Raw genomic sequence first — 69,905 nt, forward strand, 5'->3', positions numbered from 1 at the left:
AGTACTTGGATGGGAGACCGCCTGGGAATACCAGGTGCTGTAAGATTTTTTGGTTAAAAAAAAAAAAAAAAAAAAAGAGTCTAAGGTTTTCATCAAAAATCCTGAAATAGTCTCTGAGTTTCTTCAAAAAGCCAGGTCTTGTAGCAGAGTCAAAGTCTATGCATTTCTTCAAAAGGCCCGTTTTTGGCAGCAGATTTCGCTTACGGCCATACCACTTTGAGAACGCCCGATCTCGTCTGATCTCGGAAGCTAAGCAGGGTCGGGCCTGGTTAGTACTTGGATGGGAGACCGCCTGGGAATACCAGGTGCTGTAAGCTTTTTAGTTTACTTAACTAATGTTCTAACCTTTTAAATAGGCCATTTTTGGCAGCAGATTTCGCTTACGGCCATACCACTTTGAGAACGCCCGATCTCGTCTGATCTCGGAAGCTAAGCAGGGTCGGGCCTGGTTAGTACTTGGATGGGAGACCGCCTGGGAATACCAGGTGCTGTAAGCTTTTTTGGTTTAAAAAAAAAAAAAAAAAAAAAGAGTCTAAGGTTTTCATCAAAAATCCTGAAATAGTCTCTGCGTTTCTTCAAAAAGCCAGGTCTTGTAGCAGAGTCAAAGTCTATGCATTTCTTCAAAAGGCCCGTTTTTGGCAGCAGATTTCGCTTACGGCCATACCACTTTGAGAACGCCCGATCTCGTCTGATCTCGGAAGCTAAGCAGGGTCGGGCCTGGTTAGTACTTGGATGGGAGACCGCCTGGGAATACCAGGTGCTGTAAGCTTTTTAGTTTACTTAACTAATGTTCTAACCTTTTAAATAGGCCGTTTTTGGCAGCAGATTTCGCTTACGGCCATACCACTTTGAGAACGCCCGATCTCGTCTGATCTCGGAAGCTAAGCAGGGTCGGGCCTGGTTAGTACTTGGATGGGAGACCGCCTGGGAATACCAGGTGCTGTAAGCTTTTTTGGTTAAAAAAAAAAAAAAAAAAAAAGAGTCTAAGGTTTTCATCAAAAATCCTGAAATAGTCTCTGCGTTTCTTCAAAAAGCCAGGTCTTGTAGCAGAGTCAAAGTCTATGCATTTCTTCAAAAGGCCCGTTTTTGGCAGCAGATTTCGCTTACGGCCATACCACTTTGAGAACGCCCGATCTCGTCTGATCTCGGAAGCTAAGCAGGGTCGGGCCTGGTTAGTACTTGGATGGGAGACCGCCTGGGAATACCAGGTGCTGTAAGCTTTTTTGGTTAAAAAAAAAAAAAAAAAAAAAGAGTCTAAGGTTTTCATCAAAAATCCTGAAATAGTCTCTGAGTTTCTTCAAAAAGCCAGGTCTTGTAGCAGAGTCAAAGTCTATGCATTTCTTCAAAAGGCCCGTTTTTGGCAGCAGATTTCGCTTACGGCCATACCACTTTGAGAACGCCCGATCTCGTCTGATCTCGGAAGCTAAGCAGGGTCGGGCCTGGTTAGTACTTGGATGGGAGACCGCCTGGGAATACCAGGTGCTGTAAGCTTTTTTGGTTAAAAAAAAAAAAAAAAAAAAAGAGTCTAAGGTTTTCATCAAAAATCCTGAAATAGTCTCTGAGTTTCTTCAAAAAGCCAGGTCTTGTAGCAGAGTCAAAGTCTATGCATTTCTTCAAAAGGCCCGTTTTTGGCAGCAGATTTCGCTTACGGCCATACCACTTTGAGAACGCCCGATCTCGTCTGATCTCGGAAGCTAAGCAGGGTCGGGCCTGGTTAGTACTTGGATGGGAGACCGCCTGGGAATACCAGGTGCTGTAAGCTTTTTAGTTTACTTAACTAATGTTCTAACCTTTTAAATAGGCCGTTTTTGGCAGCAGATTTCGCTTACGGCCATACCACTTTGAGAACGCCCGATCTCGTCTGATCTCGGAAGCTAAGCAGGGTCGGGCCTGGTTAGTACTTGGATGGGAGACCGCCTGGGAATACCAGGTGCTGTAAGCTTTTTTGGTTTAAAAAAAAAAAAAAAAAAAAAGAGTCTAAGGTTTTCATCAAAAATCCTGAAATAGTCTCTGCGTTTCTTCAAAAAGCCAGGTCTTGTAGCAGAGTCAAAGTCTATGCATTTCTTCAAAAGGCCCGTTTTTGGCAGCAGATTTCGCTTACGGCCATACCACTTTGAGAACGCCCGATCTCGTCTGATCTCGGAAGCTAAGCAGGGTCGGGCCTGGTTAGTACTTGGATGGGAGACCGCCTGGGAATACCAGGTGCTGTAAGCTTTTTAGTTTACTTAACTAATGTTCTAACCTTTTAAATAGGCCGTTTTTGGCAGCAGATTTCGCTTACGGCCATACCACTTTGAGAACGCCCGATCTCGTCTGATCTCGGAAGCTAAGCAGGGTCGGGCCTGGTTAGTACTTGGATGGGAGACCGCCTGGGAATACCAGGTGCTGTAAGCTTTTTTGGTTTAAAAAAAAAAAAAAAAAAAAGAGTCTAAGGTTTTCATCAAAAATCCTGAAATAGTCTCTGCGTTTCTTCAAAAAGCCAGGTCTTGTAGCAGAGTCAAAGTCTATGCATTTCTTCAAAAGGCCCGTTTTTGGCAGCAGATTTCGCTTACGGCCATACCACTTTGAGAACGCCCGATCTCGTCTGATCTCGGAAGCTAAGCAGGGTCGGGCCTGGTTAGTACTTGGATGGGAGACCGCCTGGGAATACCAGGTGCTGTAAGCTTTTTAGTTTACTTAACTAATGTTCTAACCTTTTAAATAGGCCGTTTTTGGCAGCAGATTTCGCTTACGGCCATACCACTTTGAGAACGCCCGATCTCGTCTGATCTCGGAAGCTAAGCAGGGTCGGGCCTGGTTAGTACTTGGATGGGAGACCGCCTGGGAATACCAGGTGCTGTAAGCTTTTTTGGTTTAAAAAAAAAAAAAAAAAAAAAGAGTCTAAGGTTTTCATCAAAAATCCTGAAATAGTCTCTGCGTTTCTTCAAAAAGCCAGGTCTTGTAGCAGAGTCAAAGTCTATGCATTTCTTCAAAAGGCCCGTTTTTGGCAGCAGATTTCGCTTACGGCCATACCACTTTGAGAACGCCCGATCTCGTCTGATCTCGGAAGCTAAGCAGGGTCGGGCCTGGTTAGTACTTGGATGGGAGACCGCCTGGGAATACCAGGTGCTGTAAGCTTTTTAGTTTACTTAACTAATGTTCTAACCTTTTAAATAGGCCGTTTTTGGCAGCAGATTTCGCTTACGGCCATACCACTTTGAGAACGCCCGATCTCGTCTGATCTCGGAAGCTAAGCAGGGTCGGGCCTGGTTAGTACTTGGATGGGAGACCGCCTGGGAATACCAGGTGCTGTAAGCTTTTTTGGTTAAAAAAAAAAAAAAAAAAAAAAGAGTCTAAGGTTTTCATCAAAAATCCTGAAATAGTCTCTGAGTTTCTTCAAAAAGCCAGGTCTTGTAGCAGAGTCAAAGTCTATGCATTTCTTCAAAAGGCCCGTTTTTGGCAGCAGATTTCGCTTACGGCCATACCACTTTGAGAACGCCCGATCTCGTCTGATCTCGGAAGCTAAGCAGGGTCGGGCCTGGTTAGTACTTGGATGGGAGACCGCCTGGGAATACCAGGTGCTGTAAGCTTTTTAGTTTACTTAACTAATGTTCTAACCTTTTAAATAGGCCGTTTTTGGCAGCAGATTTCGCTTACGGCCATACCACTTTGAGAACGCCCGATCTCGTCTGATCTCGGAAGCTAAGCAGGGTCGGGCCTGGTTAGTACTTGGATGGGAGACCGCCTGGGAATACCAGGTGCTGTAAGCTTTTTTGGTTTAAAAAAAAAAAAAAAAAAAAAGAGTCTAAGGTTTTCATCAAAAATCCTGAAATAGTCTCTGCGTTTCTTCAAAAAGCCAGGTCTTGTAGCAGAGTCAAAGTCTATGCATTTCTTCAAAAGGCCCGTTTTTGGCAGCAGATTTCGCTTACGGCCATACCACTTTGAGAACGCCCGATCTCGTCTGATCTCGGAAGCTAAGCAGGGTCGGGCCTGGTTAGTACTTGGATGGGAGACCGCCTGGGAATACCAGGTGCTGTAAGCTTTTTAGTTTACTTAACTAATGTTCTAACCTTTTAAATAGGCCGTTTTTGGCAGCAGATTTCGCTTACGGCCATACCACTTTGAGAACGCCCGATCTCGTCTGATCTCGGAAGCTAAGCAGGGTCGGGCCTGGTTAGTACTTGGATGGGAGACCGCCTGGGAATACCAGGTGCTGTAAGCTTTTTTGGTTTAAAAAAAAAAAAAAAAAAAAAGAGTCTAAGGTTTTCATCAAAAATCCTGAAATAGTCTCTGCGTTTCTTCAAAAAGCCAGGTCTTGTAGCAGAGTCAAAGTCTATGCATTTCTTCAAAAGGCCCGTTTTTGGCAGCAGATTTCGCTTACGGCCATACCACTTTGAGAACGCCCGATCTCGTCTGATCTCGGAAGCTAAGCAGGGTCGGGCCTGGTTAGTACTTGGATGGGAGACCGCCTGGGAATACCAGGTGCTGTAAGCTTTTTAGTTTACTTAACTAATGTTCTAACCTTTTAAATAGGCCGTTTTTGGCAGCAGATTTCGCTTACGGCCATACCACTTTGAGAACGCCCGATCTCGTCTGATCTCGGAAGCTAAGCAGGGTCGGGCCTGGTTAGTACTTGGATGGGAGACCGCCTGGGAATACCAGGTGCTGTAAGCTTTTTTGGTTTAAAAAAAAAAAAAAAAAAAAAGAGTCTAAGGTTTTCATCAAAAATCCTGAAATAGTCTCTGCGTTTCTTCAAAAAGCCAGGTCTTGTAGCAGAGTCAAAGTCTATGCATTTCTTCAAAAGGCCCGTTTTTGGCAGCAGATTTCGCTTACGGCCATACCACTTTGAGAACGCCCGATCTCGTCTGATCTCGGAAGCTAAGCAGGGTCGGGCCTGGTTAGTACTTGGATGGGAGACCGCCTGGGAATACCAGGTGCTGTAAGCTTTTTAGTTTACTTAACTAATGTTCTAACCTTTTAAATAGGCCGTTTTTGGCAGCAGATTTCGCTTACGGCCATACCACTTTGAGAACGCCCGATCTCGTCTGATCTCGGAAGCTAAGCAGGGTCGGGCCTGGTTAGTACTTGGATGGGAGACCGCCTGGGAATACCAGGTGCTGTAAGATTTTTTGGTTAAAAAAAAAAAAAAAAAAAAAGAGTCTAAGGTTTTCATCAAAAATCCTGAAATAGTCTCTGAGTTTCTTCAAAAAGCCAGGTCTTGTAGCAGAGTCAAAGTCTATGCATTTCTTCAAAAGGCCCGTTTTTGGCAGCAGATTTCGCTTACGGCCATACCACTTTGAGAACGCCCGATCTCGTCTGATCTCGGAAGCTAAGCAGGGTCGGGCCTGGTTAGTACTTGGATGGGAGACCGCCTGGGAATACCAGGTGCTGTAAGCTTTTTAGTTTACTTAACTAATGTTCTAACCTTTTAAATAGGCCGTTTTTGGCAGCAGATTTCGCTTACGGCCATACCACTTTGAGAACGCCCGATCTCGTCTGATCTCGGAAGCTAAGCAGGGTCGGGCCTGGTTAGTACTTGGATGGGAGACCGCCTGGGAATACCAGGTGCTGTAAGCTTTTTTGGTTTAAAAAAAAAAAAAAAAAAAAAGAGTCTAAGGTTTTCATCAAAAATCCTGAAATAGTCTCTGCGTTTCTTCAAAAAGCCAGGTCTTGTAGCAGAGTCAAAGTCTATGCATTTCTTCAAAAGGCCCGTTTTTGGCAGCAGATTTCGCTTACGGCCATACCACTTTGAGAACGCCCGATCTCGTCTGATCTCGGAAGCTAAGCAGGGTCGGGCCTGGTTAGTACTTGGATGGGAGACCGCCTGGGAATACCAGGTGCTGTAAGCTTTTTTGGTTAAAAAAAAAAAAAAAAAAAAAAGAGTCTAAGGTTTTCATCAAAAATCCTGAAATAGTCTCTGAGTTTCTTCAAAAAGCCAGGTCTTGTAGCAGAGTCAAAGTCTATGCATTTCTTCAAAAGGCCCGTTTTTGGCAGCAGATTTCGCTTACGGCCATACCACTTTGAGAACGCCCGATCTCGTCTGATCTCGGAAGCTAAGCAGGGTCGGGCCTGGTTAGTACTTGGATGGGAGACCGCCTGGGAATACCAGGTGCTGTAAGCTTTTTAGTTTACTTAACTAATGTTCTAACCTTTTAAATAGGCCGTTTTTGGCAGCAGATTTCGCTTACGGCCATACCACTTTGAGAACGCCCGATCTCGTCTGATCTCGGAAGCTAAGCAGGGTCGGGCCTGGTTAGTACTTGGATGGGAGACCGCCTGGGAATACCAGGTGCTGTAAGCTTTTTTGGTTTAAAAAAAAAAAAAAAAAAAAAGAGTCTAAGGTTTTCATCAAAAATCCTGAAATAGTCTCTGCGTTTCTTCAAAAAGCCAGGTCTTGTAGCAGAGTCAAAGTCTATGCATTTCTTCAAAAGGCCCGTTTTTGGCAGCAGATTTCGCTTACGGCCATACCACTTTGAGAACGCCCGATCTCGTCTGATCTCGGAAGCTAAGCAGGGTCGGGCCTGGTTAGTACTTGGATGGGAGACCGCCTGGGAATACCAGGTGCTGTAAGCTTTTTAGTTTACTTAACTAATGTTCTAACCTTTTAAATAGGCCGTTTTTGGCAGCAGATTTCGCTTACGGCCATACCACTTTGAGAACGCCCGATCTCGTCTGATCTCGGAAGCTAAGCAGGGTCGGGCCTGGTTAGTACTTGGATGGGAGACCGCCTGGGAATACCAGGTGCTGTAAGCTTTTTTGGTTTAAAAAAAAAAAAAAAAAAAAAGAGTCTAAGGTTTTCATCAAAAATCCTGAAATAGTCTCTGCGTTTCTTCAAAAAGCCAGGTCTTGTAGCAGAGTCAAAGTCTATGCATTTCTTCAAAAGGCCCGTTTTTGGCAGCAGATTTCGCTTACGGCCATACCACTTTGAGAACGCCCGATCTCGTCTGATCTCGGAAGCTAAGCAGGGTCGGGCCTGGTTAGTACTTGGATGGGAGACCGCCTGGGAATACCAGGTGCTGTAAGCTTTTTAGTTTACTTAACTAATGTTCTAACCTTTTAAATAGGCCGTTTTTGGCAGCAGATTTCGCTTACGGCCATACCACTTTGAGAACGCCCGATCTCGTCTGATCTCGGAAGCTAAGCAGGGTCGGGCCTGGTTAGTACTTGGATGGGAGACCGCCTGGGAATACCAGGTGCTGTAAGATTTTTTGGTTAAAAAAAAAAAAAAAAAAAAAAGAGTCTAAGGTTTTCATCAAAAATCCTGAAATAGTCTCTGAGTTTCTTCAAAAAGCCAGGTCTTGTAGCAGAGTCAAAGTCTATGCATTTCTTCAAAAGGCCCGTTTTTGGCAGCAGATTTCGCTTACGGCCATACCACTTTGAGAACGCCCGATCTCGTCTGATCTCGGAAGCTAAGCAGGGTCGGGCCTGGTTAGTACTTGGATGGGAGACCGCCTGGGAATACCAGGTGCTGTAAGCTTTTTTGGTTAAAAAAAAAAAAAAAAAAAAAAGAGTCTAAGGTTTTCATCAAAAATCCTGAAATAGTCTCTGCGTTTCTTCAAAAAGCCAGGTCTTGTAGCAGAGTCAAAGTCTATGCATTTCTTCAAAAGGCCCGTTTTTGGCAGCAGATTTCGCTTACGGCCATACCACTTTGAGAACGCCCGATCTCGTCTGATCTCGGAAGCTAAGCAGGGTCGGGCCTGGTTAGTACTTGGATGGGAGACCGCCTGGGAATACCAGGTGCTGTAAGCTTTTTTGGTTAAAAAAAAAAAAAAAAAAAAAGAGTCTAAGGTTTTCATCAAAAATCCTGAAATAGTCTCTGCGTTTCTTCAAAAAGCCAGGTCTTGTAGCAGAGTCAAAGTCTATGCATTTCTTCAAAAGGCCCGTTTTTGGCAGCAGATTTCGCTTACGGCCATACCACTTTGAGAACGCCCGATCTCGTCTGATCTCGGAAGCTAAGCAGGGTCGGGCCTGGTTAGTACTTGGATGGGAGACCGCCTGGGAATACCAGGTGCTGTAAGCTTTTTAGTTTACTTAACTAATGTTCTAACCTTTTAAATAGGCCGTTTTTGGCAGCAGATTTCGCTTACGGCCATACCACTTTGAGAACGCCCGATCTCGTCTGATCTCGGAAGCTAAGCAGGGTCGGGCCTGGTTAGTACTTGGATGGGAGACCGCCTGGGAATACCAGGTGCTGTAAGCTTTTTTGGTTTAAAAAAAAAAAAAAAAAAAAAAGAGTCTAAGGTTTTCATCAAAAATCCTGAAATAGTCTCTGCGTTTCTTCAAAAAGCCAGGTCTTGTAGCAGAGTCAAAGTCTATGCATTTCTTCAAAAGGCCCGTTTTTGGCAGCAGATTTCGCTTACGGCCATACCACTTTGAGAACGCCCGATCTCGTCTGATCTCGGAAGCTAAGCAGGGTCGGGCCTGGTTAGTACTTGGATGGGAGACCGCCTGGGAATACCAGGTGCTGTAAGCTTTTTTGGTTAAAAAAAAAAAAAAAAAAAAAAGAGTCTAAGGTTTTCATCAAAAATCCTGAAATAGTCTCTGAGTTTCTTCAAAAAGCCAGGTCTTGTAGCAGAGTCAAAGTCTATGCATTTCTTCAAAAGGCCCGTTTTTGGCAGCAGATTTCGCTTACGGCCATACCACTTTGAGAACGCCCGATCTCGTCTGATCTCGGAAGCTAAGCAGGGTCGGGCCTGGTTAGTACTTGGATGGGAGACCGCCTGGGAATACCAGGTGCTGTAAGCTTTTTAGTTTACTTAACTAATGTTCTAACCTTTTAAATAGGCCGTTTTTGGCAGCAGATTTCGCTTACGGCCATACCACTTTGAGAACGCCCGATCTCGTCTGATCTCGGAAGCTAAGCAGGGTCGGGCCTGGTTAGTACTTGGATGGGAGACCGCCTGGGAATACCAGGTGCTGTAAGCTTTTTTGGTTTAAAAAAAAAAAAAAAAAAAAAAGAGTCTAAGGTTTTCATCAAAAATCCTGAAATAGTCTCTGCGTTTCTTCAAAAAGCCAGGTCTTGTAGCAGAGTCAAAGTCTATGCATTTCTTCAAAAGGCCCGTTTTTGGCAGCAGATTTCGCTTACGGCCATACCACTTTGAGAACGCCCGATCTCGTCTGATCTCGGAAGCTAAGCAGGGTCGGGCCTGGTTAGTACTTGGATGGGAGACCGCCTGGGAATACCAGGTGCTGTAAGCTTTTTTGGTTAAAAAAAAAAAAAAAAAAAAAAGAGTCTAAGGTTTTCATCAAAAATCCTGAAATAGTCTCTGAGTTTCTTCAAAAAGCCAGGTCTTGTAGCAGAGTCAAAGTCTATGCATTTCTTCAAAAGGCCCGTTTTTGGCAGCAGATTTCGCTTACGGCCATACCACTTTGAGAACGCCCGATCTCGTCTGATCTCGGAAGCTAAGCAGGGTCGGGCCTGGTTAGTACTTGGATGGGAGACCGCCTGGGAATACCAGGTGCTGTAAGCTTTTTAGTTTACTTAACTAATGTTCTAACCTTTTAAATAGGCCGTTTTTGGCAGCAGATTTCGCTTACGGCCATACCACTTTGAGAACGCCCGATCTCGTCTGATCTCGGAAGCTAAGCAGGGTCGGGCCTGGTTAGTACTTGGATGGGAGACCGCCTGGGAATACCAGGTGCTGTAAGCTTTTTTGGTTTAAAAAAAAAAAAAAAAAAAAAGAGTCTAAGGTTTTCATCAAAAATCCTGAAATAGTCTCTGCGTTTCTTCAAAAAGCCAGGTCTTGTAGCAGAGTCAAAGTCTATGCATTTCTTCAAAAGGCCCGTTTTTGGCAGCAGATTTCGCTTACGGCCATACCACTTTGAGAACGCCCGATCTCGTCTGATCTCGGAAGCTAAGCAGGGTCGGGCCTGGTTAGTACTTGGATGGGAGACCGCCTGGGAATACCAGGTGCTGTAAGCTTTTTAGTTTACTTAACTAATGTTCTAACCTTTTAAATAGGCCGTTTTTGGCAGCAGATTTCGCTTACGGCCATACCACTTTGAGAACGCCCGATCTCGTCTGATCTCGGAAGCTAAGCAGGGTCGGGCCTGGTTAGTACTTGGATGGGAGACCGCCTGGGAATACCAGGTGCTGTAAGCTTTTTTGGTTTAAAAAAAAAAAAAAAAAAAAAGAGTCTAAGGTTTTCATCAAAAATCCTGAAATAGTCTCTGCGTTTCTTCAAAAAGCCAGGTCTTGTAGCAGAGTCAAAGTCTATGCATTTCTTCAAAAGGCCCGTTTTTGGCAGCAGATTTCGCTTACGGCCATACCACTTTGAGAACGCCCGATCTCGTCTGATCTCGGAAGCTAAGCAGGGTCGGGCCTGGTTAGTACTTGGATGGGAGACCGCCTGGGAATACCAGGTGCTGTAAGCTTTTTAGTTTACTTAACTAATGTTCTAACCTTTTAAATAGGCCGTTTTTGGCAGCAGATTTCGCTTACGGCCATACCACTTTGAGAACGCCCGATCTCGTCTGATCTCGGAAGCTAAGCAGGGTCGGGCCTGGTTAGTACTTGGATGGGAGACCGCCTGGGAATACCAGGTGCTGTAAGATTTTTTGGTTAAAAAAAAAAAAAAAAAAAAAGAGTCTAAGGTTTTCATCAAAAATCCTGAAATAGTCTCTGAGTTTCTTCAAAAAGCCAGGTCTTGTAGCAGAGTCAAAGTCTATGCATTTCTTCAAAAGGCCCGTTTTTGGCAGCAGATTTCGCTTACGGCCATACCACTTTGAGAACGCCCGATCTCGTCTGATCTCGGAAGCTAAGCAGGGTCGGGCCTGGTTAGTACTTGGATGGGAGACCGCCTGGGAATACCAGGTGCTGTAAGCTTTTTTGGTTAAAAAAAAAAAAAAAAAAAAAGAGTCTAAGGTTTTCATCAAAAATCCTGAAATAGTCTCTGCGTTTCTTCAAAAAGCCAGGTCTTGTAGCAGAGTCAAAGTCTATGCATTTCTTCAAAAGGCCCGTTTTTGGCAGCAGATTTCGCTTACGGCCATACCACTTTGAGAACGCCCGATCTCGTCTGATCTCGGAAGCTAAGCAGGGTCGGGCCTGGTTAGTACTTGGATGGGAGACCGCCTGGGAATACCAGGTGCTGTAAGCTTTTTTGGTTAAAAAAAAAAAAAAAAAAAAAGAGTCTAAGGTTTTCATCAAAAATCCTGAAATAGTCTCTGCGTTTCTTCAAAAAGCCAGGTCTTGTAGCAGAGTCAAAGTCTATGCATTTCTTCAAAAGGCCCGTTTTTGGCAGCAGATTTCGCTTACGGCCATACCACTTTGAGAACGCCCGATCTCGTCTGATCTCGGAAGCTAAGCAGGGTCGGGCCTGGTTAGTACTTGGATGGGAGACCGCCTGGGAATACCAGGTGCTGTAAGCTTTTTAGTTTACTTAACTAATGTTCTAACCTTTTAAATAGGCCGTTTTTGGCAGCAGATTTCGCTTACGGCCATACCACTTTGAGAACGCCCGATCTCGTCTGATCTCGGAAGCTAAGCAGGGTCGGGCCTGGTTAGTACTTGGATGGGAGACCGCCTGGGAATACCAGGTGCTGTAAGCTTTTTTGGTTTAAAAAAAAAAAAAAAAAAAAAAGAGTCTAAGGTTTTCATCAAAAATCCTGAAATAGTCTCTGCGTTTCTTCAAAAAGCCAGGTCTTGTAGCAGAGTCAAAGTCTATGCATTTCTTCAAAAGGCCCGTTTTTGGCAGCAGATTTCGCTTACGGCCATACCACTTTGAGAACGCCCGATCTCGTCTGATCTCGGAAGCTAAGCAGGGTCGGGCCTGGTTAGTACTTGGATGGGAGACCGCCTGGGAATACCAGGTGCTGTAAGCTTTTTTGGTTAAAAAAAAAAAAAAAAAAAAAAGAGTCTAAGGTTTTCATCAAAAATCCTGAAATAGTCTCTGAGTTTCTTCAAAAAGCCAGGTCTTGTAGCAGAGTCAAAGTCTATGCATTTCTTCAAAAGGCCCGTTTTTGGCAGCAGATTTCGCTTACGGCCATACCACTTTGAGAACGCCCGATCTCGTCTGATCTCGGAAGCTAAGCAGGGTCGGGCCTGGTTAGTACTTGGATGGGAGACCGCCTGGGAATACCAGGTGCTGTAAGCTTTTTAGTTTACTTAACTAATGTTCTAACCTTTTAAATAGGCCGTTTTTGGCAGCAGATTTCGCTTACGGCCATACCACTTTGAGAACGCCCGATCTCGTCTGATCTCGGAAGCTAAGCAGGGTCGGGCCTGGTTAGTACTTGGATGGGAGACCGCCTGGGAATACCAGGTGCTGTAAGCTTTTTTGGTTTAAAAAAAAAAAAAAAAAAAAAGAGTCTAAGGTTTTCATCAAAAATCCTGAAATAGTCTCTGCGTTTCTTCAAAAAGCCAGGTCTTGTAGCAGAGTCAAAGTCTATGCATTTCTTCAAAAGGCCCGTTTTTGGCAGCAGATTTCGCTTACGGCCATACCACTTTGAGAACGCCCGATCTCGTCTGATCTCGGAAGCTAAGCAGGGTCGGGCCTGGTTAGTACTTGGATGGGAGACCGCCTGGGAATACCAGGTGCTGTAAGCTTTTTAGTTTACTTAACTAATGTTCTAACCTTTTAAATAGGCCGTTTTTGGCAGCAGATTTCGCTTACGGCCATACCACTTTGAGAACGCCCGATCTCGTCTGATCTCGGAAGCTAAGCAGGGTCGGGCCTGGTTAGTACTTGGATGGGAGACCGCCTGGGAATACCAGGTGCTGTAAGCTTTTTTGGTTTAAAAAAAAAAAAAAAAAAAAAGAGTCTAAGGTTTTCATCAAAAATCCTGAAATAGTCTCTGCGTTTCTTCAAAAAGCCAGGTCTTGTAGCAGAGTCAAAGTCTATGCATTTCTTCAAAAGGCCCGTTTTTGGCAGCAGATTTCGCTTACGGCCATACCACTTTGAGAACGCCCGATCTCGTCTGATCTCGGAAGCTAAGCAGGGTCGGGCCTGGTTAGTACTTGGATGGGAGACCGCCTGGGAATACCAGGTGCTGTAAGCTTTTTAGTTTACTTAACTAATGTTCTAACCTTTTAAATAGGCCGTTTTTGGCAGCAGATTTCGCTTACGGCCATACCACTTTGAGAACGCCCGATCTCGTCTGATCTCGGAAGCTAAGCAGGGTCGGGCCTGGTTAGTACTTGGATGGGAGACCGCCTGGGAATACCAGGTGCTGTAAGATTTTTTGGTTAAAAAAAAAAAAAAAAAAAAAAGAGTCTAAGGTTTTCATCAAAAATCCTGAAATAGTCTCTGAGTTTCTTCAAAAAGCCAGGTCTTGTAGCAGAGTCAAAGTCTATGCATTTCTTCAAAAGGCCCGTTTTTGGCAGCAGATTTCGCTTACGGCCATACCACTTTGAGAACGCCCGATCTCGTCTGATCTCGGAAGCTAAGCAGGGTCGGGCCTGGTTAGTACTTGGATGGGAGACCGCCTGGGAATACCAGGTGCTGTAAGCTTTTTTGGTTAAAAAAAAAAAAAAAAAAATAGAGTCTAAGGTTTTCATCAAAAATCCTGAAATAGTCTCTGCGTTTCTTCAAAAAGCCAGGTCTTGTAGCAGAGTCAAAGTCTATGCATTTCTTCAAAAGGCCCGTTTTTGGCAGCAGATTTCGCTTACGGCCATACCACTTTGAGAACGCCCGATCTCGTCTGATCTCGGAAGCTAAGCAGGGTCGGGCCTGGTTAGTACTTGGATGGGAGACCGCCTGGGAATACCAGGTGCTGTAAGCTTTTTTGGTTAAAAAAAAAAAAAAAAAAAAAAGAGTCTAAGGTTTTCATCAAAAATCCTGAAATAGTCTCTGAGTTTCTTCAAAAAGCCAGGTCTTGTAGCAGAGTCAAAGTCTATGCATTTCTTCAAAAGGCCCGTTTTTGGCAGCAGATTTCGCTTACGGCCATACCACTTTGAGAACGCCCGATCTCGTCTGATCTCGGAAGCTAAGCAGGGTCGGGCCTGGTTAGTACTTGGATGGGAGACCGCCTGGGAATACCAGGTGCTGTAAGCTTTTTAGTTTACTTAACTAATGTTCTAACCTTTTAAATAGGCCGTTTTTGGCAGCAGATTTCGCTTACGGCCATACCACTTTGAGAACGCCCGATCTCGTCTGATCTCGGAAGCTAAGCAGGGTCGGGCCTGGTTAGTACTTGGATGGGAGACCGCCTGGGAATACCAGGTGCTGTAAGCTTTTTTGGTTTAAAAAAAAAAAAAAAAAAAAAAGAGTCTAAGGTTTTCATCAAAAATCCTGAAATAGTCTCTGCGTTTCTTCAAAAAGCCAGGTCTTGTAGCAGAGTCAAAGTCTATGCATTTCTTCAAAAGGCCCGTTTTTGGCAGCAGATTTCGCTTACGGCCATACCACTTTGAGAACGCCCGATCTCGTCTGATCTCGGAAGCTAAGCAGGGTCGGGCCTGGTTAGTACTTGGATGGGAGACCGCCTGGGAATACCAGGTGCTGTAAGCTTTTTTGGTTAAAAAAAAAAAAAAAAAAAAAAGAGTCTAAGGTTTTCATCAAAAATCCTGAAATAGTCTCTGAGTTTCTTCAAAAAGCCAGGTCTTGTAGCAGAGTCAAAGTCTATGCATTTCTTCAAAAGGCCCGTTTTTGGCAGCAGATTTCGCTTACGGCCATACCACTTTGAGAACGCCCGATCTCGTCTGATCTCGGAAGCTAAGCAGGGTCGGGCCTGGTTAGTACTTGGATGGGAGACCGCCTGGGAATACCAGGTGCTGTAAGCTTTTTAGTTTACTTAACTAATGTTCTAACCTTTTAAATAGGCCGTTTTTGGCAGCAGATTTCGCTTACGGCCATACCACTTTGAGAACGCCCGATCTCGTCTGATCTCGGAAGCTAAGCAGGGTCGGGCCTGGTTAGTACTTGGATGGGAGACCGCCTGGGAATACCAGGTGCTGTAAGCTTTTTTGGTTTAAAAAAAAAAAAAAAAAAAAAGAGTCTAAGGTTTTCATCAAAAATCCTGAAATAGTCTCTGCGTTTCTTCAAAAAGCCAGGTCTTGTAGCAGAGTCAAAGTCTATGCATTTCTTCAAAAGGCCCGTTTTTGGCAGCAGATTTCGCTTACGGCCATACCACTTTGAGAACGCCCGATCTCGTCTGATCTCGGAAGCTAAGCAGGGTCGGGCCTGGTTAGTACTTGGATGGGAGACCGCCTGGGAATACCAGGTGCTGTAAGCTTTTTAGTTTACTTAACTAATGTTCTAACCTTTTAAATAGGCCGTTTTTGGCAGCAGATTTCGCTTACGGCCATACCACTTTGAGAACGCCCGATCTCGTCTGATCTCGGAAGCTAAGCAGGGTCGGGCCTGGTTAGTACTTGGATGGGAGACCGCCTGGGAATACCAGGTGCTGTAAGCTTTTTTGGTTTAAAAAAAAAAAAAAAAAAAAAGAGTCTAAGGTTTTCATCAAAAATCCTGAAATAGTCTCTGCGTTTCTTCAAAAAGCCAGGTCTTGTAGCAGAGTCAAAGTCTATGCATTTCTTCAAAAGGCCCGTTTTTGGCAGCAGATTTCGCTTACGGCCATACCACTTTGAGAACGCCCGATCTCGTCTGATCTCGGAAGCTAAGCAGGGTCGGGCCTGGTTAGTACTTGGATGGGAGACCGCCTGGGAATACCAGGTGCTGTAAGCTTTTTAGTTTACTTAACTAATGTTCTAACCTTTTAAATAGGCCGTTTTTGGCAGCAGATTTCGCTTACGGCCATACCACTTTGAGAACGCCCGATCTCGTCTGATCTCGGAAGCTAAGCAGGGTCGGGCCTGGTTAGTACTTGGATGGGAGACCGCCTGGGAATACCAGGTGCTGTAAGATTTTTTGGTTAAAAAAAAAAAAAAAAAAAAAAGAGTCTAAGGTTTTCATCAAAAATCCTGAAATAGTCTCTGAGTTTCTTCAAAAAGCCAGGTCTTGTAGCAGAGTCAAAGTCTATGCATTTCTTCAAAAGGCCCGTTTTTGGCAGCAGATTTCGCTTACGGCCATACCACTTTGAGAACGCCCGATCTCGTCTGATCTCGGAAGCTAAGCAGGGTCGGGCCTGGTTAGTACTTGGATGGGAGACCGCCTGGGAATACCAGGTGCTGTAAGCTTTTTAGTTTACTTAACTAATGTTCTAACCTTTTAAATAGGCCGTTTTTGGCAGCAGATTTCGCTTACGGCCATACCACTTTGAGAACGCCCGATCTCGTCTGATCTCGGAAGCTAAGCAGGGTCGGGCCTGGTTAGTACTTGGATGGGAGACCGCCTGGGAATACCAGGTGCTGTAAGCTTTTTTGGTTTAAAAAAAAAAAAAAAAAAAAAAGAGTCTAAGGTTTTCATCAAAAATCCTGAAATAGTCTCTGCGTTTCTCAAAAAGCCAGGTCTTGTAGCAGAGTCAAAGTCTATGCATTTCTTCAAAAGGCCCGTTTTTGGCAGCAGATTTCGCTTACGGCCATACCACTTTGAGAACGCCCGATCTCGTCTGATCTCGGAAGCTAAGCAGGGTCGGGCCTGGTTAGTACTTGGATGGGAGACCGCCTGGGAATACCAGGTGCTGTAAGCTTTTTTGGTTAAAAAAAAAAAAAAAAAAAAAAGAGTCTAAGGTTTTCATCAAAAATCCTGAAATAGTCTCTGAGTTTCTTCAAAAAGCCAGGTCTTGTAGCAGAGTCAAAGTCTATGCATTTCTTCAAAAGGCCCGTTTTTGGCAGCAGATTTCGCTTACGGCCATACCACTTTGAGAACGCCCGATCTCGTCTGATCTCGGAAGCTAAGCAGGGTCGGGCCTGGTTAGTACTTGGATGGGAGACCGCCTGGGAATACCAGGTGCTGTAAGCTTTTTAGTTTACTTAACTAATGTTCTAACCTTTTAAATAGGCCGTTTTTGGCAGCAGATTTCGCTTACGGCCATACCACTTTGAGAACGCCCGATCTCGTCTGATCTCGGAAGCTAAGCAGGGTCGGGCCTGGTTAGTACTTGGATGGGAGACCGCCTGGGAATACCAGGTGCTGTAAGCTTTTTTGGTTTAAAAAAAAAAAAAAAAAAAAAGAGTCTAAGGTTTTCATCAAAAATCCTGAAATAGTCTCTGCGTTTCTTCAAAAAGCCAGGTCTTGTAGCAGAGTCAAAGTCTATGCATTTCTTCAAAAGGCCCGTTTTTGGCAGCAGATTTCGCTTACGGCCATACCACTTTGAGAACGCCCGATCTCGTCTGATCTCGGAAGCTAAGCAGGGTCGGGCCTGGTTAGTACTTGGATGGGAGACCGCCTGGGAATACCAGGTGCTGTAAGCTTTTTTGGTTAAAAAAAAAAAAAAAAAAAAAGAGTCTAAGGTTTTCATCAAAAATCCTGAAATAGTCTCTGAGTTTCTTCAAAAAGCCAGGTCTTGTAGCAGAGTCAAAGTCTATGCATTTCTTCAAAAGGCCCGTTTTTGGCAGCAGATTTCGCTTACGGCCATACCACTTTGAGAACGCCCGATCTCGTCTGATCTCGGAAGCTAAGCAGGGTCGGGCCTGGTTAGTACTTGGATGGGAGACCGCCTGGGAATACCAGGTGCTGTAAGCTTTTTAGTTTACTTAACTAATGTTCTAACCTTTTAAATAGGCCGTTTTTGGCAGTAGATTTCGCTTACGGCCATACCACTTTGAGAACGCCCGATCTCGTCTGATCTCGGAAGCTAAGCAGGGTCGGGCCTGGTTAGTACTTGGATGGGAGACCGCCTGGGAATACCAGGTGCTGTAAGCTTTTTTGGTTTAAAAAAAAAAAAAAAAAAAAAGAGTCTAAGGTTTTCATCAAAAATCCTGAAATAGTCTCTGCGTTTCTTCAAAAAGCCAGGTCTTGTAGCAGAGTCAAAGTCTATGCATTTCTTCAAAAGGCCCGTTTTTGGCAGCAGATTTCGCTTACGGCCATACCACTTTGAGAACGCCCGATCTCGTCTGATCTCGGAAGCTAAGCAGGGTCGGGCCTGGTTAGTACTTGGATGGGAGACCGCCTGGGAATACCAGGTGCTGTAAGCTTTTTAGTTTACTTAACTAATGTTCTAACCTTTTAAATAGGCCGTTTTTGGCAGCAGATTTCGCTTACGGCCATACCACTTTGAGAACGCCCGATCTCGTCTGATCTCGGAAGCTAAGCAGGGTCGGGCCTGGTTAGTACTTGGATGGGAGACCGCCTGGGAATACCAGGTGCTGTAAGCTTTTTTGGTTTAAAAAAAAAAAAAAAAAAAAAGAGTCTAAGGTTTTCATCAAAAATCCTGAAATAGTCTCTGCGTTTCTTCAAAAAGCCAGGTCTTGTAGCAGAGTCAAAGTCTATGCATTTCTTCAAAAGGCCCGTTTTTGGCAGCAGATTTCGCTTACGGCCATACCACTTTGAGAACGCCCGATCTCGTCTGATCTCGGAAGCTAAGCAGGGTCGGGCCTGGTTAGTACTTGGATGGGAGACCGCCTGGGAATACCAGGTGCTGTAAGCTTTTTAGTTTACTTAACTAATGTTCTAACCTTTTAAATAGGCCGTTTTTGGCAGCAGATTTCGCTTACGGCCATACCACTTTGAGAACGCCCGATCTCGTCTGATCTCGGAAGCTAAGCAGGGTCGGGCCTGGTTAGTACTTGGATGGGAGACCGCCTGGGAATACCAGGTGCTGTAAGCTTTTTTGGTTAAAAAAAAAAAAAAAAAAAAAAGAGTCTAAGGTTTTCATCAAAAATCCTGAAATAGTCTCTGAGTTTCTTCAAAAAGCCAGGTCTTGTAGCAGAGTCAAAGTCTATGCATTTCTTCAAAAGGCCCGTTTTTGGCAGCAGATTTCGCTTACGGCCATACCACTTTGAGAACGCCCGATCTCGTCTGATCTCGGAAGCTAAGCAGGGTCGGGCCTGGTTAGTACTTGGATGGGAGACCGCCTGGGAATACCAGGTGCTGTAAGCTTTTTAGTTTACTTAACTAATGTTCTAACCTTTTAAATAGGCCGTTTTTGGCAGCAGATTTCGCTTACGGCCATACCACTTTGAGAACGCCCGATCTCGTCTGATCTCGGAAGCTAAGCAGGGTCGGGCCTGGTTAGTACTTGGATGGGAGACCGCCTGGGAATACCAGGTGCTGTAAGCTTTTTTGGTTTAAAAAAAAAAAAAAAAAAAAAGAGTCTAAGGTTTTCATCAAAAATCCTGAAATAGTCTCTGCGTTTCTTCAAAAAGCCAGGTCTTGTAGCAGAGTCAAAGTCTATGCATTTCTTCAAAAGGCCCGTTTTTGGCAGCAGATTTCGCTTACGGCCATACCACTTTGAGAACGCCCGATCTCGTCTGATCTCGGAAGCTAAGCAGGGTCGGGCCTGGTTAGTACTTGGATGGGAGACCGCCTGGGAATACCAGGTGCTGTAAGCTTTTTTGGTTAAAAAAAAAAAAAAAAAAAAAAGAGTCTAAGGTTTTCATCAAAAATCCTGAAATAGTCTCTGAGTTTCTTCAAAAAGCCAGGTCTTGTAGCAGAGTCAAAGTCTATGCATTTCTTCAAAAGGCCCGTTTTTGGCAGCAGATTTCGCTTACGGCCATACCACTTTGAGAACGCCCGATCTCGTCTGATCTCGGAAGCTAAGCAGGGTCGGGCCTGGTTAGTACTTGGATGGGAGACCGCCTGGGAATACCAGGTGCTGTAAGCTTTTTAGTTTACTTAACTAATGTTCTAACCTTTTAAATAGGCCGTTTTTGGCAGTAGATTTCGCTTACGGCCATACCACTTTGAGAACGCCCGATCTCGTCTGATCTCGGAAGCTAAGCAGGGTCGGGCCTGGTTAGTACTTGGATGGGAGACCGCCTGGGAATACCAGGTGCTGTAAGCTTTTTTGGTTTAAAAAAAAAAAAAAAAAAAAAGAGTCTAAGGTTTTCATCAAAAATCCTGAAATAGTCTCTGCGTTTCTTCAAAAAGCCAGGTCTTGTAGCAGAGTCAAAGTCTATGCATTTCTTCAAAAGGCCCGTTTTTGGCAGCAGATTTCGCTTACGGCCATACCACTTTGAGAACGCCCGATCTCGTCTGATCTCGGAAGCTAAGCAGGGTCGGGCCTGGTTAGTACTTGGATGGGAGACCGCCTGGGAATACCAGGTGCTGTAAGCTTTTTAGTTTACTTAACTAATGTTCTAACCTTTTAAATAGGCCGTTTTTGGCAGCAGATTTCGCTTACGGCCATACCACTTTGAGAACGCCCGATCTCGTCTGATCTCGGAAGCTAAGCAGGGTCGGGCCTGGTTAGTACTTGGATGGGAGACCGCCTGGGAATACCAGGTGCTGTAAGCTTTTTTGGTTTAAAAAAAAAAAAAAAAAAAAAGAGTCTAAGGTTTTCATCAAAAATCCTGAAATAGTCTCTGCGTTTCTTCAAAAAGCCAGGTCTTGTAGCAGAGTCAAAGTCTATGCATTTCTTCAAAAGGCCCGTTTTTGGCAGCAGATTTCGCTTACGGCCATACCACTTTGAGAACGCCCGATCTCGTCTGATCTCGGAAGCTAAGCAGGGTCGGGCCTGGTTAGTACTTGGATGGGAGACCGCCTGGGAATACCAGGTGCTGTAAGCTTTTTAGTTTACTTAACTAATGTTCTAACCTTTTAAATAGGCCGTTTTTGGCAGCAGATTTCGCTTACGGCCATACCACTTTGAGAACGCCCGATCTCGTCTGATCTCGGAAGCTAAGCAGGGTCGGGCCTGGTTAGTACTTGGATGGGAGACCGCCTGGGAATACCAGGTGCTGTAAGCTTTTTAGTTTACTTAACTAACCAGGTGCATTTCTAACCAGGTGCATTTCTATGCATTTCTTCAAAAGGCCCGTTTTTGGCAGCAGATTTCGCTTACGGCCATACCACTTTGAGAACGCCCGATCTCGTCTGATCTCGGAAGCTAAGCAGGGTCGGGCCTGGTTAGTACTTGGATGGGAGACCGCCTGGGAATACCAGGTGCTGTAAGCTTTTTTGGTTAAAAAAAAAAAAAAAAAAAAAAGAGTCTAAGGTTTTCATCAAAAATCCTGAAATAGTCTCTGAGTTTCTTCAAAAAGCCAGGTCTTGTAGCAGAGTCAAAGTCTATGCATTTCTTCAAAAGGCCCGTTTTTGGCAGCAGATTTCGCTTACGGCCATACCACTTTGAGAACGCCCGATCTCGTCTGATCTCGGAAGCTAAGCAGGGTCGGGCCTGGTTAGTACTTGGATGGGAGACCGCCTGGGAATACCAGGTGCTGTAAGCTTTTTAGTTTACTTAACTAATGTTCTAACCTTTTAAATAGGCCGTTTTTGGCAGCAGATTTCGCTTACGGCCATACCACTTTGAGAACGCCCGATCTCGTCTGATCTCGGAAGCTAAGCAGGGTCGGGCCTGGTTAGTACTTGGATGGGAGACCGCCTGGGAATACCAGGTGCTGTAAGCTTTTTTGGTTTAAAAAAAAAAAAAAAAAAAAAGAGTCTAAGGTTTTCATCAAAAATCCTGAAATAGTCTCTGCGTTTCTTCAAAAAGCCAGGTCTTGTAGCAGAGTCAAAGTCTATGCATTTCTTCAAAAGGCCCGTTTTTGGCAGCAGATTTCGCTTACGGCCATACCACTTTGAGAACGCCCGATCTCGTCTGATCTCGGAAGCTAAGCAGGGTCGGGCCTGGTTAGTACTTGGATGGGAGACCGCCTGGGAATACCAGGTGCTGTAAGCTTTTTTGGTTAAAAAAAAAAAAAAAAAAAAAGAGTCTAAGGTTTTCATCAAAAATCCTGAAATAGTCTCTGAGTTTCTTCAAAAAGCCAGGTCTTGTAGCAGAGTCAAAGTCTATGCATTTCTTCAAAAGGCCCGTTTTTGGCAGCAGATTTCGCTTACGGCCATACCACTTTGAGAACGCCCGATCTCGTCTGATCTCGGAAGCTAAGCAGGGTCGGGCCTGGTTAGTACTTGGATGGGAGACCGCCTGGGAATACCAGGTGCTGTAAGCTTTTTAGTTTACTTAACTAATGTTCTAACCTTTTAAATAGGCCGTTTTTGGCAGTAGATTTCGCTTACGGCCATACCACTTTGAGAACGCCCGATCTCGTCTGATCTCGGAAGCTAAGCAGGGTCGGGCCTGGTTAGTACTTGGATGGGAGACCGCCTGGGAATACCAGGTGCTGTAAGCTTTTTTGGTTTAAAAAAAAAAAAAAAAAAAAGAGTCTAAGGTTTTCATCAAAAATCCTGAAATAGTCTCTGCGTTTCTTCAAAAAGCCAGGTCTTGTAGCAGAGTCAAAGTCTATGCATTTCTTCAAAAGGCCCGTTTTTGGCAGCAGATTTCGCTTACGGCCATACCACTTTGAGAACGCCCGATCTCGTCTGATCTCGGAAGCTAAGCAGGGTCGGGCCTGGTTAGTACTTGGATGGGAGACCGCCTGGGAATACCAGGTGCTGTAAGCTTTTTAGTTTACTTAACTAATGTTCTAACCTTTTAAATAGGCCGTTTTTGGCAGCAGATTTCGCTTACGGCCATACCACTTTGAGAACGCCCGATCTCGTCTGATCTCGGAAGCTAAGCAGGGTCGGGCCTGGTTAGTACTTGGATGGGAGACCGCCTGGGAATACCAGGTGCTGTAAGCTTTTTTGGTTTAAAAAAAAAAAAAAAAAAAAAGAGTCTAAGGTTTTCATCAAAAATCCTGAAATAGTCTCTGCGTTTCTTCAAAAAGCCAGGTCTTGTAGCAGAGTCAAAGTCTATGCATTTCTTCAAAAGGCCCGTTTTTGGCAGCAGATTTCGCTTACGGCCATACCACTTTGAGAACGCCCGATCTCGTCTGATCTCGGAAGCTAAGCAGGGTCGGGCCTGGTTAGTACTTGGATGGGAGACCGCCTGGGAATACCAGGTGCTGTAAGCTTTTTTGGTTAAAAAAAAAAAAAAAAAAAAAGAGTCTAAGGTTTTCATCAAAAATCCTGAAATAGTCTCTGAGTTTCTTCAAAAAGCCAGGTCTTGTAGCAGAGTCAAAGTCTATGCATTTCTTCAAAAGGCCCGTTTTTGGCAGCAGATTTCGCTTACGGCCATACCACTTTGAGAACGCCCGATCTCGTCTGATCTCGGAAGCTAAGCAGGGTCGGGCCTGGTTAGTACTTGGATGGGAGACCGCCTGGGAATACCAGGTGCTGTAAGCTTTTTAGTTTACTTAACTAATGTTCTAACCTTTTAAATAGGCCGTTTTTGGCAGTAGATTTCGCTTACGGCCATACCACTTTGAGAACGCCCGATCTCGTCTGATCTCGGAAGCTAAGCAGGGTCGGGCCTGGTTAGTACTTGGATGGGAGACCGCCTGGGAATACCAGGTGCTGTAAGCTTTTTTGGTTTAAAAAAAAAAAAAAAAAAAAAGAGTCTAAGGTTTTCATCAAAAATCCTGAAATAGTCTCTGCGTTTCTTCAAAAAGCCAGGTCTTGTAGCAGAGTCAAAGTCTATGCATTTCTTCAAAAGGCCCGTTTTTGGCAGCAGATTTCGCTTACGGCCATACCACTTTGAGAACGCCCGATCTCGTCTGATCTCGGAAGCTAAGCAGGGTCGGGCCTGGTTAGTACTTGGATGGGAGACCGCCTGGGAATACCAGGTGCTGTAAGCTTTTTAGTTTACTTAACTAATGTTCTAACCTTTTAAATAGGCCGTTTTTGGCAGCAGATTTCGCTTACGGCCATACCACTTTGAGAACGCCCGATCTCGTCTGATCTCGGAAGCTAAGCAGGGTCGGGCCTGGTTAGTACTTGGATGGGAGACCGCCTGGGAATACCAGGTGCTGTAAGCTTTTTTGGTTTAAAAAAAAAAAAAAAAAAAAAGAGTCTAAGGTTTTCATCAAAAATCCTGAAATAGTCTCTGCGTTTCTTCAAAAAGCCAGGTCTTGTAGCAGAGTCAAAGTCTATGCATTTCTTCAAAAGGCCCGTTTTTGGCAGCAGATTTCGCTTACGGCCATACCACTTTGAGAACGCCCGATCTCGTCTGATCTCGGAAGCTAAGCAGGGTCGGGCCTGGTTAGTACTTGGATGGGAGACCGCCTGGGAATACCAGGTGCTGTAAGCTTTTTAGTTTACTTAACTAATGTTCTAACCTTTTAAATAGGCCGTTTTTGGCAGCAGATTTCGCTTACGGCCATACCACTTTGAGAACGCCCGATCTCGTCTGATCTCGGAAGCTAAGCAGGGTCGGGCCTGGTTAGTACTTGGATGGGAGACCGCCTGGGAATACCAGGTGCTGTAAGATTTTTTGGTTAAAAAAAAAAAAAAAAAAAAAGAGTCTAAGGTTTTCATCAAAAATCCTGAAATAGTCTCTGAGTTTCTTCAAAAAGCCAGGTCTTGTAGCAGAGTCAAAGTCTATGCATTTCTTCAAAAGGCCCGTTTTTGGCAGCAGATTTCGCTTACGGCCATACCACTTTGAGAACGCCCGATCTCGTCTGATCTCGGAAGCTAAGCAGGGTCGGGCCTGGTTAGTACTTGGATGGGAGACCGCCTGGGAATACCAGGTGCTGTAAGCTTTTTAGTTTACTTAACTAATGTTCTAACCTTTTAAATAGGCCGTTTTTGGCAGCAGATTTCGCTTACGGCCATACCACTTTGAGAACGCCCGATCTCGTCTGATCTCGGAAGCTAAGCAGGGTCGGGCCTGGTTAGTACTTGGATGGGAGACCGCCTGGGAATACCAGGTGCTGTAAGCTTTTTTGGTTTAAAAAAAAAAAAAAAAAAAAAAGAGTCTAAGGTTTTCATCAAAAATCCTGAAATAGTCTCTGCGTTTCTTCAAAAAGCCAGGTCTTGTAGCAGAGTCAAAGTCTATGCATTTCTTCAAAAGGCCCGTTTTTGGCAGCAGATTTCGCTTACGGCCATACCACTTTGAGAACGCCCGATCTCGTCTGATCTCGGAAGCTAAGCAGGGTCGGGCCTGGTTAGTACTTGGATGGGAGACCGCCTGGGAATACCAGGTGCTGTAAGCTTTTTTGGTTAAAAAAAAAAAAAAAAAAAAAGAGTCTAAGGTTTTCATCAAAAATCCTGAAATAGTCTCTGAGTTTCTTCAAAAAGCCAGGTCTTGTAGCAGAGTCAAAGTCTATGCATTTCTTCAAAAGGCCCGTTTTTGGCAGCAGATTTCGCTTACGGCCATACCACTTTGAGAACGCCCGATCTCGTCTGATCTCGGAAGCTAAGCAGGGTCGGGCCTGGTTAGTACTTGGATGGGAGACCGCCTGGGAATACCAGGTGCTGTAAGCTTTTTAGTTTACTTAACTAATGTTCTAACCTTTTAAATAGGCCGTTTTTGGCAGCAGATTTCGCTTACGGCCATACCACTTTGAGAACGCCCGATCTCGTCTGATCTCGGAAGCTAAGCAGGGTCGGGCCTGGTTAGTACTTGGATGGGAGACCGCCTGGGAATACCAGGTGCTGTAAGCTTTTTTGGTTTAAAAAAAAAAAAAAAAAAAAAGAGTCTAAGGTTTTCATCAAAAATCCTGAAATAGTCTCTGCGTTTCTTCAAAAAGCCAGGTCTTGTAGCAGAGTCAAAGTCTATGCATTTCTTCAAAAGGCCCGTTTTTGGCAGCAGATTTCGCTTACGGCCATACCACTTTGAGAACGCCCGATCTCGTCTGATCTCGGAAGCTAAGCAGGGTCGGGCCTGGTTAGTACTTGGATGGGAGACCGCCTGGGAATACCAGGTGCTGTAAGCTTTTTTGGTTAAAAAAAAAAAAAAAAAAAAAGAGTCTAAGGTTTTCATCAAAAATCCTGAAATAGTCTCTGAGTTTCTTCAAAAAGCCAGGTCTTGTAGCAGAGTCAAAGTCTATGCATTTCTTCAAAAGGCCCGTTTTTGGCAGCAGATTTCGCTTACGGCCATACCACTTTGAGAACGCCCGATCTCGTCTGATCTCGGAAGCTAAGCAGGGTCGGGCCTGGTTAGTACTTGGATGGGAGACCGCCTGGGAATACCAGGTGCTGTAAGCTTTTTAGTTTACTTAACTAATGTTCTAACCTTTTAAATAGGCCGTTTTTGGCAGTAGATTTCGCTTACGGCCATACCACTTTGAGAACGCCCGATCTCGTCTGATCTCGGAAGCTAAGCAGGGTCGGGCCTGGTTAGTACTTGGATGGGAGACCGCCTGGGAATACCAGGTGCTGTAAGCTTTTTTGGTTTAAAAAAAAAAAAAAAAAAAAAGAGTCTAAGGTTTTCATCAAAAATCCTGAAATAGTCTCTGCGTTTCTTCAAAAAGCCAGGTCTTGTAGCAGAGTCAAAGTCTATGCATTTCTTCAAAAGGCCCGTTTTTGGCAGCAGATTTCGCTTACGGCCATACCACTTTGAGAACGCCCGATCTCGTCTGATCTCGGAAGCTAAGCAGGGTCGGGCCTGGTTAGTACTTGGATGGGAGACCGCCTGGGAATACCAGGTGCTGTAAGCTTTTTAGTTTACTTAACTAATGTTCTAACCTTTTAAATAGGCCGTTTTTGGCAGCAGATTTCGCTTACGGCCATACCACTTTGAGAACGCCCGATCTCGTCTGATCTCGGAAGCTAAGCAGGGTCGGGCCTGGTTAGTACTTGGATGGGAGACCGCCTGGGAATACCAGGTGCTGTAAGATTTTTTGGTTAAAAAAAAAAAAAAAAAAAAAAGAGTCTAAGGTTTTCATCAAAAATCCTGAAATAGTCTCTGAGTTTCTTCAAAAAGCCAGGTCTTGTAGCAGAGTCAAAGTCTATGCATTTCTTCAAAAGGCCCGTTTTTGGCAGCAGATTTCGCTTACGGCCATACCACTTTGAGAACGCCCGATCTCGTCTGATCTCGGAAGCTAAGCAGGGTCGGGCCTGGTTAGTACTTGGATGGGAGACCGCCTGGGAATACCAGGTGCTGTAAGCTTTTTAGTTTACTTAACTAATGTTCTAACCTTTTAAATAGGCCGTTTTTGGCAGCAGATTTCGCTTACGGCCATACCACTTTGAGAACGCCCGATCTCGTCTGATCTCGGAAGCTAAGCAGGGTCGGGCCTGGTTAGTACTTGGATGGGAGACCGCCTGGGAATACCAGGTGCTGTAAGCTTTTTTGGTTTAAAAAAAAAAAAAAAAAAAAAAGAGTCTAAGGTTTTCATCAAAAATCCTGAAATAGTCTCTGCGTTTCTTCAAAAAGCCAGGTCTTGTAGCAGAGTCAAAGTCTATGCATTTCTTCAAAAGGCCCGTTTTTGGCAGCAGATTTCGCTTACGGCCATACCACTTTGAGAACGCCCGATCTCGTCTGATCTCGGAAGCTAAGCAGGGTCGGGCCTGGTTAGTACTTGGATGGGAGACCGCCTGGGAATACCAGGTGCTGTAAGCTTTTTTGGTTAAAAAAAAAAAAAAAAAAAAAAGAGTCTAAGGTTTTCATCAAAAATCCTGAAATAGTCTCTGAGTTTCTTCAAAAAGCCAGGTCTTGTAGCAGAGTCAAAGTCTATGCATTTCTTCAAAAGGCCCGTTTTTGGCAGCAGATTTCGCTTACGGCCATACCACTTTGAGAACGCCCGATCTCGTCTGATCTCGGAAGCTAAGCAGGGTCGGGCCTGGTTAGTACTTGGATGGGAGACCGCCTGGGAATACCAGGTGCTGTAAGCTTTTTAGTTTACTTAACTAATGTTCTAACCTTTTAAATAGGCCGTTTTTGGCAGCAGATTTCGCTTACGGCCATACCACTTTGAGAACGCCCGATCTCGTCTGATCTCGGAAGCTAAGCAGGGTCGGGCCTGGTTAGTACTTGGATGGGAGACCGCCTGGGAATACCAGGTGCTGTAAGCTTTTTTGGTTTAAAAAAAAAAAAAAAAAAAAAGAGTCTAAGGTTTTCATCAAAAATCCTGAAATAGTCTCTGCGTTTCTTCAAAAAGCCAGGTCTTGTAGCAGAGTCAAAGTCTATGCATTTCTTCAAAAGGCCCGTTTTTGGCAGCAGATTTCGCTTACGGCCATACCACTTTGAGAACGCCCGATCTCGTCTGATCTCGGAAGCTAAGCAGGGTCGGGCCTGGTTAGTACTTGGATGGGAGACCGCCTGGGAATACCAGGTGCTGTAAGCTTTTTTGGTTAAAAAAAAAAAAAAAAAAAAAGAGTCTAAGGTTTTCATCAAAAATCCTGAAATAGTCTCTGAGTTTCTTCAAAAAGCCAGGTCTTGTAGCAGAGTCAAAGTCTATGCATTTCTTCAAAAGGCCCGTTTTTGGCAGCAGATTTCGCTTACGGCCATACCACTTTGAGAACGCCCGATCTCGTCTGATCTCGGAAGCTAAGCAGGGTCGGGCCTGGTTAGTACTTGGATGGGAGACCGCCTGGGAATACCAGGTGCTGTAAGCTTTTTAGTTTACTTAACTAATGTTCTAACCTTTTAAATAGGCCGTTTTTGGCAGTAGATTTCGCTTACGGCCATACCACTTTGAGAACGCCCGATCTCGTCTGATCTCGGAAGCTAAGCAGGGTCGGGCCTGGTTAGTACTTGGATGGGAGACCGCCTGGGAATACCAGGTGCTGTAAGCTTTTTTGGTTTAAAAAAAAAAAAAAAAAAAAAGAGTCTAAGGTTTTCATCAAAAATCCTGAAATAGTCTCTGCGTTTCTTCAAAAAGCCAGGTCTTGTAGCAGAGTCAAAGTCTATGCATTTCTTCAAAAGGCCCGTTTTTGGCAGCAGATTTCGCTTACGGCCATACCACTTTGAGAACGCCCGATCTCGTCTGATCTCGGAAGCTAAGCAGGGTCGGGCCTGGTTAGTACTTGGATGGGAGACCGCCTGGGAATACCAGGTGCTGTAAGCTTTTTAGTTTACTTAACTAATGTTCTAACCTTTTAAATAGGCCGTTTTTGGCAGCAGATTTCGCTTACGGCCATACCACTTTGAGAACGCCCGATCTCGTCTGATCTCGGAAGCTAAGCAGGGTCGGGCCTGGTTAGTACTTGGATGGGAGACCGCCTGGGAATACCAGGTGCTGTAAGCTTTTTTGGTTTAAAAAAAAAAAAAAAAAAAAAGAGTCTAAGGTTTTCATCAAAAATCCTGAAATAGTCTCTGCGTTTCTTCAAAAAGCCAGGTCTTGTAGCAGAGTCAAAGTCTATGCATTTCTTCAAAAGGCCCGTTTTTGGCAGCAGATTTCGCTTACGGCCATACCACTTTGAGAACGCCCGATCTCGTCTGATCTCGGAAGCTAAGCAGGGTCGGGCCTGGTTAGTACTTGGATGGGAGACCGCCTGGGAATACCAGGTGCTGTAAGCTTTTTAGTTTACTTAACTAATGTTCTAACCTTTTAAATAGGCCGTTTTTGGCAGCAGATTTCGCTTACGGCCATACCACTTTGAGAACGCCCGATCTCGTCTGATCTCGGAAGCTAAGCAGGGTCGGGCCTGGTTAGTACTTGGATGGGAGACCGCCTGGGAATACCAGGTGCTGTAAGCTATTTTGGTTAAAAAAAAAAAAAAAAAAAAAGAGTCTAAGGTTTTCATCAAAAATCCTGAAATAGTCTCTGAGTTTCTTCAAAAAGCCAGGTCTTGTAGCAGAGTCAAAGTCTATGCATTTCTTCAAAAGGCCCGTTTTTGGCAGCAGATTTCGCTTACGGCCATACCACTTTGAGAACGCCCGATCTCGTCTGATCTCGGAAGCTAAGCAGGGTCGGGCCTGGTTAGTACTTGGATGGGAGACCGCCTGGGAATACCAGGTGCTGTAAGCTTTTTAGTTTACTTAACTAATGTTCTAACCTTTTAAATAGGCCGTTTTTGGCAGCAGATTTCGCTTACGGCCATACCACTTTGAGAACGCCCGATCTCGTCTGATCTCGGAAGCTAAGCAGGGTCGGGCCTGGTTAGTACTTGGATGGGAGACCGCCTGGGAATACCAGGTGCTGTAAGCTTTTTTGGTTTAAAAAAAAAAAAAAAAAAAAAGAGTCTAAGGTTTTCATCAAAAATCCTGAAATAGTCTCTGCGTTTCTTCAAAAAGCCAGGTCTTGTAGCAGAGTCAAAGTCTATGCATTTCTTCAAAAGGCCCGTTTTTGGCAGCAGATTTCGCTTACGGCCATACCACTTTGAGAACGCCCGATCTCGTCTGATCTCGGAAGCTAAGCAGGGTCGGGCCTGGTTAGTACTTGGATGGGAGACCGCCTGGGAATACCAGGTGCTGTAAGCTTTTTTGGTTAAAAAAAAAAAAAAAAAAAAAGAGTCTAAGGTTTTCATCAAAAATCCTGAAATAGTCTCTGAGTTTCTTCAAAAAGCCAGGTCTTGTAGCAGAGTCAAAGTCTATGCATTTCTTCAAAAGGCCCGTTTTTGGCAGCAGATTTCGCTTACGGCCATACCACTTTGAGAACGCCCGATCTCGTCTGATCTCGGAAGCTAAGCAGGGTCGGGCCTGGTTAGTACTTGGATGGGAGACCGCCTGGGAATACCAGGTGCTGTAAGCTTTTTAGTTTACTTAACTAATGTTCTAACCTTTTAAATAGGCCGTTTTTGGCAGTAGATTTCGCTTACGGCCATACCACTTTGAGAACGCCCGATCTCGTCTGATCTCGGAAGCTAAGCAGGGTCGGGCCTGGTTAGTACTTGGATGGGAGACCGCCTGGGAATACCAGGTGCTGTAAGCTTTTTTGGTTTAAAAAAAAAAAAAAAAAAAAAGAGTCTAAGGTTTTCATCAAAAATCCTGAAATAGTCTCTGCGTTTCTTCAAAAAGCCAGGTCTTGTAGCAGAGTCAAAGTCTATGCATTTCTTCAAAAGGCCCGTTTTTGGCAGCAGATTTCGCTTACGGCCATACCACTTTGAGAACGCCCGATCTCGTCTGATCTCGGAAGCTAAGCAGGGTCGGGCCTGGTTAGTACTTGGATGGGAGACCGCCTGGGAATACCAGGTGCTGTAAGCTTTTTAGTTTACTTAACTAATGTTCTAACCTTTTAAATAGGCCGTTTTTGGCAGCAGATTTCGCTTACGGCCATACCACTTTGAGAACGCCCGATCTCGTCTGATCTCGGAAGCTAAGCAGGGTCGGGCCTGGTTAGTACTTGGATGGGAGACCGCCTGGGAATACCAGGTGCTGTAAGCTTTTTTGGTTTAAAAAAAAAAAAAAAAAAAAAGAGTCTAAGGTTTTCATCAAAAATCCTGAAATAGTCTCTGCGTTTCTTCAAAAAGCCAGGTCTTGTAGCAGAGTCAAAGTCTATGCATTTCTTCAAAAGGCCCGTTTTTGGCAGCAGATTTCGCTTACGGCCATACCACTTTGAGAACGCCCGATCTCGTCTGATCTCGGAAGCTAAGCAGGGTCGGGCCTGGTTAGTACTTGGATGGGAGACCGCCTGGGAATACCAGGTGCTGTAAGCTTTTTAGTTTACTTAACTAATGTTCTAACCTTTTAAATAGGCCGTTTTTGGCAGCAGATTTCGCTTACGGCCATACCACTTTGAGAACGCCCGATCTCGTCTGATCTCGGAAGCTAAGCAGGGTCGGGCCTGGTTAGTACTTGGATGGGAGACCGCCTGGGAATACCAGGTGCTGTAAGATTTTTTGGTTAAAAAAAAAAAAAAAAAAAAAGAGTCTAAGGTTTTCATCAAAAATCCTGAAATAGTCTCTGAGTTTCTTCAAAAAGCCAGGTCTTGTAGCAGAGTCAAAGTCTATGCATTTCTTCAAAAGGCCCGTTTTTGGCAGCAGATTTCGCTTACGGCCATACCACTTTGAGAACGCCCGATCTCGTCTGATCTCGGAAGCTAAGCAGGGTCGGGCCTGGTTAGTACTTGGATGGGAGACCGCCTGGGAATACCAGGTGCTGTAAGCTTTTTAGTTTACTTAACTAATGTTCTAACCTTTTAAATAGGCCGTTTTTGGCAGCAGATTTCGCTTACGGCCATACCACTTTGAGAACGCCCGATCGTCTGATCTCGGAAGCTAAGCAGGGTCGGGCCTGGTTAGTACTTGGATGGGAGACCGCCTGGGAATACCAGGTGCTGTAAGCTTTTTTGGTTTAAAAAAAAAAAAAAAAAAAAAGAGTCTAAGGTTTTCATCAAAAATCCTGAAATAGTCTCTGCGTTTCTTCAAAAAGCCAGGTCTTGTAGCAGAGTCAAAGTCTATGCATTTCTTCAAAAGGCCCGTTTTTGGCAGCAGATTTCGCTTACGGCCATACCACTTTGAGAACGCCCGATCTCGTCTGATCTCGGAAGCTAAGCAGGGTCGGGCCTGGTTAGTACTTGGATGGGAGACCGCCTGGGAATACCAGGTGCTGTAAGCTTTTTTGGTTAAAAAAAAAAAAAAAAAAAAAAGAGTCTAAGGTTTTCATCAAAAATCCTGAAATAGTCTCTGAGTTTCTTCAAAAAGCCAGGTCTTGTAGCAGAGTCAAAGTCTATGCATTTCTTCAAAAGGCCCGTTTTTGGCAGCAGATTTCGCTTACGGCCATACCACTTTGAGAACGCCCGATCTCGTCTGATCTCGGAAGCTAAGCAGGGTCGGGCCTGGTTAGTACTTGGATGGGAGACCGCCTGGGAATACCAGGTGCTGTAAGCTTTTTAGTTTACTTAACTAATGTTCTAACCTTTTAAATAGGCCGTTTTTGGCAGCAGATTTCGCTTACGGCCATACCACTTTGAGAACGCCCGATCTCGTCTGATCTCGGAAGCTAAGCAGGGTCGGGCCTGGTTAGTACTTGGATGGGAGACCGCCTGGGAATACCAGGTGCTGTAAGCTTTTTTGGTTTAAAAAAAAAAAAAAAAAAAAAGAGTCTAAGGTTTTCATCAAAAATCCTGAAATAGTCTCTGCGTTTCTTCAAAAAGCCAGGTCTTGTAGCAGAGTCAAAGTCTATGCATTTCTTCAAAAGGCCCGTTTTTGGCAGCAGATTTCGCTTACGGCCATACCACTTTGAGAACGCCCGATCTCGTCTGATCTCGGAAGCTAAGCAGGGTCGGGCCTGGTTAGTACTTGGATGGGAGACCGCCTGGGAATACCAGGTGCTGTAAGCTTTTTAGTTTACTTAACTAATGTTCTAACCTTTTAAATAGGCCGTTTTTGGCAGCAGATTTCGCTTACGGCCATACCACTTTGAGAACGCCCGATCTCGTCTGATCTCGGAAGCTAAGCAGGGTCGGGCCTGGTTAGTACTTGGATGGGAGACCGCCTGGGAATACCAGGTGCTGTAAGCTTTTTTGGTTTAAAAAAAAAAAAAAAAAAAAAGAGTCTAAGGTTTTCATCAAAAATCCTGAAATAGTCTCTGCGTTTCTTCAAAAAGCCAGGTCTTGTAGCAGAGTCAAAGTCTATGCATTTCTTCAAAAGGCCCGTTTTTGGCAGCAGATTTCGCTTACGGCCATACCACTTTGAGAACGCCCGATCTCGTCTGATCTCGGAAGCTAAGCAGGGTCGGGCCTGGTTAGTACTTGGATGGGAGACCGCCTGGGAATACCAGGTGCTGTAAGCTTTTTAGTTTACTTAACTAATGTTCTAACCTTTTAAATAGGCCGTTTTTGGCAGCAGATTTCGCTTACGGCCATACCACTTTGAGAACGCCCGATCTCGTCTGATCTCGGAAGCTAAGCAGGGTCGGGCCTGGTTAGTACTTGGATGGGAGACCGCCTGGGAATACCAGGTGCTGTAAGATTTTTTGGTTAAAAAAAAAAAAAAAAAAAAAAGAGTCTAAGGTTTTCATCAAAAATCCTGAAATAGTCTCTGAGTTTCTTCAAAAAGCCAGGTCTTGTAGCAGAGTCAAAGTCTATGCATTTCTTCAAAAGGCCCGTTTTTGGCAGCAGATTTCGCTTACGGCCATACCACTTTGAGAACGCCCGATCTCGTCTGATCTCGGAAGCTAAGCAGGGTCGGGCCTGGTTAGTACTTGGATGGGAGACCGCCTGGGAATACCAGGTGCTGTAAGCTTTTTTGGTTAAAAAAAAAAAAAAAAAAAAAGAGTCTAAGGTTTTCATCAAAAATCCTGAAATAGTCTCTGCGTTTCTTCAAAAAGCCAGGTCTTGTAGCAGAGTCAAAGTCTATGCATTTCTTCAAAAGGCCCGTTTTTGGCAGCAGATTTCGCTTACGGCCATACCACTTTGAGAACGCCCGATCTCGTCTGATCTCGGAAGCTAAGCAGGGTCGGGCCTGGTTAGTACTTGGATGGGAGACCGCCTGGGAATACCAGGTGCTGTAATCTTTTTTGGTTAAAAAAAAAAAAAAAAAAAAAGAGTCTAAGGTTTTCATCAAAAATCCTGAAATAGTCTCTGAGTTTCTTCAAAAAGCCAGGTCTTGTAGCAGAGTCAAAGTCTATGCATTTCTTCAAAAGGCCCGTTTTTGGCAGCAGATTTCGCTTACGGCCATACCACTTTGAGAACGCCCGATCTCGTCTGATCTCGGAAGCTAAGCAGGGTCGGGCCTGGTTAGTACTTGGATGGGAGACCGCCTGGGAATACCAGGTGCTGTAAGCTTTTTAGTTTACTTAACTAATGTTCTAACCTTTTAAATAGGCCGTTTTTGGCAGCAGATTTCGCTTACGGCCATACCACTTTGAGAACGCCCGATCTCGTCTGATCTCGGAAGCTAAGCAGGGTCGGGCCTGGTTAGTACTTGGATGGGAGACCGCCTGGGAATACCAGGTGCTGTAAGATTTTTAGGTTAAAAAAAAAAAAAAAAAAAAAGAGTCTAAGGTTTTCATCAAAAATCCTGAAATAGTCTCTGCGTTTCTTCAAAAAGCCAGGTCTTGTAGCAGAGTCAAAGTCTATGCATTTCTTCAAAAGGCCCGGATTTGGCAGCAGATTTCGCTTACGGCCATACCACTTTGAGAACGCCCGATCTCGTCTGATCTCGGAAGCTAAGCAGGGTCGGGCCTGGTTAGTACTTGGATGGGAGACCGCCTGGGAATACCAGGTGCTGTAAGCTTTTTAGTTTACTTAACTAATGTTCTAACCTTTTAAATAGGCCGTTTTTGGCAGCAGATTTCGCTTACGGCCATACCACTTTGAGAACGCCCGATCTCGTCTGATCTCGGAAGCTAAGCAGGGTCGGGCCTGGTTAGTACTTGGATGGGAGACCGCCTGGGAATACCAGGTGCTGTAAGATTTTTTGGTTAAAAAAAAAAAAAAAAAAAAAGAGTCTAAGGTTTTCATCAAAAATCCTGAAATAGTCTCTGAGTTTCTTCAAAAAGCCAGGTCTTGTAGCAGAGTCAAAGTCTATGCATTTCTTCAAAAGGCCCGTTTTTGGCAGCAGATTTCGCTTACGGCCATACCACTTTGAGAACGCCCGATCTCGTCTGATCTCGGAAGCTAAGCAGGGTCGGGCCTGGTTAGTACTTGGATGGGAGACCGCCTGGGAATACCAGGTGCTGTAAGCTTTTTAGTTTACTTAACTAATGTTCTAACCTTTTAAATAGGCCATTTTTGGCAGCAGATTTCGCTTACGGCCATACCACTTTGAGAACGCCCGATCTCGTCTGATCTCGGAAGCTAAGCAGGGTCGGGCCTGGTTAGTACTTGGATGGGAGACCGCCTGGGAATACCAGGTGCTGTAAGCTTTTTTGGTTTAAAAAAAAAAAAAAAAAAAAGAGTCTAAGGTTTTCATCAAAAATCCTGAAATAGTCTCTGCGTTTCTTCAAAAAGCCAGGTCTTGTAGCAGAGTCAAAGTCTATGCATTTCTTCAAAAGGCCCGTTTTTGGCAGCAGATTTCGCTTACGGCCATACCACTTTGAGAACGCCCGATCTCGTCTGATCTCGGAAGCTAAGCAGGGTCGGGCCTGGTTAGTACTTGGATGGGAGACCGCCTGGGAATACCAGGTGCTGTAAGCTTTTTAGTTTACTTAACTAATGTTCTAACCTTTTAAATAGGCCGTTTTTGGCAGCAGATTTCGCTTACGGCCATACCACTTTGAGAACGCCCGATCTCGTCTGATCTCGGAAGCTAAGCAGGGTCGGGCCTGGTTAGTACTTGGATGGGAGACCGCCTGGGAATACCAGGTGCTGTAAGCTTTTTTGGTTAAAAAAAAAAAAAAAAAAAAGAGTCTAAGGTTTTCATCAAAAATCCTGAAATAGTCTCTGCGTTTCTTCAAAAAGCCAGGTCTTGTAGCAGAGTCAAAGTCTATGCATTTCTTCAAAAGGCCCGTTTTTGGCAGCAGATTTCGCTTACGGCCATACCACTTTGAGAACGCCCGATCTCGTCTGATCTCGGAAGCTAAGCAGGGTCGGGCCTGGTTAGTACTTGGATGGGAGACCGCCTGGGAATACCAGGTGCTGTAAGCTTTTTTGGTTAAAAAAAAAAAAAAAAAAAAAGAGTCTAAGGTTTTCATCAAAAATCCTGAAATAGTCTCTGCGTTTCTTCAAAAAGCCAGGTCTTGTAGCAGAGTCAAAGTCTATGCATTTCTTCAAAAGGCCCGTTTTTGGCAGCAGATTTCGCTTACGGCCATACCACTTTGAGAACGCCCGATCTCGTCTGATCTCGGAAGCTAAGCAGGGTCGGGCCTGGTTAGTACTTGGATGGGAGACCGCCTGGGAATACCAGGTGCTGTAAGCTTTTTTGGTTAAAAAAAAAAAAAAAAAAAAAAGAGTCTAAGGTTTTCATCAAAAATCCTGAAATAGTCTCTGAGTTTCTTCAAAAAGCCAGGTCTTGTAGCAGAGTCAAAGTCTATGCATTTCTTCAAAAGGCCCGTTTTTGGCAGCAGATTTCGCTTACGGCCATACCACTTTGAGAACGCCCGATCTCGTCTGATCTCGGAAGCTAAGCAGGGTCGGGCCTGGTTAGTACTTGGATGGGAGACCGCCTGGGAATACCAGGTGCTGTAAGCTTTTTAGTTTACTTAACTAATGTTCTAACCTTTTAAATAGGCCGTTTTTGGCAGCAGATTTCGCTTACGGCCATACCACTTTGAGAACGCCCGATCTCGTCTGATCTCGGAAGCTAAGCAGGGTCGGGCCTGGTTAGTACTTGGATGGGAGACCGCCTGGGAATACCAGGTGCTGTAAGATTTTTAGGTTAAAAAAAAAAAAAAAAAAAAAGAGTCTAAGGTTTTCATCAAAAATCCTGAAATAGTCTCTGCGTTTCTTCAAAAAGCCAGGTCTTGTAGCAGAGTCAAAGTCTATGCATTTCTTCAAAAGGCCCGGATTTGGCAGCAGATTTCGCTTACGGCCATACCACTTTGAGAACGCCCGATCTCGTCTGATCTCGGAAGCTAAGCAGGGTCGGGCCTGGTTAGTACTTGGATGGGAGACCGCCTGGGAATACCAGGTGCTGTAAGCTTTTTAGTTTACTTAACTAATGTTCTAACCTTTTAAATAGGCCGTTTTTGGCAGCAGATTTCGCTTACGGCCATACCACTTTGAGAACGCCCGATCTCGTCTGATCTCGGAAGCTAAGCAGGGTCGGGCCTGGTTAGTACTTGGATGGGAGACCGCCTGGGAATACCAGGTGCTGTAAGATTTTTTGGTTAAAAAAAAAAAAAAAAAAAAAGAGTCTAAGGTTTTCATCAAAAATCCTGAAATAGTCTCTGAGTTTCTTCAAAAAGCCAGGTCTTGTAGCAGAGTCAAAGTCTATGCATTTCTTCAAAAGGCCCGTTTTTGGCAGCAGATTTCGCTTACGGCCATACCACTTTGAGAACGCCCGATCTCGTCTGATCTCGGAAGCTAAGCAGGGTCGGGCCTGGTTAGTACTTGGATGGGAGACCGCCTGGGAATACCAGGTGCTGTAAGCTTTTTAGTTTACTTAACTAATGTTCTAACCTTTTAAATAGGCCATTTTTGGCAGCAGATTTCGCTTACGGCCATACCACTTTGAGAACGCCCGATCTCGTCTGATCTCGGAAGCTAAGCAGGGTCGGGCCTGGTTAGTACTTGGATGGGAGACCGCCTGGGAATACCAGGTGCTGTAAGCTTTTTTGGTTTAAAAAAAAAAAAAAAAAAAAAGAGTCTAAGGTTTTCATCAAAAATCCTGAAATAGTCTCTGCGTTTCTTCAAAAAGCCAGGTCTTGTAGCAGAGTCAAAGTCTATGCATTTCTTCAAAAGGCCCGTTTTTGGCAGCAGATTTCGCTTACGGCCATACCACTTTGAGAACGCCCGATCTCGTCTGATCTCGGAAGCTAAGCAGGGTCGGGCCTGGTTAGTACTTGGATGGGAGACCGCCTGGGAATACCAGGTGCTGTAAGCTTTTTAGTTTACTTAACTAATGTTCTAACCTTTTAAATAGGCCGTTTTTGGCAGCAGATTTCGCTTACGGCCATACCACTTTGAGAACGCCCGATCTCGTCTGATCTCGGAAGCTAAGCAGGGTCGGGCCTGGTTAGTACTTGGATGGGAGACCGCCTGGGAATACCAGGTGCTGTAAGCTTTTTTGGTTAAAAAAAAAAAAAAAAAAAAAGAGTCTAAGGTTTTCATCAAAAATCCTGAAATAGTCTCTGCGTTTCTTCAAAAAGCCAGGTCTTGTAGCAGAGTCAAAGTCTATGCATTTCTTCAAAAGGCCCGTTTTTGGCAGCAGATTTCGCTTACGGCCATACCACTTTGAGAACGCCCGATCTCGTCTGATCTCGGAAGCTAAGCAGGGTCGGGCCTGGTTAGTACTTGGATGGGAGACCGCCTGGGAATACCAGGTGCTGTAAGCTTTTTTGGTTAAAAAAAAAAAAAAAAAAAAAGAGTCTAAGGTTTTCATCAAAAATCCTGAAATAGTCTCTGAGTTTCTTCAAAAAGCCAGGTCTTGTAGCAGAGTCAAAGTCTATGCATTTCTTCAAAAGGCCCGTTTTTGGCAGCAGATTTCGCTTACGGCCATACCACTTTGAGAACGCCCGATCTCGTCTGATCTCGGAAGCTAAGCAGGGTCGGGCCTGGTTAGTACTTGGATGGGAGACCGCCTGGGAATACCAGGTGCTGTAAGCTTTTTTGGTTAAAAAAAAAAAAAAAAAAAAAGAGTCTAAGGTTTTCATCAAAAATCCTGAAATAGTCTCTGAGTTTCTTCAAAAAGCCAGGTCTTGTAGCAGAGTCAAAGTCTATGCATTTCTTCAAAAGGCCCGTTTTTGGCAGCAGATTTCGCTTACGGCCATACCACTTTGAGAACGCCCGATCTCGTCTGATCTCGGAAGCTAAGCAGGGTCGGGCCTGGTTAGTACTTGGATGGGAGACCGCCTGGGAATACCAGGTGCTGTAAGCTTTTTAGTTTACTTAACTAATGTTCTAACCTTTTAAATAGGCCGTTTTTGGCAGCAGATTTCGCTTACGGCCATACCACTTTGAGAACGCCCGATCTCGTCTGATCTCGGAAGCTAAGCAGGGTCGGGCCTGGTTAGTACTTGGATGGGAGACCGCCTGGGAATACCAGGTGCTGTAAGCTTTTTTGGTTTAAAAAAAAAAAAAAAAAAAAAGAGTCTAAGGTTTTCATCAAAAATCCTGAAATAGTCTCTGCGTTTCTTCAAAAAGCCAGGTCTTGTAGCAGAGTCAAAGTCTATGCATTTCTTCAAAAGGCCCGTTTTTGGCAGCAGATTTCGCTTACGGCCATACCACTTTGAGAACGCCCGATCTCGTCTGATCTCGGAAGCTAAGCAGGGTCGGGCCTGGTTAGTACTTGGATGGGAGACCGCCTGGGAATACCAGGTGCTGTAAGCTTTTTAGTTTACTTAACTAATGTTCTAACCTTTTAAATAGGCCGTTTTTGGCAGCAGATTTCGCTTACGGCCATACCACTTTGAGAACGCCCGATCTCGTCTGATCTCGGAAGCTAAGCAGGGTCGGGCCTGGTTAGTACTTGGATGGGAGACCGCCTGGGAATACCAGGTGCTGTAAGCTTTTTTGGTTTAAAAAAAAAAAAAAAAAAAAGAGTCTAAGGTTTTCATCAAAAATCCTGAAATAGTCTCTGCGTTTCTTCAAAAAGCCAGGTCTTGTAGCAGAGTCAAAGTCTATGCATTTCTTCAAAAGGCCCGTTTTTGGCAGCAGATTTCGCTTACGGCCATACCACTTTGAGAACGCCCGATCTCGTCTGATCTCGGAAGCTAAGCAGGGTCGGGCCTGGTTAGTACTTGGATGGGAGACCGCCTGGGAATACCAGGTGCTGTAAGCTTTTTAGTTTACTTAACTAATGTTCTAACCTTTTAAATAGGCCGTTTTTGGCAGCAGATTTCGCTTACGGCCATACCACTTTGAGAACGCCCGATCTCGTCTGATCTCGGAAGCTAAGCAGGGTCGGGCCTGGTTAGTACTTGGATGGGAGACCGCCTGGGAATACCAGGTGCTGTAAGCTTTTTTGGTTTAAAAAAAAAAAAAAAAAAAAAGAGTCTAAGGTTTTCATCAAAAATCCTGAAATAGTCTCTGCGTTTCTTCAAAAAGCCAGGTCTTGTAGCAGAGTCAAAGTCTATGCATTTCTTCAAAAGGCCCGTTTTTGGCAGCAGATTTCGCTTACGGCCATACCACTTTGAGAACGCCCGATCTCGTCTGATCTCGGAAGCTAAGCAGGGTCGGGCCTGGTTAGTACTTGGATGGGAGACCGCCTGGGAATACCAGGTGCTGTAAGCTTTTTAGTTTACTTAACTAATGTTCTAACCTTTTAAATAGGCCGTTTTTGGCAGCAGATTTCGCTTACGGCCATACCACTTTGAGAACGCCCGATCTCGTCTGATCTCGGAAGCTAAGCAGGGTCGGGCCTGGTTAGTACTTGGATGGGAGACCGCCTGGGAATACCAGGTGCTGTAAGCTTTTTTGGTTAAAAAAAAAAAAAAAAAAAAAAGAGTCTAAGGTTTTCATCAAAAATCCTGAAATAGTCTCTGAGTTTCTTCAAAAAGCCAGGTCTTGTAGCAGAGTCAAAGTCTATGCATTTCTTCAAAAGGCCCGTTTTTGGCAGCAGATTTCGCTTACGGCCATACCACTTTGAGAACGCCCGATCTCGTCTGATCTCGGAAGCTAAGCAGGGTCGGGCCTGGTTAGTACTTGGATGGGAGACCGCCTGGGAATACCAGGTGCTGTAAGCTTTTTAGTTTACTTAACTAATGTTCTAACCTTTTAAATAGGCCGTTTTTGGCAGCAGATTTCGCTTACGGCCATACCACTTTGAGAACGCCCGATCTCGTCTGATCTCGGAAGCTAAGCAGGGTCGGGCCTGGTTAGTACTTGGATGGGAGACCGCCTACCAGGTGCTGTAAGCTTTTTTGGTTTAAAAAAAAAAAAAAAAAAAAAAGAGTCTAAGGTTTTCATCAAAAATCCTGAAAAATAGTCTCTGCGTTTCTTCAAAAAGCCAGGTCTTGTAGCAGAGTCAAAGTCTATGCATTTCTTCAAAAGGCCCGTTTTTGGCAGCAGATTTCGCTTACGGCCATACCACTTTGAGAACGCCCGATCTCGTCTGATCTCGGAAGCTAAGCAGGGTCGGGCCTGGTTAGTACTTGGATGGGAGACCGCCTGGGAATACCAGGTGCTGTAAGCTTTTTAGTTTACTTAACTAATGTTCTAACCTTTTAAATAGGCCGTTTTTGGCAGCAGATTTCGCTTACGGCCATACCACTTTGAGAACGCCCGATCTCGTCTGATCTCGGAAGCTAAGCAGGGTCGGGCCTGGTTAGTACTTGGATGGGAGACCGCCTGGGAATACCAGGTGCTGTAAGCTTTTTTGGTTTAAAAAAAAAAAAAAAAAAAAAGAGTCTAAGGTTTTCATCAAAAATCCTGAAATAGTCTCTGCGTTTCTTCAAAAAGCCAGGTCTTGTAGCAGAGTCAAAGTCTATGCATTTCTTCAAAAGGCCCGTTTTTGGCAGCAGATTTCGCTTACGGCCATACCACTTTGAGAACGCCCGATCTCGTCTGATCTCGGAAGCTAAGCAGGGTCGGGCCTGGTTAGTACTTGGATGGGAGACCGCCTGGGAATACCAGGTGCTGTAAGCTTTTTAGTTTACTTAACTAATGTTCTAACCTTTTAAATAGGCCGTTTTTGGCAGCAGATTTCGCTTACGGCCATACCACTTTGAGAACGCCCGATCTCGTCTGATCTCGGAAGCTAAGCAGGGTCGGGCCTGGTTAGTACTTGGATGGGAGACCGCCTGGGAATACCAGGTGCTGTAAGCTTTTTTGGTTTAAAAAAAAAAAAAAAAAAAAAAGAGTCTAAGGTTTTCATCAAAAATCCTGAAAAATAGTCTCTGCGTTTCTTCAAAAAGCCAGGTCTTGTAGCAGAGTCAAAGTCTATGCATTTCTTCAAAAGGCCCGTTTTTGGCAGCAGATTTCGCTTACGGCCATACCACTTTGAGAACGCCCGATCTCGTCTGATCTCGGAAGCTAAGCAGGGTCGGGCCTGGTTAGTACTTGGATGGGAGACCGCCTGGGAATACCAGGTGCTGTAAGCTTTTTAGTTTACTTAACTAATGTTCTAACCTTTTAAATAGGCCGTTTTTGGCAGCAGATTTCGCTTACGGCCATACCACTTTGAGAACGCCCGATCTCGTCTGATCTCGGAAGCTAAGCAGGGTCGGGCCTGGTTAGTACTTGGATGGGAGACCGCCTGGGAATACCAGGTGCTGTAAGATTTTTTGGTTAAAAAAAAAAAAAAAAAAAAAAGAGTCTAAGGTTTTCATCAAAAATCCTGAAATAGTCTCTGAGTTTCTTCAAAAAGCCAGGTCTTGTAGCAGAGTCAAAGTCTATGCATTTCTTCAAAAGGCCCGTTTTTGGCAGCAGATTTCGCTTACGGCCATACCACTTTGAGAACGCCCGATCTCGTCTGATCTCGGAAGCTAAGCAGGGTCGGGCCTGGTTAGTACTTGGATGGGAGACCGCCTGGGAATACCAGGTGCTGTAAGCTTTTTAGTTTACTTAACTAACCAGGTGCATTTCTAACCAGGTGCATTTCTATGCATTTCTTCAAAAGGCCCGTTTTTGGCAGCAGATTTCGCTTACGGCCATACCACTTTGAGAACGCCCGATCTCGTCTGATCTCGGAAGCTAAGCAGGGTCGGGCCTGGTTAGTACTTGGATGGGAGACCGCCTGGGAATACCAGGTGCTGTAAGCTTTTTTGGTTAAAAAAAAAAAAAAAAAAAAAAGAGTCTAAGGTTTTCATCAAAAATCCTGAAATAGTCTCTGAGTTTCTTCAAAAAGCCAGGTCTTGTAGCAGAGTCAAAGTCTATGCATTTCTTCAAAAGGCCCGTTTTTGGCAGCAGATTTCGCTTACGGCCATACCACTTTGAGAACGCCCGATCTCGTCTGATCTCGGAAGCTAAGCAGGGTCGGGCCTGGTTAGTACTTGGATGGGAGACCGCCTGGGAATACCAGGTGCTGTAAGCTTTTTAGTTTACTTAACTAATGTTCTAACCTTTTAAATAGGCCGTTTTTGGCAGCAGATTTCGCTTACGGCCATACCACTTTGAGAACGCCCGATCTCGTCTGATCTCGGAAGCTAAGCAGGGTCGGGCCTGGTTAGTACTTGGATGGGAGACCGCCTGGGAATACCAGGTGCTGTAAGCTTTTTTGGTTTAAAAAAAAAAAAAAAAAAAAAGAGTCTAAGGTTTTCATCAAAAATCCTGAAATAGTCTCTGCGTTTCTTCAAAAAGCCAGGTCTTGTAGCAGAGTCAAAGTCTATGCATTTCTTCAAAAGGCCCGTTTTTGGCAGCAGATTTCGCTTACGGCCATACCACTTTGAGAACGCCCGATCTCGTCTGATCTCGGAAGCTAAGCAGGGTCGGGCCTGGTTAGTACTTGGATGGGAGACCGCCTGGGAATACCAGGTGCTGTAAGCTTTTTTGGTTAAAAAAAAAAAAAAAAAAAAAAGAGTCTAAGGTTTTCATCAAAAATCCTGAAATAGTCTCTGAGTTTCTTCAAAAAGCCAGGTCTTGTAGCAGAGTCAAAGTCTATGCATTTCTTCAAAAGGCCCGTTTTTGGCAGCAGATTTCGCTTACGGCCATACCACTTTGAGAACGCCCGATCTCGTCTGATCTCGGAAGCTAAGCAGGGTCGGGCCTGGTTAGTACTTGGATGGGAGACCGCCTGGGAATACCAGGTGCTGTAAGCTTTTTAGTTTACTTAACTAATGTTCTAACCTTTTAAATAGGCCGTTTTTGGCAGTAGATTTCGCTTACGGCCATACCACTTTGAGAACGCCCGATCTCGTCTGATCTCGGAAGCTAAGCAGGGTCGGGCCTGGTTAGTACTTGGATGGGAGACCGCCTGGGAATACCAGGTGCTGTAAGCTTTTTTGGTTTAAAAAAAAAAAAAAAAAAAAAGAGTCTAAGGTTTTCATCAAAAATCCTGAAATAGTCTCTGCGTTTCTTCAAAAAGCCAGGTCTTGTAGCAGAGTCAAAGTCTATGCATTTCTTCAAAAGGCCCGTTTTTGGCAGCAGATTTCGCTTACGGCCATACCACTTTGAGAACGCCCGATCTCGTCTGATCTCGGAAGCTAAGCAGGGTCGGGCCTGGTTAGTACTTGGATGGGAGACCGCCTGGGAATACCAGGTGCTGTAAGCTTTTTAGTTTACTTAACTAATGTTCTAACCTTTTAAATAGGCCGTTTTTGGCAGCAGATTTCGCTTACGGCCATACCACTTTGAGAACGCCCGATCTCGTCTGATCTCGGAAGCTAAGCAGGGTCGGGCCTGGTTAGTACTTGGATGGGAGACCGCCTGGGAATACCAGGTGCTGTAAGCTTTTTTGGTTTAAAAAAAAAAAAAAAAAAAAAGAGTCTAAGGTTTTCATCAAAAATCCTGAAATAGTCTCTGCGTTTCTTCAAAAAGCCAGGTCTTGTAGCAGAGTCAAAGTCTATGCATTTCTTCAAAAGGCCCGTTTTTGGCAGCAGATTTCGCTTACGGCCATACCACTTTGAGAACGCCCGATCTCGTCTGATCTCGGAAGCTAAGCAGGGTCGGGCCTGGTTAGTACTTGGATGGGAGACCGCCTGGGAATACCAGGTGCTGTAAGCTTTTTAGTTTACTTAACTAATGTTCTAACCTTTTAAATAGGCCGTTTTTGGCAGCAGATTTCGCTTACGGCCATACCACTTTGAGAACGCCCGATCTCGTCTGATCTCGGAAGCTAAGCAGGGTCGGGCCTGGTTAGTACTTGGATGGGAGACCGCCTGGGAATACCAGGTGCTGTAAGATTTTTTGGTTAAAAAAAAAAAAAAAAAAAAAAGAGTCTAAGGTTTTCATCAAAAATCCTGAAATAGTCTCTGAGTTTCTTCAAAAAGCCAGGTCTTGTAGCAGAGTCAAAGTCTATGCATTTCTTCAAAAGGCCCGTTTTTGGCAGCAGATTTCGCTTACGGCCATACCACTTTGAGAACGCCCGATCTCGTCTGATCTCGGAAGCTAAGCAGGGTCGGGCCTGGTTAGTACTTGGATGGGAGACCGCCTGGGAATACCAGGTGCTGTAAGCTTTTTAGTTTACTTAACTAATGTTCTAACCTTTTAAATAGGCCGTTTTTGGCAGCAGATTTCGCTTACGGCCATACCACTTTGAGAACGCCCGATCTCGTCTGATCTCGGAAGCTAAGCAGGGTCGGGCCTGGTTAGTACTTGGATGGGAGACCGCCTGGGAATACCAGGTGCTGTAAGCTTTTTTGGTTTAAAAAAAAAAAAAAAAAAAAAAGAGTCTAAGGTTTTCATCAAAAATCCTGAAATAGTCTCTGCGTTTCTTCAAAAAGCCAGGTCTTGTAGCAGAGTCAAAGTCTATGCATTTCTTCAAAAGGCCCGTTTTTGGCAGCAGATTTCGCTTACGGCCATACCACTTTGAGAACGCCCGATCTCGTCTGATCTCGGAAGCTAAGCAAGGGTCGGGCCTGGTTAGTACTTGGATGGGAGACCGCCTGGGAATACCAGGTGCTGTAAGCTTTTTTGGTTAAAAAAAAAAAAAAAAAAAAAGAGTCTAAGGTTTTCATCAAAAATCCTGAAATAGTCTCTGAGTTTCTTCAAAAAGCCAGGTCTTGTAGCAGAGTCAAAGTCTATGCATTTCTTCAAAAGGCCCGTTTTTGGCAGCAGATTTCGCTTACGGCCATACCACTTTGAGAACGCCCGATCTCGTCTGATCTCGGAAGCTAAGCAGGGTCGGGCCTGGTTAGTACTTGGATGGGAGACCGCCTGGGAATACCAGGTGCTGTAAGCTTTTTAGTTTACTTAACTAATGTTCTAACCTTTTAAATAGGCCGTTTTTGGCAGCAGATTTCGCTTACGGCCATACCACTTTGAGAACGCCCGATCTCGTCTGATCTCGGAAGCTAAGCAGGGTCGGGCCTGGTTAGTACTTGGATGGGAGACCGCCTGGGAATACCAGGTGCTGTAAGCTTTTTTGGTTTAAAAAAAAAAAAAAAAAAAAAGAGTCTAAGGTTTTCATCAAAAATCCTGAAATAGTCTCTGCGTTTCTTCAAAAAGCCAGGTCTTGTAGCAGAGTCAAAGTCTATGCATTTCTTCAAAAGGCCCGTTTTTGGCAGCAGATTTCGCTTACGGCCATACCACTTTGAGAACGCCCGATCTCGTCTGATCTCGGAAGCTAAGCAGGGTCGGGCCTGGTTAGTACTTGGATGGGAGACCGCCTGGGAATACCAGGTGCTGTAAGCTTTTTTGGTTAAAAAAAAAAAAAAAAAAAAAAGAGTCTAAGGTTTTCATCAAAAATCCTGAAATAGTCTCTGAGTTTCTTCAAAAAGCCAGGTCTTGTAGCAGAGTCAAAGTCTATGCATTTCTTCAAAAGGCCCGTTTTTGGCAGCAGATTTCGCTTACGGCCATACCACTTTGAGAACGCCCGATCTCGTCTGATCTCGGAAGCTAAGCAGGGTCGGGCCTGGTTAGTACTTGGATGGGAGACCGCCTGGGAATACCAGGTGCTGTAAGCTTTTTAGTTTACTTAACTAATGTTCTAACCTTTTAAATAGGCCGTTTTTGGCAGTAGATTTCGCTTACGGCCATACCACTTTGAGAACGCCCGATCTCGTCTGATCTCGGAAGCTAAGCAGGGTCGGGCCTGGTTAGTACTTGGATGGGAGACCGCCTGGGAATACCAGGTGCTGTAAGCTTTTTTGGTTTAAAAAAAAAAAAAAAAAAAAAGAGTCTAAGGTTTTCATCAAAAATCCTGAAATAGTCTCTGCGTTTCTTCAAAAAGCCAGGTCTTGTAGCAGAGTCAAAGTCTATGCATTTCTTCAAAAGGCCCGTTTTTGGCAGCAGATTTCGCTTACGGCCATACCACTTTGAGAACGCCCGATCTCGTCTGATCTCGGAAGCTAAGCAGGGTCGGGCCTGGTTAGTACTTGGATGGGAGACCGCCTGGGAATACCAGGTGCTGTAAGCTTTTTAGTTTACTTAACTAATGTTCTAACCTTTTAAATAGGCCGTTTTTGGCAGCAGATTTCGCTTACGGCCATACCACTTTGAGAACGCCCGATCTCGTCTGATCTCGGAAGCTAAGCAGGGTCGGGCCTGGTTAGTACTTGGATGGGAGACCGCCTGGGAATACCAGGTGCTGTAAGCTTTTTTGGTTTAAAAAAAAAAAAAAAAAAAAAGAGTCTAAGGTTTTCATCAAAAATCCTGAAATAGTCTCTGCGTTTCTTCAAAAAGCCAGGTCTTGTAGCAGAGTCAAAGTCTATGCATTTCTTCAAAAGGCCCGTTTTTGGCAGCAGATTTCGCTTACGGCCATACCACTTTGAGAACGCCCGATCTCGTCTGATCTCGGAAGCTAAGCAGGGTCGGGCCTGGTTAGTACTTGGATGGGAGACCGCCTGGGAATACCAGGTGCTGTAAGCTTTTTAGTTTACTTAACTAATGTTCTAACCTTTTAAATAGGCCGTTTTTGGCAGCAGATTTCGCTTACGGCCATACCACTTTGAGAACGCCCGATCTCGTCTGATCTCGGAAGCTAAGCAGGGTCGGGCCTGGTTAGTACTTGGATGGGAGACCGCCTGGGAATACCAGGTGCTGTAAGCTTTTTTGGTTAAAAAAAAAAAAAAAAAAAAAAGAGTCTAAGGTTTTCATCAAAAATCCTGAAATAGTCTCTGAGTTTCTTCAAAAAGCCAGGTCTTGTAGCAGAGTCAAAGTCTATGCATTTCTTCAAAAGGCCCGTTTTTGGCAGCAGATTTCGCTTACGGCCATACCACTTTGAGAACGCCCGATCTCGTCTGATCTCGGAAGCTAAGCAGGGTCGGGCCTGGTTAGTACTTGGATGGGAGACCGCCTGGGAATACCAGGTGCTGTAAGCTTTTTAGTTTACTTAACTAATGTTCTAACCTTTTAAATAGGCCGTTTTTGGCAGCAGATTTCGCTTACGGCCATACCACTTTGAGAACGCCCGATCTCGTCTGATCTCGGAAGCTAAGCAGGGTCGGGCCTGGTTAGTACTTGGATGGGAGACCGCCTGGGAATACCAGGTGCTGTAAGCTTTTTTGGTTTAAAAAAAAAAAAAAAAAAAAAAGAGTCTAAGGTTTTCATCAAAAATCCTGAAAAATAGTCTCTGCGTTTCTTCAAAAAGCCAGGTCTTGTAGCAGAGTCAAAGTCTATGCATTTCTTCAAAAGGCCCGTTTTTGGCAGCAGATTTCGCTTACGGCCATACCACTTTGAGAACGCCCGATCTCGTCTGATCTCGGAAGCTAAGCAGGGTCGGGCCTGGTTAGTACTTGGATGGGAGACCGCCTGGGAATACCAGGTGCTGTAAGCTTTTTAGTTTACTTAACTAATGTTCTAACCTTTTAAATAGGCCGTTTTTGGCAGCAGATTTCGCTTACGGCCATACCACTTTGAGAACGCCCGATCTCGTCTGATCTCGGAAGCTAAGCAGGGTCGGGCCTGGTTAGTACTTGGATGGGAGACCGCCTGGGAATACCAGGTGCTGTAAGCTTTTTTGGTTTAAAAAAAAAAAAAAAAAAAAAAGAGTCTAAGGTTTTCATCAAAAATCCTGAAATAGTCTCTGCGTTTCTTCAAAAAGCCAGGTCTTGTAGCAGAGTCAAAGTCTATGCATTTCTTCAAAAGGCCCGTTTTTGGCAGCAGATTTCGCTTACGGCCATACCACTTTGAGAACGCCCGATCTCGTCTGATCTCGGAAGCTAAGCAGGGTCGGGCCTGGTTAGTACTTGGATGGGAGACCGCCTGGGAATACCAGGTGCTGTAAGCTTTTTAGTTTACTTAACTAATGTTCTAACCTTTTAAATAGGCCGTTTTTGGCAGCAGATTTCGCTTACGGCCATACCACTTTGAGAACGCCCGATCTCGTCTGATCTCGGAAGCTAAGCAGGGTCGGGCCTGGTTAGTACTTGGATGGGAGACCGCCTGGGAATACCAGGTGCTGTAAGCTTTTTTGGTTTAAAAAAAAAAAAAAAAAAAAAAGAGTCTAAGGTTTTCATCAAAAATCCTGAAAAATAGTCTCTGCGTTTCTTCAAAAAGCCAGGTCTTGTAGCAGAGTCAAAGTCTATGCATTTCTTCAAAAGGCCCGTTTTTGGCAGCAGATTTCGCTTACGGCCATACCACTTTGAGAACGCCCGATCTCGTCTGATCTCGGAAGCTAAGCAGGGTCGGGCCTGGTTAGTACTTGGATGGGAGACCGCCTGGGAATACCAGGTGCTGTAAGCTTTTTAGTTTACTTAACTAATGTTCTAACCTTTTAAATAGGCCGTTTTTGGCAGCAGATTTCGCTTACGGCCATACCACTTTGAGAACGCCCGATCTCGTCTGATCTCGGAAGCTAAGCAGGGTCGGGCCTGGTTAGTACTTGGATGGGAGACCGCCTGGGAATACCAGGTGCTGTAAGATTTTTTGGTTAAAAAAAAAAAAAAAAAAAAAAGAGTCTAAGGTTTTCATCAAAAATCCTGAAATAGTCTCTGAGTTTCTTCAAAAAGCCAGGTCTTGTAGCAGAGTCAAAGTCTATGCATTTCTTCAAAAGGCCCGTTTTTGGCAGCAGATTTCGCTTACGGCCATACCACTTTGAGAACGCCCGATCTCGTCTGATCTCGGAAGCTAAGCAGGGTCGGGCCTGGTTAGTACTTGGATGGGAGACCGCCTGGGAATACCAGGTGCTGTAAGCTTTTTAGTTTACTTAACTAACCAGGTGCATTTCTAACCAGGTGCATTTCTATGCATTTCTTCAAAAGGCCCGTTTTTGGCAGCAGATTTCGCTTACGGCCATACCACTTTGAGAACGCCCGATCTCGTCTGATCTCGGAAGCTAAGCAGGGTCGGGCCTGGTTAGTACTTGGATGGGAGACCGCCTGGGAATACCAGGTGCTGTAAGCTTTTTTGGTTAAAAAAAAAAAAAAAAAAAAAAGAGTCTAAGGTTTTCATCAAAAATCCTGAAATAGTCTCTGAGTTTCTTCAAAAAGCCAGGTCTTGTAGCAGAGTCAAAGTCTATGCATTTCTTCAAAAGGCCCGTTTTTGGCAGCAGATTTCGCTTACGGCCATACCACTTTGAGAACGCCCGATCTCGTCTGATCTCGGAAGCTAAGCAGGGTCGGGCCTGGTTAGTACTTGGATGGGAGACCGCCTGGGAATACCAGGTGCTGTAAGCTTTTTAGTTTACTTAACTAATGTTCTAACCTTTTAAATAGGCCGTTTTTGGCAGCAGATTTCGCTTACGGCCATACCACTTTGAGAACGCCCGATCTCGTCTGATCTCGGAAGCTAAGCAGGGTCGGGCCTGGTTAGTACTTGGATGGGAGACCGCCTGGGAATACCAGGTGCTGTAAGCTTTTTTGGTTTAAAAAAAAAAAAAAAAAAAAAGAGTCTAAGGTTTTCATCAAAAATCCTGAAATAGTCTCTGCGTTTCTTCAAAAAGCCAGGTCTTGTAGCAGAGTCAAAGTCTATGCATTTCTTCAAAAGGCCCGTTTTTGGCAGCAGATTTCGCTTACGGCCATACCACTTTGAGAACGCCCGATCTCGTCTGATCTCGGAAGCTAAGCAGGGTCGGGCCTGGTTAGTACTTGGATGGGAGACCGCCTGGGAATACCAGGTGCTGTAAGCTTTTTTGGTTAAAAAAAAAAAAAAAAAAAAAAGAGTCTAAGGTTTTCATCAAAAATCCTGAAATAGTCTCTGAGTTTCTTCAAAAAGCCAGGTCTTGTAGCAGAGTCAAAGTCTATGCATTTCTTCAAAAGGCCCGTTTTTGGCAGCAGATTTCGCTTACGGCCATACCACTTTGAGAACGCCCGATCTCGTCTGATCTCGGAAGCTAAGCAGGGTCGGGCCTGGTTAGTACTTGGATGGGAGACCGCCTGGGAATACCAGGTGCTGTAAGCTTTTTAGTTTACTTAACTAATGTTCTAACCTTTTAAATAGGCCGTTTTTGGCAGTAGATTTCGCTTACGGCCATACCACTTTGAGAACGCCCGATCTCGTCTGATCTCGGAAGCTAAGCAGGGTCGGGCCTGGTTAGTACTTGGATGGGAGACCGCCTGGGAATACCAGGTGCTGTAAGCTTTTTTGGTTTAAAAAAAAAAAAAAAAAAAAAGAGTCTAAGGTTTTCATCAAAAATCCTGAAATAGTCTCTGCGTTTCTTCAAAAAGCCAGGTCTTGTAGCAGAGTCAAAGTCTATGCATTTCTTCAAAAGGCCCGTTTTTGGCAGCAGATTTCGCTTACGGCCATACCACTTTGAGAACGCCCGATCTCGTCTGATCTCGGAAGCTAAGCAGGGTCGGGCCTGGTTAGTACTTGGATGGGAGACCGCCTGGGAATACCAGGTGCTGTAAGCTTTTTAGTTTACTTAACTAATGTTCTAACCTTTTAAATAGGCCGTTTTTGGCAGCAGATTTCGCTTACGGCCATACCACTTTGAGAACGCCCGATCTCGTCTGATCTCGGAAGCTAAGCAGGGTCGGGCCTGGTTAGTACTTGGATGGGAGACCGCCTGGGAATACCAGGTGCTGTAAGCTTTTTTGGTTTAAAAAAAAAAAAAAAAAAAAAGAGTCTAAGGTTTTCATCAAAAATCCTGAAATAGTCTCTGCGTTTCTTCAAAAAGCCAGGTCTTGTAGCAGAGTCAAAGTCTATGCATTTCTTCAAAAGGCCCGTTTTTGGCAGCAGATTTCGCTTACGGCCATACCACTTTGAGAACGCCCGATCTCGTCTGATCTCGGAAGCTAAGCAGGGTCGGGCCTGGTTAGTACTTGGATGGGAGACCGCCTGGGAATACCAGGTGCTGTAAGCTTTTTAGTTTACTTAACTAATGTTCTAACCTTTTAAATAGGCCGTTTTTGGCAGCAGATTTCGCTTACGGCCATACCACTTTGAGAACGCCCGATCTCGTCTGATCTCGGAAGCTAAGCAGGGTCGGGCCTGGTTAGTACTTGGATGGGAGACCGCCTGGGAATACCAGGTGCTGTAAGATTTTTTGGTTAAAAAAAAAAAAAAAAAAAAAAGAGTCTAAGGTTTTCATCAAAAATCCTGAAATAGTCTCTGAGTTTCTTCAAAAAGCCAGGTCTTGTAGCAGAGTCAAAGTCTATGCATTTCTTCAAAAGGCCCGTTTTTGGCAGCAGATTTCGCTTACGGCCATACCACTTTGAGAACGCCCGATCTCGTCTGATCTCGGAAGCTAAGCAGGGTCGGGCCTGGTTAGTACTTGGATGGGAGACCGCCTGGGAATACCAGGTGCTGTAAGCTTTTTAGTTTACTTAACTAATGTTCTAACCTTTTAAATAGGCCGTTTTTGGCAGCAGATTTCGCTTACGGCCATACCACTTTGAGAACGCCCGATCTCGTCTGATCTCGGAAGCTAAGCAGGGTCGGGCCTGGTTAGTACTTGGATGGGAGACCGCCTGGGAATACCAGGTGCTGTAAGCTTTTTTGGTTTAAAAAAAAAAAAAAAAAAAAAAGAGTCTAAGGTTTTCATCAAAAATCCTGAAATAGTCTCTGCGTTTCTTCAAAAAGCCAGGTCTTGTAGCAGAGTCAAAGTCTATGCATTTCTTCAAAAGGCCCGTTTTTGGCAGCAGATTTCGCTTACGGCCATACCACTTTGAGAACGCCCGATCTCGTCTGATCTCGGAAGCTAAGCAGGGTCGGGCCTGGTTAGTACTTGGATGGGAGACCGCCTGGGAATACCAGGTGCTGTAAGCTTTTTTGGTTAAAAAAAAAAAAAAAAAAAAAAGAGTCTAAGGTTTTCATCAAAAATCCTGAAATAGTCTCTGAGTTTCTTCAAAAAGCCAGGTCTTGTAGCAGAGTCAAAGTCTATGCATTTCTTCAAAAGGCCCGTTTTTGGCAGCAGATTTCGCTTACGGCCATACCACTTTGAGAACGCCCGATCTCGTCTGATCTCGGAAGCTAAGCAGGGTCGGGCCTGGTTAGTACTTGGATGGGAGACCGCCTGGGAATACCAGGTGCTGTAAGCTTTTTAGTTTACTTAACTAATGTTCTAACCTTTTAAATAGGCCGTTTTTGGCAGCAGATTTCGCTTACGGCCATACCACTTTGAGAACGCCCGATCTCGTCTGATCTCGGAAGCTAAGCAGGGTCGGGCCTGGTTAGTACTTGGATGGGAGACCGCCTGGGAATACCAGGTGCTGTAAGCTTTTTTGGTTTAAAAAAAAAAAAAAAAAAAAAGAGTCTAAGGTTTTCATCAAAAATCCTGAAATAGTCTCTGCGTTTCTTCAAAAAGCCAGGTCTTGTAGCAGAGTCAAAGTCTATGCATTTCTTCAAAAGGCCCGTTTTTGGCAGCAGATTTCGCTTACGGCCATACCACTTTGAGAACGCCCGATCTCGTCTGATCTCGGAAGCTAAGCAGGGTCGGGCCTGGTTAGTACTTGGATGGGAGACCGCCTGGGAATACCAGGTGCTGTAAGCTTTTTAGTTTACTTAACTAATGTTCTAACCTTTTAAATAGGCCGTTTTTGGCAGCAGATTTCGCTTACGGCCATACCACTTTGAGAACGCCCGATCTCGTCTGATCTCGGAAGCTAAGCAGGGTCGGGCCTGGTTAGTACTTGGATGGGAGACCGCCTGGGAATACCAGGTGCTGTAAGCTTTTTTGGTTTAAAAAAAAAAAAAAAAAAAAAGAGTCTAAGGTTTTCATCAAAAATCCTGAAATAGTCTCTGCGTTTCTTCAAAAAGCCAGGTCTTGTAGCAGAGTCAAAGTCTATGCATTTCTTCAAAAGGCCCGTTTTTGGCAGCAGATTTCGCTTACGGCCATACCACTTTGAGAACGCCCGATCTCGTCTGATCTCGGAAGCTAAGCAGGGTCGGGCCTGGTTAGTACTTGGATGGGAGACCGCCTGGGAATACCAGGTGCTGTAAGCTTTTTAGTTTACTTAACTAATGTTCTAACCTTTTAAATAGGCCGTTTTTGGCAGCAGATTTCGCTTACGGCCATACCACTTTGAGAACGCCCGATCTCGTCTGATCTCGGAAGCTAAGCAGGGTCGGGCCTGGTTAGTACTTGGATGGGAGACCGCCTGGGAATACCAGGTGCTGTAAGATTTTTTGGTTAAAAAAAAAAAAAAAAAAAAAAGAGTCTAAGGTTTTCATCAAAAATCCTGAAATAGTCTCTGAGTTTCTTCAAAAAGCCAGGTCTTGTAGCAGAGTCAAAGTCTATGCATTTCTTCAAAAGGCCCGTTTTTGGCAGCAGATTTCGCTTACGGCCATACCACTTTGAGAACGCCCGATCTCGTCTGATCTCGGAAGCTAAGCAGGGTCGGGCCTGGTTAGTACTTGGATGGGAGACCGCCTGGGAATACCAGGTGCTGTAAGCTTTTTTGGTTAAAAAAAAAAAAAAAAAAAAGAGTCTAAGGTTTTCATCAAAAATCCTGAAATAGTCTCTGCGTTTCTTCAAAAAGCCAGGTCTTGTAGCAGAGTCAAAGTCTATGCATTTCTTCAAAAGGCCCGTTTTTGGCAGCAGATTTCGCTTACGGCCATACCACTTTGAGAACGCCCGATCTCGTCTGATCTCGGAAGCTAAGCAGGGTCGGGCCTGGTTAGTACTTGGATGGGAGACCGCCTGGGAATACCAGGTGCTGTAAGCTTTTTTGGTTAAAAAAAAAAAAAAAAAAAAAAGAGTCTAAGGTTTTCATCAAAAATCCTGAAATAGTCTCTGAGTTTCTTCAAAAAGCCAGGTCTTGTAGCAGAGTCAAAGTCTATGCATTTCTTCAAAAGGCCCGTTTTTGGCAGCAGATTTCGCTTACGGCCATACCACTTTGAGAACGCCCGATCTCGTCTGATCTCGGAAGCTAAGCAGGGTCGGGCCTGGTTAGTACTTGGATGGGAGACCGCCTGGGAATACCAGGTGCTGTAAGCTTTTTAGTTTACTTAACTAATGTTCTAACCTTTTAAATAGGCCGTTTTTGGCAGTAGATTTCGCTTACGGCCATACCACTTTGAGAACGCCCGATCTCGTCTGATCTCGGAAGCTAAGCAGGGTCGGGCCTGGTTAGTACTTGGATGGGAGACCGCCTGGGAATACCAGGTGCTGTAAGCTTTTTTGGTTTAAAAAAAAAAAAAAAAAAAAAGAGTCTAAGGTTTTCATCAAAAATCCTGAAATAGTCTCTGCGTTTCTTCAAAAAGCCAGGTCTTGTAGCAGAGTCAAAGTCTATGCATTTCTTCAAAAGGCCCGTTTTTGGCAGCAGATTTCGCTTACGGCCATACCACTTTGAGAACGCCCGATCTCGTCTGATCTCGGAAGCTAAGCAGGGTCGGGCCTGGTTAGTACTTGGATGGGAGACCGCCTGGGAATACCAGGTGCTGTAAGCTTTTTAGTTTACTTAACTAATGTTCTAACCTTTTAAATAGGCCGTTTTTGGCAGCAGATTTCGCTTACGGCCATACCACTTTGAGAACGCCCGATCTCGTCTGATCTCGGAAGCTAAGCAGGGTCGGGCCTGGTTAGTACTTGGATGGGAGACCGCCTGGGAATACCAGGTGCTGTAAGCTTTTTTGGTTTAAAAAAAAAAAAAAAAAAAAAGAGTCTAAGGTTTTCATCAAAAATCCTGAAATAGTCTCTGCGTTTCTTCAAAAAGCCAGGTCTTGTAGCAGAGTCAAAGTCTATGCATTTCTTCAAAAGGCCCGTTTTTGGCAGCAGATTTCGCTTACGGCCATACCACTTTGAGAACGCCCGATCTCGTCTGATCTCGGAAGCTAAGCAGGGTCGGGCCTGGTTAGTACTTGGATGGGAGACCGCCTGGGAATACCAGGTGCTGTAAGCTTTTTAGTTTACTTAACTAATGTTCTAACCTTTTAAATAGGCCGTTTTTGGCAGCAGATTTCGCTTACGGCCATACCACTTTGAGAACGCCCGATCTCGTCTGATCTCGGAAGCTAAGCAGGGTCGGGCCTGGTTAGTACTTGGATGGGAGACCGCCTGGGAATACCAGGTGCTGTAAGATTTTTTGGTTAAAAAAAAAAAAAAAAAAAAAAAGAGTCTAAGGTTTTCATCAAAAATCCTGAAATAGTCTCTGCGTTTCTTCAAAAAGCCAGGTCTTGTAGCAGAGTCAAAGTCTATGCATTTCTTCAAAAGGCCCGTTTTTGGCAGCAGATTTCGCTTACGGCCATACCACTTTGAGAACGCCCGATCTCGTCTGATCTCGGAAGCTAAGCAGGGTCGGGCCTGGTTAGTACTTGGATGGGAGACCGCCTGGGAATACCAGGTGCTGTAAGCTTTTTAGTTTACTTAACTAATGTTCTAACCTTTTAAATAGGCCGTTTTTGGCAGCAGATTTCGCTTACGGCCATACCACTTTGAGAACGCCCGATCTCGTCTGATCTCGGAAGCTAAGCAGGGTCGGGCCTGGTTAGTACTTGGATGGGAGACCGCCTGGGAATACCAGGTGCTGTAAGCTTTTTTGGTTTAAAAAAAAAAAAAAAAAAAAAGAGTCTAAGGTTTTCATCAAAAATCCTGAAATAGTCTCTGCGTTTCTTCAAAAAGCCAGGTCTTGTAGCAGAGTCAAAGTCTATGCATTTCTTCAAAAGGCCCGTTTTTGGCAGCAGATTTCGCTTACGGCCATACCACTTTGAGAACGCCCGATCTCGTCTGATCTCGGAAGCTAAGCAGGGTCGGGCCTGGTTAGTACTTGGATGGGAGACCGCCTGGGAATACCAGGTGCTGTAAGCTTTTTTGGTTAAAAAAAAAAAAAAAAAAAAAGAGTCTAAGGTTTTCATCAAAAATCCTGAAATAGTCTCTGCGTTTCTTCAAAAAGCCAGGTCTTGTAGCAGAGTCAAAGTCTATGCATTTCTTCAAAAGGCCCGTTTTTGGCAGCAGATTTCGCTTACGGCCATACCACTTTGAGAACGCCCGATCTCGTCTGATCTCGGAAGCTAAGCAGGGTCGGGCCTGGTTAGTACTTGGATGGGAGACCGCCTGGGAATACCAGGTGCTGTAAGCTTTTTTGGTTAAAAAAAAAAAAAAAAAAAAAGAGTCTAAGGTTTTCATCAAAAATCCTGAAATAGTCTCTGCGTTTCTTCAAAAAGCCAGGTCTTGTAGCAGAGTCAAAGTCTATGCATTTCTTCAAAAGGCCCGTTTTTGGCAGCAGATTTCGCTTACGGCCATACCACTTTGAGAACGCCCGATCTCGTCTGATCTCGGAAGCTAAGCAGGGTCGGGCCTGGTTAGTACTTGGATGGGAGACCGCCTGGGAATACCAGGTGCTGTAAGCTTTTTAGTTTACTTAACTAATGTTCTAACCTTTTAAATAGGCCGTTTTTGGCAGCAGATTTCGCTTACGGCCATACCACTTTGAGAACGCCCGATCTCGTCTGATCTCGGAAGCTAAGCAGGGTCGGGCCTGGTTAGTACTTGGATGGGAGACCGCCTGGGAATACCAGGTGCTGTAAGCTTTTTTGGTTTAAAAAAAAAAAAAAAAAAAAAAGAGTCTAAGGTTTTCATCAAAAATCCTGAAATAGTCTCTGCGTTTCTTCAAAAAGCCAGGTCTTGTAGCAGAGTCAAAGTCTATGCATTTCTTCAAAAGGCCCGTTTTTGGCAGCAGATTTCGCTTACGGCCATACCACTTTGAGAACGCCCGATCTCGTCTGATCTCGGAAGCTAAGCAGGGTCGGGCCTGGTTAGTACTTGGATGGGAGACCGCCTGGGAATACCAGGTGCTGTAAGCTTTTTTGGTTAAAAAAAAAAAAAAAAAAAAAAGAGTCTAAGGTTTTCATCAAAAATCCTGAAATAGTCTCTGAGTTTCTTCAAAAAGCCAGGTCTTGTAGCAGAGTCAAAGTCTATGCATTTCTTCAAAAGGCCCGTTTTTGGCAGCAGATTTCGCTTACGGCCATACCACTTTGAGAACGCCCGATCTCGTCTGATCTCGGAAGCTAAGCAGGGTCGGGCCTGGTTAGTACTTGGATGGGAGACCGCCTGGGAATACCAGGTGCTGTAAGCTTTTTAGTTTACTTAACTAATGTTCTAACCTTTTAAATAGGCCGTTTTTGGCAGCAGATTTCGCTTACGGCCATACCACTTTGAGAACGCCCGATCTCGTCTGATCTCGGAAGCTAAGCAGGGTCGGGCCTGGTTAGTACTTGGATGGGAGACCGCCTGGGAATACCAGGTGCTGTAAGCTTTTTTGGTTTAAAAAAAAAAAAAAAAAAAAAGAGTCTAAGGTTTTCATCAAAAATCCTGAAATAGTCTCTGCGTTTCTTCAAAAAGCCAGGTCTTGTAGCAGAGTCAAAGTCTATGCATTTCTTCAAAAGGCCCGTTTTTGGCAGCAGATTTCGCTTACGGCCATACCACTTTGAGAACGCCCGATCTCGTCTGATCTCGGAAGCTAAGCAGGGTCGGGCCTGGTTAGTACTTGGATGGGAGACCGCCTGGGAATACCAGGTGCTGTAAGCTTTTTAGTTTACTTAACTAATGTTCTAACCTTTTAAATAGGCCGTTTTTGGCAGCAGATTTCGCTTACGGCCATACCACTTTGAGAACGCCCGATCTCGTCTGATCTCGGAAGCTAAGCAGGGTCGGGCCTGGTTAGTACTTGGATGGGAGACCGCCTGGGAATACCAGGTGCTGTAAGCTTTTTTGGTTTAAAAAAAAAAAAAAAAAAAAAGAGTCTAAGGTTTTCATCAAAAATCCTGAAATAGTCTCTGCGTTTCTTCAAAAAGCCAGGTCTTGTAGCAGAGTCAAAGTCTATGCATTTCTTCAAAAGGCCCGTTTTTGGCAGCAGATTTCGCTTACGGCCATACCACTTTGAGAACGCCCGATCTCGTCTGATCTCGGAAGCTAAGCAGGGTCGGGCCTGGTTAGTACTTGGATGGGAGACCGCCTGGGAATACCAGGTGCTGTAAGCTTTTTAGTTTACTTAACTAATGTTCTAACCTTTTAAATAGGCCGTTTTTGGCAGCAGATTTCGCTTACGGCCATACCACTTTGAGAACGCCCGATCTCGTCTGATCTCGGAAGCTAAGCAGGGTCGGGCCTGGTTAGTACTTGGATGGGAGACCGCCTGGGAATACCAGGTGCTGTAAGATTTTTTGGTTAAAAAAAAAAAAAAAAAAAAAGAGTCTAAGGTTTTCATCAAAAATCCTGAAATAGTCTCTGAGTTTCTTCAAAAAGCCAGGTCTTGTAGCAGAGTCAAAGTCTATGCATTTCTTCAAAAGGCCCGTTTTTGGCAGCAGATTTCGCTTACGGCCATACCACTTTGAGAACGCCCGATCTCGTCTGATCTCGGAAGCTAAGCAGGGTCGGGCCTGGTTAGTACTTGGATGGGAGACCGCCTGGGAATACCAGGTGCTGTAAGCTTTTTTGGTTAAAAAAAAAAAAAAAAAAAAAGAGTCTAAGGTTTTCATCAAAAATCCTGAAATAGTCTCTGCGTTTCTTCAAAAAGCCAGGTCTTGTAGCAGAGTCAAAGTCTATGCATTTCTTCAAAAGGCCCGTTTTTGGCAGCAGATTTCGCTTACGGCCATACCACTTTGAGAACGCCCGATCTCGTCTGATCTCGGAAGCTAAGCAGGGTCGGGCCTGGTTAGTACTTGGATGGGAGACCGCCTGGGAATACCAGGTGCTGTAAGCTTTTTTGGTTAAAAAAAAAAAAAAAAAAAAAAGAGTCTAAGGTTTTCATCAAAAATCCTGAAATAGTCTCTGCGTTTCTTCAAAAAGCCAGGTCTTGTAGCAGAGTCAAAGTCTATGCATTTCTTCAAAAGGCCCGTTTTTGGCAGCAGATTTCGCTTACGGCCATACCACTTTGAGAACGCCCGATCTCGTCTGATCTCGGAAGCTAAGCAGGGTCGGGCCTGGTTAGTACTTGGATGGGAGACCGCCTGGGAATACCAGGTGCTGTAAGCTTTTTAGTTTACTTAACTAATGTTCTAACCTTTTAAATAGGCCGTTTTTGGCAGCAGATTTCGCTTACGGCCATACCACTTTGAGAACGCCCGATCTCGTCTGATCTCGGAAGCTAAGCAGGGTCGGGCCTGGTTAGTACTTGGATGGGAGACCGCCTGGGAATACCAGGTGCTGTAAGCTTTTTTGGTTTAAAAAAAAAAAAAAAAAAAAAAGAGTCTAAGGTTTTCATCAAAAATCCTGAAATAGTCTCTGCGTTTCTTCAAAAAGCCAGGTCTTGTAGCAGAGTCAAAGTCTATGCATTTCTTCAAAAGGCCCGTTTTTGGCAGCAGATTTCGCTTACGGCCATACCACTTTGAGAACGCCCGATCTCGTCTGATCTCGGAAGCTAAGCAGGGTCGGGCCTGGTTAGTACTTGGATGGGAGACCGCCTGGGAATACCAGGTGCTGTAAGCTTTTTTGGTTAAAAAAAAAAAAAAAAAAAAAAGAGTCTAAGGTTTTCATCAAAAATCCTGAAATAGTCTCTGAGTTTCTTCAAAAAGCCAGGTCTTGTAGCAGAGTCAAAGTCTATGCATTTCTTCAAAAGGCCCGTTTTTGGCAGCAGATTTCGCTTACGGCCATACCACTTTGAGAACGCCCGATCTCGTCTGATCTCGGAAGCTAAGCAGGGTCGGGCCTGGTTAGTACTTGGATGGGAGACCGCCTGGGAATACCAGGTGCTGTAAGCTTTTTAGTTTACTTAACTAATGTTCTAACCTTTTAAATAGGCCGTTTTTGGCAGCAGATTTCGCTTACGGCCATACCACTTTGAGAACGCCCGATCTCGTCTGATCTCGGAAGCTAAGCAGGGTCGGGCCTGGTTAGTACTTGGATGGGAGACCGCCTGGGAATACCAGGTGCTGTAAGCTTTTTTGGTTTAAAAAAAAAAAAAAAAAAAAAGAGTCTAAGGTTTTCATCAAAAATCCTGAAATAGTCTCTGCGTTTCTTCAAAAAGCCAGGTCTTGTAGCAGAGTCAAAGTCTATGCATTTCTTCAAAAGGCCCGTTTTTGGCAGCAGATTTCGCTTACGGCCATACCACTTTGAGAACGCCCGATCTCGTCTGATCTCGGAAGCTAAGCAGGGTCGGGCCTGGTTAGTACTTGGATGGGAGACCGCCTGGGAATACCAGGTGCTGTAAGCTTTTTAGTTTACTTAACTAATGTTCTAACCTTTTAAATAGGCCGTTTTTGGCAGCAGATTTCGCTTACGGCCATACCACTTTGAGAACGCCCGATCTCGTCTGATCTCGGAAGCTAAGCAGGGTCGGGCCTGGTTAGTACTTGGATGGGAGACCGCCTGGGAATACCAGGTGCTGTAAGCTTTTTTGGTTTAAAAAAAAAAAAAAAAAAAAAGAGTCTAAGGTTTTCATCAAAAATCCTGAAATAGTCTCTGCGTTTCTTCAAAAAGCCAGGTCTTGTAGCAGAGTCAAAGTCTATGCATTTCTTCAAAAGGCCCGTTTTTGGCAGCAGATTTCGCTTACGGCCATACCACTTTGAGAACGCCCGATCTCGTCTGATCTCGGAAGCTAAGCAGGGTCGGGCCTGGTTAGTACTTGGATGGGAGACCGCCTGGGAATACCAGGTGCTGTAAGCTTTTTAGTTTACTTAACTAATGTTCTAACCTTTTAAATAGGCCGTTTTTGGCAGCAGATTTCGCTTACGGCCATACCACTTTGAGAACGCCCGATCTCGTCTGATCTCGGAAGCTAAGCAGGGTCGGGCCTGGTTAGTACTTGGATGGGAGACCGCCTGGGAATACCAGGTGCTGTAAGATTTTTTGGTTAAAAAAAAAAAAAAAAAAAAAAGAGTCTAAGGTTTTCATCAAAAATCCTGAAATAGTCTCTGAGTTTCTTCAAAAAGCCAGGTCTTGTAGCAGAGTCAAAGTCTATGCATTTCTTCAAAAGGCCCGTTTTTGGCAGCAGATTTCGCTTACGGCCATACCACTTTGAGAACGCCCGATCTCGTCTGATCTCGGAAGCTAAGCAGGGTCGGGCCTGGTTAGTACTTGGATGGGAGACCGCCTGGGAATACCAGGTGCTGTAAGCTTTTTAGTTTACTTAACTAATGTTCTAACCTTTTAAATAGGCCGTTTTTGGCAGCAGATTTCGCTTACGGCCATACCACTTTGAGAACGCCCGATCTCGTCTGATCTCGGAAGCTAAGCAGGGTCGGGCCTGGTTAGTACTTGGATGGGAGACCGCCTGGGAATACCAGGTGCTGTAAGCTTTTTTGGTTTAAAAAAAAAAAAAAAAAAAAAGAGTCTAAGGTTTTCATCAAAAATCCTGAAATAGTCTCTGCGTTTCTTCAAAAAGCCAGGTCTTGTAGCAGAGTCAAAGTCTATGCATTTCTTCAAAAGGCCCGTTTTTGGCAGCAGATTTCGCTTACGGCCATACCACTTTGAGAACGCCCGATCTCGTCTGATCTCGGAAGCTAAGCAGGGTCGGGCCTGGTTAGTACTTGGATGGGAGACCGCCTGGGAATACCAGGTGCTGTAAGCTTTTTAGTTTACTTAACTAATGTTCTAACCTTTTAAATAGGCCGTTTTTGGCAGCAGATTTCGCTTACGGCCATACCACTTTGAGAACGCCCGATCTCGTCTGATCTCGGAAGCTAAGCAGGGTCGGGCCTGGTTAGTACTTGGATGGGAGACCGCCTGGGAATACCAGGTGCTGTAAGCTTTTTTGGTTTAAAAAAAAAAAAAAAAAAAAAGAGTCTAAGGTTTTCATCAAAAATCCTGAAATAGTCTCTGCGTTTCTTCAAAAAGCCAGGTCTTGTAGCAGAGTCAAAGTCTATGCATTTCTTCAAAAGGCCCGTTTTTGGCAGCAGATTTCGCTTACGGCCATACCACTTTGAGAACGCCCGATCTCGTCTGATCTCGGAAGCTAAGCAGGGTCGGGCCTGGTTAGTACTTGGATGGGAGACCGCCTGGGAATACCAGGTGCTGTAAGCTTTTTAGTTTACTTAACTAATGTTCTAACCTTTTAAATAGGCCGTTTTTGGCAGCAGATTTCGCTTACGGCCATACCACTTTGAGAACGCCCGATCTCGTCTGATCTCGGAAGCTAAGCAGGGTCGGGCCTGGTTAGTACTTGGATGGGAGACCGCCTGGGAATACCAGGTGCTGTAAGATTTTTTGGTTAAAAAAAAAAAAAAAAAAAAAAGAGTCTAAGGTTTTCATCAAAAATCCTGAAATAGTCTCTGAGTTTCTTCAAAAAGCCAGGTCTTGTAGCAGAGTCAAAGTCTATGCATTTCTTCAAAAGGCCCGTTTTTGGCAGCAGATTTCGCTTACGGCCATACCACTTTGAGAACGCCCGATCTCGTCTGATCTCGGAAGCTAAGCAGGGTCGGGCCTGGTTAGTACTTGGATGGGAGACCGCCTGGGAATACCAGGTGCTGTAAGCTTTTTTGGTTAAAAAAAAAAAAAAAAAAAAAGAGTCTAAGGTTTTCATCAAAAATCCTGAAATAGTCTCTGCGTTTCTTCAAAAAGCCAGGTCTTGTAGCAGAGTCAAAGTCTATGCATTTCTTCAAAAGGCCCGTTTTTGGCAGCAGATTTCGCTTACGGCCATACCACTTTGAGAACGCCCGATCTCGTCTGATCTCGGAAGCTAAGCAGGGTCGGGCCTGGTTAGTACTTGGATGGGAGACCGCCTGGGAATACCAGGTGCTGTAAGCTTTTTAGTTTACTTAACTAATGTTCTAACCTTTTAAATAGGCCGTTTTTGGCAGCAGATTTCGCTTACGGCCATACCACTTTGAGAACGCCCGATCTCGTCTGATCTCGGAAGCTAAGCAGGGTCGGGCCTGGTTAGTACTTGGATGGGAGACCGCCTGGGAATACCAGGTGCTGTAAGATTTTTTGGTTAAAAAAAAAAAAAAAAAAAAAAGAGTCTAAGGTTTTCATCAAAAATCCTGAAATAGTCTCTGAGTTTCTTCAAAAAGCCAGGTCTTGTAGCAGAGTCAAAGTCTATGCATTTCTTCAAAAGGCCCGTTTTTGGCAGCAGATTTCGCTTACGGCCATACCACTTTGAGAACGCCCGATCTCGTCTGATCTCGGAAGCTAAGCAGGGTCGGGCCTGGTTAGTACTTGGATGGGAGACCGCCTGGGAATACCAGGTGCTGTAAGCTTTTTAGTTTACTTAACTAATGTTCTAACCTTTTAAATAGGCCGTTTTTGGCAGCAGATTTCGCTTACGGCCATACCACTTTGAGAACGCCCGATCTCGTCTGATCTCGGAAGCTAAGCAGGGTCGGGCCTGGTTAGTACTTGGATGGGAGACCGCCTGGGAATACCAGGTGCTGTAAGCTTTTTTGGTTTAAAAAAAAAAAAAAAAAAAAAGAGTCTAAGGTTTTCATCAAAAATCCTGAAATAGTCTCTGCGTTTCTTCAAAAAGCCAGGTCTTGTAGCAGAGTCAAAGTCTATGCATTTCTTCAAAAGGCCCGTTTTTGGCAGCAGATTTCGCTTACGGCCATACCACTTTGAGAACGCCCGATCTCGTCTGATCTCGGAAGCTAAGCAGGGTCGGGCCTGGTTAGTACTTGGATGGGAGACCGCCTGGGAATACCAGGTGCTGTAAGCTTTTTAGTTTACTTAACTAATGTTCTAACCTTTTAAATAGGCCGTTTTTGGCAGCAGATTTCGCTTACGGCCATACCACTTTGAGAACGCCCGATCTCGTCTGATCTCGGAAGCTAAGCAGGGTCGGGCCTGGTTAGTACTTGGATGGGAGACCGCCTGGGAATACCAGGTGCTGTAAGCTTTTTTGGTTTAAAAAAAAAAAAAAAAAAAAAGAGTCTAAGGTTTTCATCAAAAATCCTGAAATAGTCTCTGCGTTTCTTCAAAAAGCCAGGTCTTGTAGCAGAGTCAAAGTCTATGCATTTCTTCAAAAGGCCCGTTTTTGGCAGCAGATTTCGCTTACGGCCATACCACTTTGAGAACGCCCGATCTCGTCTGATCTCGGAAGCTAAGCAGGGTCGGGCCTGGTTAGTACTTGGATGGGAGACCGCCTGGGAATACCAGGTGCTGTAAGCTTTTTAGTTTACTTAACTAATGTTCTAACCTTTTAAATAGGCCGTTTTTGGCAGCAGATTTCGCTTACGGCCATACCACTTTGAGAACGCCCGATCTCGTCTGATCTCGGAAGCTAAGCAGGGTCGGGCCTGGTTAGTACTTGGATGGGAGACCGCCTGGGAATACCAGGTGCTGTAAGATTTTTTGGTTAAAAAAAAAAAAAAAAAAAAAAGAGTCTAAGGTTTTCATCAAAAATCCTGAAATAGTCTCTGAGTTTCTTCAAAAAGCCAGGTCTTGTAGCAGAGTCAAAGTCTATGCATTTCTTCAAAAGGCCCGTTTTTGGCAGCAGATTTCGCTTACGGCCATACCACTTTGAGAACGCCCGATCTCGTCTGATCTCGGAAGCTAAGCAGGGTCGGGCCTGGTTAGTACTTGGATGGGAGACCGCCTGGGAATACCAGGTGCTGTAAGCTTTTTTGGTTAAAAAAAAAAAAAAAAAAAAAGAGTCTAAGGTTTTCATCAAAAATCCTGAAATAGTCTCTGCGTTTCTTCAAAAAGCCAGGTCTTGTAGCAGAGTCAAAGTCTATGCATTTCTTCAAAAGGCCCGTTTTTGGCAGCAGATTTCGCTTACGGCCATACCACTTTGAGAACGCCCGATCTCGTCTGATCTCGGAAGCTAAGCAGGGTCGGGCCTGGTTAGTACTTGGATGGGAGACCGCCTGGGAATACCAGGTGCTGTAAGCTTTTTTGGTTAAAAAAAAAAAAAAAAAAAAAAGAGTCTAAGGTTTTCATCAAAAATCCTGAAATAGTCTCTGAGTTTCTTCAAAAAGCCAGGTCTTGTAGCAGAGTCAAAGTCTATGCATTTCTTCAAAAGGCCCGTTTTTGGCAGCAGATTTCGCTTACGGCCATACCACTTTGAGAACGCCCGATCTCGTCTGATCTCGGAAGCTAAGCAGGGTCGGGCCTGGTTAGTACTTGGATGGGAGACCGCCTGGGAATACCAGGTGCTGTAAGCTTTTTAGTTTACTTAACTAATGTTCTAACCTTTTAAATAGGCCGTTTTTGGCAGCAGATTTCCGCTTACGGCCATACCACTTTGAGAACGCCCGATCTCGTCTGATCTCGAAGCTAAGCAGGGTCGGGCCTGGTTAGTACTTGGATGGGAGACCGCCTGGGAATACCAGGTGCTGTAAGCTTTTTTGGTTTAAAAAAAAAAAAAAAAAAAAAAGAGTCTAAGGTTTTCATCAAAAATCCTGAAATAGTCTCTGCGTTTCTTCAAAAAGCCAGGTCTTGTAGCAGAGTTCAAAGTCTATGCATTTCTTCAAAAGGCCCGTTTTTGGCAGCAGATTTCGCTTACGGCCATACCACTTTGAGAACGCCCGATCTCGTCTGATCTCGGAAGCTAAGCAGGGTCGGCCTGGTTAGTACTTGGATGGGAGACCGCCTGGGAATACCAGGTGCTGTAAGCTTTTTTGGTTAAAAAAAAAAAAAAAAAAAAGAGTCTAAGGTTTTCATCAAAAATCCTGAAATAGTCTCTGAGTTTCTTCAAAAAGCCAGGTCTTGTAGCAGAGTCAAAGTCTATGCATTTCTTCAAAAGGCCCGTTTTTGGCAGCAGATTTCGCTTACGGCCATACCACTTTGAGAACGCCCGATCTCGTCTGATCTCGGAAGCTAAGCAGGGTCGGGCCTGGTTAGTACTTGGATGGGAGACCGCCTGGGAATACCAGGTGCTGTAAGCTTTTTAGTTTACTTAACTAATGTTCTAACCTTTTAAATAGGCCGTTTTTGGCAGCAGATTTCGCTTACGGCCATACCACTTTGAGAACGCCCGATCTCGTCTGATCTCGGAAGCTAAGCAGGGTCGGGCCTGGTTAGTACTTGGATGGGAGACCGCCTGGGAATACCAGGTGCTGTAAGCTTTTTTGGTTTAAAAAAAAAAAAAAAAAAAAGAGTCTAAGGTTTTCATCAAAAATCCTGAAATAGTCTCTGCGTTTCTTCAAAAAGCCAGGTCTTGTAGCAGAGTCAAAGTCTATGCATTTCTTCAAAAGGCCCGTTTTTGGCAGCAGATTTCGCTTACGGCCATACCACTTTGAGAACGCCCGATCTCGTCTGATCTCGGAAGCTAAGCAGGGTCGGGCCTGGTTAGTACTTGGATGGGAGACCGCCTGGGAATACCAGGTGCTGTAAGCTTTTTAGTTTACTTAACTAATGTTCTAACCTTTTAAATAGGCCGTTTTTGGCAGCAGATTTCGCTTACGGCCATACCACTTTGAGAACGCCCGATCTCGTCTGATCTCGGAAGCTAAGCAGGGTCGGGCCTGGTTAGTACTTGGATGGGAGACCGCCTGGGAATACCAGGTGCTGTAAGCTTTTTTGGTTTAAAAAAAAAAAAAAAAAAAAAGAGTCTAAGGTTTTCATCAAAAATCCTGAAATAGTCTCTGCGTTTCTTCAAAAAGCCAGGTCTTGTAGCAGAGTCAAAGTCTATGCATTTCTTCAAAAGGCCCGTTTTTGGCAGCAGATTTCGCTTACGGCCATACCACTTTGAGAACGCCCGATCTCGTCTGATCTCGGAAGCTAAGCAGGGTCGGGCCTGGTTAGTACTTGGATGGGAGACCGCCTGGGAATACCAGGTGCTGTAAGCTTTTTAGTTTACTTAACTAATGTTCTAACCTTTTAAATAGGCCGTTTTTGGCAGCAGATTTCGCTTACGGCCATACCACTTTGAGAACGCCCGATCTCGTCTGATCTCGGAAGCTAAGCAGGGTCGGGCCTGGTTAGTACTTGGATGGGAGACCGCCTGGGAATACCAGGTGCTGTAAGCTTTTTTGGTTAAAAAAAAAAAAAAAAAAAAAGAGTCTAAGGTTTTCATCAAAAATCCTGAAATAGTCTCTGAGTTTCTTCAAAAAGCCAGGTCTTGTAGCAGAGTCAAAGTCTATGCATTTCTTCAAAAGGCCCGTTTTTGGCAGCAGATTTCGCTTACGGCCATACCACTTTGAGAACGCCCGATCTCGTCTGATCTCGGAAGCTAAGCAGGGTCGGGCCTGGTTAGTACTTGGATGGGAGACCGCCTGGGAATACCAGGTGCTGTAAGCTTTTTAGTTTACTTAACTAATGTTCTAACCTTTTAAATAGGCCGTTTTTGGCAGCAGATTTCGCTTACGGCCATACCACTTTGAGAACGCCCGATCTCGTCTGATCTCGGAAGCTAAGCAGGGTCGGGCCTGGTTAGTACTTGGATGGGAGACCGCCTGGGAATACCAGGTGCTGTAAGCTTTTTTGGTTTAAAAAAAAAAAAAAAAAAAAAGAGTCTAAGGTTTTCATCAAAAATCCTGAAATAGTCTCTGCGTTTCTTCAAAAAGCCAGGTCTTGTAGCAGAGTCAAAGTCTATGCATTTCTTCAAAAGGCCCGTTTTTGGCAGCAGATTTCGCTTACGGCCATACCACTTTGAGAACGCCCGATCTCGTCTGATCTCGGAAGCTAAGCAGGGTCGGGCCTGGTTAGTACTTGGATGGGAGACCGCCTGGGAATACCAGGTGCTGTAAGCTTTTTAGTTTACTTAACTAATGTTCTAACCTTTTAAATAGGCCGTTTTTGGCAGCAGATTTCGCTTACGGCCATACCACTTTGAGAACGCCCGATCTCGTCTGATCTCGGAAGCTAAGCAGGGTCGGGCCTGGTTAGTACTTGGATGGGAGACCGCCTGGGAATACCAGGTGCTGTAAGCTTTTTTGGTTTAAAAAAAAAAAAAAAAAAAAAGAGTCTAAGGTTTTCATCAAAAATCCTGAAATAGTCTCTGCGTTTCTTCAAAAAGCCAGGTCTTGTAGCAGAGTCAAAGTCTATGCATTTCTTCAAAAGGCCCGTTTTTGGCAGCAGATTTCGCTTACGGCCATACCACTTTGAGAACGCCCGATCTCGTCTGATCTCGGAAGCTAAGCAGGGTCGGGCCTGGTTAGTACTTGGATGGGAGACCGCCTGGGAATACCAGGTGCTGTAAGCTTTTTAGTTTACTTAACTAATGTTCTAACCTTTTAAATAGGCCGTTTTTGGCAGCAGATTTCGCTTACGGCCATACCACTTTGAGAACGCCCGATCTCGTCTGATCTCGGAAGCTAAGCAGGGTCGGGCCTGGTTAGTACTTGGATGGGAGACCGCCTGGGAATACCAGGTGCTGTAAGATTTTTTGGTTAAAAAAAAAAAAAAAAAAAAAAGAGTCTAAGGTTTTCATCAAAAATCCTGAAATAGTCTCTGAGTTTCTTCAAAAAGCCAGGTCTTGTAGCAGAGTCAAAGTCTATGCATTTCTTCAAAAGGCCCGTTTTTGGCAGCAGATTTCGCTTACGGCCATACCACTTTGAGAACGCCCGATCTCGTCTGATCTCGGAAGCTAAGCAGGGTCGGGCCTGGTTAGTACTTGGATGGGAGACCGCCTGGGAATACCAGGTGCTGTAAGCTTTTTTGGTTAAAAAAAAAAAAAAAAAAAAAGAGTCTAAGGTTTTCATCAAAAATCCTGAAATAGTCTCTGCGTTTCTTCAAAAAGCCAGGTCTTGTAGCAGAGTCAAAGTCTATGCATTTCTTCAAAAGGCCCGTTTTTGGCAGCAGATTTCGCTTACGGCCATACCACTTTGAGAACGCCCGATCTCGTCTGATCTCGGAAGCTAAGCAGGGTCGGGCCTGGTTAGTACTTGGATGGGAGACCGCCTGGGAATACCAGGTGCTGTAAGCTTTTTTGGTTAAAAAAAAAAAAAAAAAAAAAGAGTCTAAGGTTTTCATCAAAAATCCTGAAATAGTCTCTGCGTTTCTTCAAAAAGCCAGGTCTTGTAGCAGAGTCAAAGTCTATGCATTTCTTCAAAAGGCCCGTTTTTGGCAGCAGATTTCGCTTACGGCCATACCACTTTGAGAACGCCCGATCTCGTCTGATCTCGGAAGCTAAGCAGGGTCGGGCCTGGTTAGTACTTGGATGGGAGACCGCCTGGG

Source organism: Phoxinus phoxinus (genome assembly GCF_949152265.1).
Source record: "Phoxinus phoxinus genome assembly, chromosome: 4".
Taxonomy (NCBI): Eukaryota; Metazoa; Chordata; class Actinopteri; order Cypriniformes; family Leuciscidae; genus Phoxinus; species Phoxinus phoxinus.